The sequence below is a fragment of the Bos indicus x Bos taurus genome, chromosome 9, assembly GCF_003369695.1.
Source record: "Bos indicus x Bos taurus breed Angus x Brahman F1 hybrid chromosome 9, Bos_hybrid_MaternalHap_v2.0, whole genome shotgun sequence".
NCBI classification, from domain to species: domain Eukaryota; kingdom Metazoa; phylum Chordata; class Mammalia; order Artiodactyla; family Bovidae; genus Bos; species Bos indicus x Bos taurus.
In genome coordinates, this window is record NC_040084.1 from 74,998,147 (window position 1) to 75,070,235 (window position 72,089).

The 72,089-nt window shown below is 40.2% G+C and overlaps 1 protein-coding gene across 1 annotated transcript; it reads right to left on the minus strand.

The window, feature by feature from the left end:
• Positions 1-10,078: 10,078 nt before the first annotated feature.
• Positions 10,079-43,225, minus strand: IL20RA (interleukin 20 receptor subunit alpha). The gene is made up of 7 exons (XM_027551673.1): positions 42,999-43,225; positions 24,798-24,933; positions 19,631-19,809; positions 18,102-18,277; positions 17,385-17,529; positions 13,136-13,275; positions 10,079-10,968 (listed from the first exon to the last, which is right to left on the minus strand). The coding sequence occupies exons 1-7, from the start codon at positions 43,105-43,107 to the stop codon at positions 10,177-10,179; spliced, it is 1,677 nt and encodes a 558-aa protein (XP_027407474.1). The 5' UTR covers positions 43,108-43,225; the 3' UTR covers positions 10,079-10,176.
• Between the last annotated feature and the right edge of the window lie 28,864 nt (positions 43,226-72,089).

The following is a 72,089-nucleotide window of genomic DNA, read 5'->3' on the forward strand; positions in this document are numbered from 1 at the left end:
CAGGTGAAGGTAGTATAAGCAGTGTTTTCAAAATGTAAACCGTGACAGAGATCTGAGTACCTCATACGGTCATGAATTAAGAATTGCCACTTAATTACAGAAAGCCCTTCCTTCCTTGGAACTGAACTCTGCCCTCTAGCAACTCCCAAATACGTGTCCTAACTTCATTCTTTGAAGCAAGAAACACATGGCTAATGTCCTCATTCATAGGAAAGTCCTTTGCATGTGGCAGCTGTTAGGACTTTACTAAATCCTGGATTCCATCCACATTTCCCCTTATATCTTGGCTATTGGACCCACTCTGAGATGCTTTCTGATTGTTCAAGCCTTTGTTAAAATGTGATGCTCAGGCAGAAGGAGAAGAGGGTGACAGAGGATGAGATGGTGGGATGGCATCACCGATTTAATGGACATGAACTTGGGCAAACTCCAGGAGATGTTGAGGGGCATGATGCTAAAGCTGAAACTCCAGTACTTTGGCCACCTCATGTGAAGAGTTGACTCATTGGAAAAGACTCTGATGCTGGGAGGGATTGGGGGCAGGAGGAGAAGGGGACGACAGAGGATGAGATGGCTGGATGGCATCACTGACTTGATGGACGTGAGTCTGAGTGAACTCCGGGAGTTGGTGATGGACAGGGAGGCCTGGCGTGCTGTGATTCATGGGGTCGCAAAGAGTCGGACACGACTGAGCGACTGATCTGATCTGAGGGAAGCCTGGCGAACTGCAGTCCATGGGGTTGCAAAGAGTCTCAGCAACTGAACAACAACAACAGAGGAACACGTGCTCTAGATTTTTGAGACTGAGGTTTAGATGATGTGGGTTGCTAAGAAGAAATATTAGCACATGGCTTAATTATACTTCTGTTTATACCTTGTTTGGGGGAAAGTTAAATGTTTAAAGTTCATCATTATGCCTGGATGAAAGGTGTTTCCACTTGAAAGTGTGGTTTAAACCTGTAATTTTGCAAATCTTTCATTCTGGAAGCTGCTAGTAACAGGCTGGCAGGAAATATGGGGACTTAGGAAAAGCAAACACGTTTTATTTGCCAATGGTCACTAAGCATGTGTAACCAAGGCAAGCTTATTATAGAAAGGAGCAGTGAGCTGCAGTATAAAGGCAGAGCCTTTGAAAGTCCTAATCCTCCTTCCCTGAATACTAACATCAGCAGAGATCAACTACTAGCTGCTTCATAAGGAAGGGATGTGTTTACACTACGTAATTTTTGTCAGTGGGGGACTGCCAGCCTGTCTGAGACATTAACTCTTTGTCACCTGTGAGTCAGAGAAGTGCTTGCATTTCAGAAGTTCATGTGAATCACATGTCCTCCTCACTTCCTGTCGGGACTTTGGTATTCAGTCTTTGAATAATGGCAGTTCTCAGTCAAGCCAAGGTTTTCAGGGCATGTCCTTCACTGGGCACAGAAATCCAATGAACCGATCCATCAACAGTTGTTTTCTGTTCAGAATTTTAAGACATAGCCAAATCTTGGGAAACCAAGAAGCTTTGTGAACAGGATATGGCCATAAAATACTTGTTCCTGACCTGCAAGGGAAAATGTCTGACAGTTCGCATCGTTCCAAATGGCTTTACCAATGGTACAAAGCTGACACAAGTTATGGAACCTTGTTATGAGAACAAGTTATGAGAATGAAACAAAATTCAGGGGCTTTCAGTTCAGTCGCTCAGTGGTGTCCGACTCTGCGACCCCATGGACTGCAGCACGCCAGGCTTCCCTGTCCATCGTCAACTCCTAGAGCTTGCTCACACTCATGTCCATCGAGTCGGTGATGGCATCCAACCATCTTACCCTCTGTTGTCCCCTTCTCCTCCTACCTTCAATCTTTCCCAGAATCCGGGTCTTTTCCAATGAGTCAGTTCTTCGCATCAGGTGGTCAAAGTATTGGAGTTTCAGCTTCACTATCAGTCCTTCAAATGAATATTCAGGACTGATTTCTTTAAGATTGACTGGTCTGAACTTCTTGCAGTCCAAGAGACTCTCAAGAGTCTTCTCCCACACCACAGATCAAAAGCATCAATTCTTCAGTGCTCAGCTTTCTTTTGGAGAAGGAAATGGCAACCCACTCCAGTACTCTTGCTTGGAAAATCCCATGGATAGAGGAGCCTGGTAGGCTATAGTCCACAGGGTCGCAAAGAGTCAGACATGACTGAGCGACTTCACTTCATTTCAGCTTTCTTTATAGTCCAACTTTCATATCCATACATGACTACAGGGCTTTGGGGTTCCACTATTTTTCTTTATTAAATATATACACATTAGGACATATATAATATGCATGCACAGTTTAAAGAAGAATACGCTGTCTCTACCTTATTTAAGGAGCCTGCTAATAATTCCGTTGAATCCCCATGAGCTCCATGGGCTCCCTGGATTTTCAGTCCCTGAGGGTATCCATGATTCTAAACTTTGCTTCATGTTAATCATTTCTTTGGCTTTCTTTATAGTTTTACCGTGTATATATGACTAGTGTTTAATTCTGTGTGTTTTGAGGTGTTATATAAAGGGATTTATGCTCTGTATATTCTTCTAGAAATCACTCTTTTTGTGCCACATGCTTGTAAATTTCATTCAGGTTGCCATGTAGATGTCTGGTTCCTTCATTTCCATATCTTTCTCCTGCTAATAGATAAACACACTCAGTTTGTGTCAGGCACTCTTCTAAAAACTGTCAATGTATTGATTCCTTAAACCTCCCACAACTCTAGGAGGTATGGACAATTCTTATGCCCAGTTCACAGATGAGGGAACTTGGTTCCAAGATGTTAAATAAATTGCCAAAGGTAACGTGGCTTCCCAGGTGGCGCTAGTGGTGAGAACCTGTCTGCCACTGCAGAAGATGTAAGAGACACAGATTTGATCCCTGGGTCAGGAAAGTCCCCTTGGGTAGGGCATGGCAACCCACTCCAGTATTCTTGCCTGGAAAATTCCACCGACAGAGGAGCCTGGAGGGTTATAGTCTGTCCGCAATGAGTTGGACATGACTGAAGCTGTGGAAAATTCTGAAAGAGGTGGGAACACCAGACCACCTGACCTGCCTCTTGAGAATTCTGTGTGCAGGTCAGGAAGCAACAGTTAGAACTGGACATGGAACAACAGACTGGTTCCAAATAGGAAAAGGAGTACGTCAAGGCTGTATATTGTCACCCTGCTTATTTAATTTATATGCAGAGTACATCATGAGAAACGCTGGGCTGGATGAAGCACAAGTTGGAATCAAGATTTCCAGGAGAAATATCAATAACCTTAGATATGCAAATAACACCACCCTTTTGGCAGAAAGTGAAGAGGAACTCAAAAGCCTTTTGATGAAAGTGAAAGAGGAGAGTGAAAAAGTTGGCTTAAAGCTCAACATTCAGAAAACGAAGATCATGGCATCTGGTCCCATCACTTCATGGCAAATAGATGGGGAAACAGTGGCTGATTTTATTTTTGGGGGCTCCAAAATCACTGCAGATGGTGACTCCAGCCATGAAATTAAAAGATACTTACTCCTTGGAAGGAAAGTTATGATCAACCTAGACAGCATATTAAAAAGCAGAGACATTACTTTGTCAACAAAGGTCTGTCTAGTCAAGGCTAAGGTTTTTCCAGTGGTCATGTATGGATGTGAGAGTTGGACTGTGAAGAAAGCTGAGCACTGAAGAATTGATGCTTTTGAACTGTGGTGTTGGAGAAGACTCTTGAGAGCCCTTTGGACTGCAAGGAGATCCAACCAGTCTAAACTAAAGGAAATCAGTCCTGGGTGTTCATTGGAAGGACTGATGTTGAAGCTGAAACTCCAATACTTTGGCCACCTGATGCAAAGAGCTGACTCATTTGAAAAGACCCTGATGCTGGGAAAGATTGAGGGCAGGCGGAGAAGGGGACGACAGAGGGTGAGATGGATGGATGGCATCACCAACTCAATGGATATGAATTTGGGTAGACTCCAGGAGTTGGTGATGGACAGGGAGGCCTGGCATGCTGCAGTCCATGGGGTTGCAAAGAGTCGGACAAGACTGAGTGACTAAACTGAACTGAACTGAAGCTATTTAGTATGTGTGCATACATGCAATGTGGGTTAAAACATTGCCTGCCATATCCCGATGGTGCACGAAGAGGGGTTTCAGGATAGAGAAAAGCAGGATATTGGCCCTAGATAGTTAAGGTGAGTATCAAAGGAGTGATTTCAAGGAGCCCAGCCTCTTGCATCTTCCCAGACACAGAAAATTCCTAAATTCATTAACTTGAGATATCTGGTTTTCTTTAATTATCAGTAGTCTTTTGATGTTCTGTTTTTTAAGCTTTTATTTTATATTGAAGCATAGTTAATAACAATGTTGTGTTAGTTTCAGGTGTAGAGAAAAGTGATTTGGTTATACCTACATTGGAAAAGACCCTGATGCTGGGAGGGATTGGGGGCAGGAGGAGAAGGGGACGACAGAGGATGAGATGGCTGGATGGCATCACTGACTCGATGGACGTGAGTCTGAGTGAACTCCGGGAGTTGGTGATGGACAGGGAGGCCTGGAGTGCTGCGATTCATGGGGTCGCAAAGAGTCAGACACGACTGAGCGACTGAACCGAACTGATACATGTATCTATGTTTTTCAAATACTTTTCTCATTTAGATTATTACAGAATACTGAGCAGTGTTCAATAGATTGGGATAGATTGGGAGTTTGAGATTAATATGCACACACTGTTACATTTAAAATAGAGAACCAACAAGGATCTACTGTATAGCACAAAGAACACTGCTCAATATTCTGTGACCGATATTTTTCGTGCAAAAACTCTACATATCCTGGCTCCTTCCTTACCTCTTCGGAGCAGCCCCTCGGAGTTACCTGAGAGACTGCCTCCCAGGCTTAAATCCTCAGAAGGTCTGTCAAATAAAATATAAATCTTAACCTCTAGGTTCTCTAATTTTTTTCAGTTGACAATCCTTATATAGCTTTGTTTCTCAAATGCTGCCAGATTCTTTTAGAAGCACAAATTTGACAAATTGAATGAAGATCCAATATCCATGCCTTCTTTCGGGGGGGAGTTAGGATTAAAATTTTCCACTCTCACATCAAATGTTCTGAAGGGTCTGCATTTCAAATCAATTTCAAAGTGGGGAAGAATGCACTTCATGAGAAGGAAGAATAAACTGTCTTAACTATGTTAACTCTGTGAGACCTCTCAGAGCAGTGTCTAATTCATACATCCCACAGAAGTCAGTTTCAGGGACAGGCAAATGGCAGATGGTATTTATCCCCAGCAGTGTTCATCGTCTCCATGGCCTGGGTGTGAAAACACAAACATGAGCCATATGTCCATCGTCTGAATTGGTGGGAAGCCTCCAAATACCACTTAATTCAGAGAATGACAGATTGAGATACCAAAAGAAATCTGTTGAGAAGTAGGAGAAGATACCTCATCTGCTTCCAAATTTAGCAAAGTGCCAGAGATACAGTTGTAGGAGAACCCAAGAGAGGCAGCCTTGCCTGAGGACAGAAGAAGCCTCCTTCAACTGGCATAAACGCAATGCAACCCCCAAGCCCTCACCCCTTCAGGAAGGGAGCTTTGGATGAAGCAATGTTCTCAGAACCTTAGCCCTACATCTATACTGACTTTCAGAAATGAAAACGAACTGGAAGATTTGTTAAAGTCTAAAACTAGTAAAGTAGAACAGAAATCTTGCTGCTGCTACAGACAAGCAAATCTGGAGGAAAATCAGTGATAAACATGAATGAAAGCCCAAAAAGCCAAGATTGCCTTCTAGGACCTATCACTGAAGATCTTAAAGACTTTAAGAGGAAAAGTGGTCAAAATTAAGCGCAACAGAGTCCAGCACCTCAAAGGAAAGGTAAACGACCATCTAATAGTCATCCAGCCACTTTGCAGGATGTGATTTCCGGGAAAAACATTTTGGAGAGGTTCAGTTATCTTTAAAGGATCCATTAATAACATGGCATTATTAAGATCCATGTTGCTCTTAATAATGCCAACTTTTGGTTGCTATTTGACTAAAAAAAAAGTAAAGCGTTAAGTTCAGAAAAAATAATTCATCATCTGTCATTTCAGTAGTTCTAGTTTGAATAAGATTGGTGCTTCATAAAGTTAATCTAAGTATAGTTAAGACAGATACATATTTTTGAGTGAGTGAAAAGAAGTTATGAGAGAGTTCAGTAGGATTCTTTTTGGGAGAAAAACTGCAACTAGCTAATAGGCTGCATGAAACTAAATAGTAATGTACCTTGCTGGTAATTTGTGTGTAGTCAACCTCTTCTTTTTTAATTAAAAATTTTAATGTATTTATTTTTAATTTAACTTTTATTTTATATTGGGGTATAGTCGATTTACAACATGGTGTACAGCAAAGTGATTCAGTTATACATACACATTTCAGATGCCTTTCCCATATAGAATACAGAATGCCTTTCCCATATAGAATATTGAATAGAGTTCCCTGTTCTACAGAGTCCTTGTTGGTTGTCTATTTTATATATAGTAGTGTGTATATGTTAATCTGAAACTCCTAATTTATTGTATTATTTATTTAAAAATTATAGGCCTAAGTTTTTGAGCAAAGTCTTTGAAAAAAAAAAAAAAACCACAGATAGAAGATTTATGGAAGATACAATGTGGGGAATCACAAAGGAAATTGGAAAAAAGTTCTTCTCAAGATAATTTAGCAAAAATTCATCTCAAGACATGGGGGTGGTAGTGTGTGGGCCAGAGAGAATTTGATTTATGAGCCAGGTGCACCGATCCACACTGATGGAGCCCTCTATTTGATGTTCTCATTAGATTTACCATGCTGCACAGACTTGTGCTCTGGGCTGTACAAGCAATTTTACCCTGCACCGATTTCCCTCTGAGATGAGTTCAGCCTGGGGGCATCTGAGCTTGTCCACATTGTGGCTGAGGGGAATGCCCCTCTTCACCTACTTCCTTCCCATGAGCAGTGTTGACACTGGGTCTCACTCACTTTGTAGTGAGGGTGTTTTTATTCACCGGGTTGTTTAGAATTTATGGGGTGTGGACATAGAGCCGTCAGCAGGTGTTTTAACGAGGAAAGACCATCTGATGTAGAAGAGGTGTGTGAAATCCTAAAACTGATGAACAGCTAATGAAAGGAGGAAAGCGCTGGTCCAAGATTCTGAAACCTCAACTTCCTAGCTCCCTTGGGACCTCAGTCCTAGGGATGGAATCTGCTGAGGCCCCAGAGGATGGCTTCTTCAAGCTGCTGAGGCTGTGGTCACAGAGGTAACAGGAAGCATGATGGCTGCCACCCACACAGGTACACCACATCAAAGAATGTGCCACCTTTCCCCCCACAAGACATGCCTACTGTATGCTCACATTTGAATATGTATATGTGTGTATGTATATTGCAAAGTACTGAAGAAACAAAATTTTACGAAGGCTTAATACTTCTGATATGCTTAGAATGTCAAGAGCAACTCAGAATTAGATTCTCTTTTACAAAACCACAGATGGATTTCAATCTGAAGGCACAATGTAGGAAGCAAATTACTATTGTACTTTTAGGGAAGAGAAACACAGTGAGGCGAGCTCTGCTTTTGAATCACAGCAGTCATACGTCTAAATGGCTTGTCTTCTTGATGCTAAGCACATGTTTTGGAAGTTACTAATGATAACATGGAGAAGGAAATGACAACCCACTCCAGGATTCTTGCCTGGATAATTCCATGGACAGAGGAGCCTGGTGGGTCCCAGTCCAGGGGGTTGCAGAGTCAGACACGACTGAGCGACTAACACTTTGATGAAAACAAGCACTGCACTCACTATGTGCTGGGCACTGTTCTAAGTGCTTTACATGTTCCAAGGCTTTTTCATCCTTAAAATAACCCTAAGGTTGCTGTTATCCTCCCTACAATGAGCACGTGGTAGGACACAGTAGATGCTCAGTAAGTATTTTGTGAATGAAATTAATGAAGCAAACAGTCGTCAATCACTTTATTTTCTTTTTGCTCTTAATAATAACTCATTCTTTCCCACTCCTGAACTTCCTTTATAATAATAATAAATTTGTTCTTCAAAACGGGCTGTCTGTTTTGAAGAAAATGGTGAAGGAGAAAGGAATAGCTAATGGAATTTAACTAGGATAGTACTGTTTTATGATATACATTCGTTCCCACAGTATATTAAGTCAAATCTTTCATACACTCTCTCTTACATATTTACTTAATAATACATTTGTTCTTCAAAACTAGCAGCATAATTTTTACAAAGATTGAGAAGAACAGGACACTCTGGTTAATAGAATTATGCTCTAAATTAAATTGCTAGATCAGAAGCTGTTTGGATTTGTGGACAATCTCAAAAGACCATGACTTCAGAATCCAGGGTTGTCTGTGCCAAGAACATAAATAAGAAAATATGGATATTATCCGTTTTCCTGAAAGAGCATCAATGGATCATGAGTTCATGATTAAAACAAACCTACATTAAGGTAAATTATAAAAAAATTGTTGTCTCTGCAGGTCAAATATGAATAATTTTATATGGCTCAACTTAACAGATTCTGTCATATTTTAACACAGTGTTACTACTGAATTTTTTATTTTCTAGGCAAACAGTGAAGGAGGTGGGAATGGTTACTGAAATTTAACAAAGTTGGTATTGTTTTATGATATAGTTTCATTCTCACAGTAAACTATGTCAAAATTTTAATACACTCTCCCTTACATATTAACTCAACATTTCTTTTGTATGTCTTTACTTACTGATTTTAAGATTATGTAGTTATGGGATATTCATTCACATAAATTCCAAAAAGTCTCTGAGGCACAGTCCATTCAAATATAATATTTAATATTATAATGGTAACTGGAAGGACTAATGCAGAAGCTGAAACTCCAATACTTTGACCATCTGATGCAAAGAACCGACTCATTGGAAAAGACCCTGATGATGGGAAAGATTGAAGGAGGAGGAGAAAGGGACGACAGAGGATGAGATGGTTGGATGGCATCACCGACTTGATGGACATGAGTTAGAACATGATCCAGGAGTTGGTGAGTGATAGGGAAGGCTAGCGTGCTGCAGTCCCTGGAGTCGCAGAGTTGGACACAACTGAGCGACTGAACTGAACTGAATGGTAACTGACTCAGCTACTAAATATGTTTTGGTTTATAGACTACCTAAATATCTTTTTGAAAAACACATTTCCAGAAATAAATGTAAGACTATTATAAAATGTGACATTTTCTTTTAGGTTAATTCCCTACTAAAAGCTCCCACTAAATTATTGAGAGAATATTTTCTGAGTATAAAATAATAACAACAATTTATGTTTACACTCCAGAACTTCTCCTAAAGTATTAATATATCTACTTACTGTAGTCCAAATCATGTGACATCAAGATCTCTGCCTGATACCTTCACTCTGAACATGGATTATTATGACTAAAGAGTGGATTAGGGTCTTTAAATGTGACCACTTCCCACCCATTTAGAGGTATTTGCAAGTTTTACGTATGTCATCATTTGGGAAACAAACCAAATTCTAAAAAAGTAGCGCTTGTACAATGAATGACCTTCATGGAATGTTTTTTGTGTGCTATACACTTGATAGGGGCTTCCCTGATGGTTCAGATGATAAAGAATCTGCCTGCAATTCAGGAGACTTGGGTTCGATCCCTGGGTCAGGAAGACCCCCTGAAGAAGAGAATGGCTATCCACTCTAATATTTTGCCTGGAGAATTCCATGGACAGAGGAGCCTGGCAGGCTACAGTCCATGGGGTTGCAAAGAACTGGACATGACTGACTAACACTTTCAGTCTCACTTTCACAGTTGGTAAAGGCCCAGGAAAAACTGTACAAGTGTTAGAAAACCATAAATAAGAAGACTACAGTATACCCACCTGAATAAATCCTGCATCCAGTTTGGTCAACATTTTTGAATATTTACTGGGTACAAAGAGGGTCAGCCCCTGCACTCTGGGAGCCCACCATTGGTGCAGGAGACCCCCATGCATGACTAAATCACCCACATGAGGCAGAACTAAGCAAGTGCTATGAAAATAAAAGAAATAAGTGATTCTCACTGACACAGAAATCTGAGTAGACTTCTATCTCAGTACTTTATTATTGGGTCACTTCTCTGCACTGACATGTTTTGTAACAGTAGAGGTCTGGCAAAGGGACATTTGAGGGTTAGTCTTCCATTTGTACATATAATCCCCATTCTTCCATAAATTGCATGAGATAGGCTTCATTTTCTTCCGGTGCCTTGTCTGGAGCCTGGTCCTGGTAGAGTCTAGATAAGAGGCCCTCCTCCCCGAGCCCCTCAGATTCAGGATGGCCATATCCCTCTGGGTCATGTTGAAAGCTGGGTAATGAAGGTATACACAGCTTGCCAGTCTGAGGGTCCCAGTCAACCAGCGTGGTGGACGGCTCTTCCTCTGGCCCCTCCTCTGTGTCCACATGCCCCTGCCGCAGGTGGTCCAAGTCTCTGAGCTGAGGGGTATATGAACACAGCAGTGTTTGTGGACCCAAGTCTGCTAAAGGTGCCTGTTGTTCAAATATCTTTCCTTGAAGGGACACCTCCTCCTGCAAATTGAACTCCTGTCCTCTAGGCCCCACAGAAATGTCACTACTTCTTACATCATATTCATATTCAATGACTGTTTTATCCATGGGCGTTGTTCTGCTGGGTGGCTCTTGCTGGGTTAAGGACGTCCCTTTGGAGCTTTTCTCAAAGTCACATACGATGTCCACCGCATGTGACACATAGCCCAGGTGTTCCGCCCCCACATCCTCCCAGTGGGGTTCCTGGTCCTCGATGGGCTCATTCAGGTCTGATGCCTCACTGCTTTTCTCCATTACACTTATATCCTTGGAAGAAGTTTTAGAATCCTCCAAAATATTGAGGGTGATGAAGTTGATCACAATTTTTTCAGTAGGTACAAAAAATCTTTTGTCAAATTCATTTCCATAAATCAAAACCTAAAAAGAGAGAATAGAACAGTTTTCATCTTTTCACTTTAGGGAGACATTAAAAACAGCTGTTAGTTAGAATTTATACTGTCCCCACATGGTTTTAAAGGCCTATACTTACCAGCTCATGAAAGTTAAAGTTATGCTTGGAATACACAGGAAACCTCCTTCACCTGGACCCAGGGGACCCAAGTTGCACGAGATGCACAGGGCAGTGAAAAGTGGTTCCCCGGGTGGTCCCGATCTAATCCAAGGGTCAGGGTGTGATTGCCCCTTCCTCTAATTGGCTCGGGGCATTCAAGGGGGTTATTTAAATTCTGGAGCCTCAGTTTTAAATTCTGTAAAATCAGAATTCCTGCTGTGTCAGGAGGGGTGAAAACAAATAGAGGTTTTGAAATTCCTTTGTTAATTACAGTTTGAAAGTGAAAGTCACTCAGTTATGTCCCACTGTTTGCGACCTTATGGACTGTAGCCTGCCAGGCTCCTCTGGGATTCTCCAGGCAAGAATATTGGAGTGGGTAGCCATTCCCTTCTCCAGGGGATCTTCTTGGCCCAGAGATCGAACCCAGGTCTCCTGCACTGCAGGCAGGTTCTTTACCACCTGAACCACCAGGGAAGCTCTAATTATAGTTTAAATGTACTTATCAATAAATCATCCTCTGGGCCACCAGCTCTTTTTTGCATATACTCTGGACAGGAAATGTGGAAGGGTATGAAAACTAGGTGTAAAAAGGGAAGTAAGCACATGACTAGAGATGGTTTAACTAACTGCCTCCCTACACTATGCTATAATAGGGCCAAAATCGGAAATTCACCTGCCAGTTCATAGTAGATGGAGAAACTCTAGATCGTGGGAGGAAACTTGTTTAAGATTAACATTTTCCTGGGGATACGTGGACGGTGCCGATTTAGACTGTTGACCATGAATTACGTTCCAGTTCTCACTGTCCACGCTATGATGTGATTTCATTTAACTAGAAAATAGCAACTCCAACATCATTCTTTTATGAAAGCTTTGGTTTCAAAAAGCCACACATGGTCAGTTCTCCTGTGCCTTTTCCTCCTAGGAAAGGTCTCCGTATCTCATTAAAAAGCTAACTCTGAAATCTAAATGAAGGCAGAACAATAGAAATGTTTTAAAACAGAACAGAAATGCACGTATGTATCATGTACATATGAACATGTATTTTGATAATTCCCAAAGAAATAATTTTTGCTTGTTAAAATATGCTCAGCCCTTGGAAGCCCTCTAGTACATGGTCTAGAAGCATAAGGTTTGTTCCCTCTTCTACCTTCTTGCTTCTCCTTGCTGTGAGTAATGAAGTCCTGGCTACTTTCCCCCTAAACGTGTCTCCACTCTGTGTCTGTCTCTCCTCTTTTAGACTCTTATCTTCTGTCTCCTGGACAACTCTCACAGTCTCCTAGCTGCTTTTTTGGTTCTAGGCTTCCTCCCCTTAAAGTTGTCCTTAACACTATCTAGATGTATCTAAAACTCAATATTGACCCTGATGATTCCAACCCAAAACCCGACAGAGTTTTGCAAACACAATGAAGCCCAAGAATAGTACCTTGGGCTAGATAATTCCTTAGAATAGCACCCCAATTATCCCATTACTTGGCCTTACTCCCTCAGTCTCTTTCATAGCTCCTTATCAGGAATCTTGTGGTTTAGAAATATTATGTGGTTTTCCAAATATCCACCCACCTTTGACTCTGCTATTTTTTCTGCCTGTGGTAGGTGCCCTAACTCCCTCAACATTCATGACCAAGCCCTGGCATGAAATTCCTTCTGATCTTCCAGGTAGGGTGCCACTGCCCTTCCTGTACCCTCAAGAGTCCTGAGAACCCACTTTCATCTTAGTCTTCACATATCATTTAAAAATTCTAGTTCCAAACTAGACTTAAGCCTCTGGAGGGGCATGGATCATAACAATTTATCTATGTACCTCAAGACCTAGTCTAATCTGTTCAGTAAATATAAAGTCTTTGTCAAAGTAAAGGAATCTTTCTCTTTAGTTATGTTAATGAGCTAACCTAGTACAGAAAGTGTTTTTAACTCATCAGCTCTTTAACTTGAAACACTCTGCCCACAAAAGGAATGGTATCTGTTCTAGAACGTCCTTTTCTATCTTCTTGGAGGTGTGTTATAATGCCTCTCACCACAGTAAGCACTCACCAGATTTGCTGGGTGTTTCTCTTTGCCGACATGGATATATCTGTACATGGAGTAGCCCATCACAGAGAAAATAAACACAGTAACAGATATGGGCAAAACATACCAGAGGATGATTTTAACCTCCAATGCTGTTGTTTGATCTGTAAAAATAGAAAAGCGAGGTGGGGTAGATAGTTGTGATTTGGTGGGGTGGGAAAACATTGCTAATGTCAAGCGACTCTGCAGAGATCAGTTTAAAAATTAAGTTTTATCATTTATAAACTGAGAAGCTTGAGCTAAATGTTATAAGGGATCTCAGAATTCTTACTCTAACAATAGATGGCCTTAAGGAATCATCTGGACTTGTCTCAAACCTTTACGGCAAGGATGCCTTAACAACCCAAATCAGCAGATATTCCAACAGCTTATATTTGGCTATGAGACTCATACTGGTCCTTATATTTGAAGTTAAGTGTGTATTAAGGCAACTCAGAGCACTGCAAACCAAACAAAACCCTCTTGTGACGATCCCATTAAGCTGCTCCACGTTTCCACGTCTCTCATTTGACTCAATCTTTTCCATATATTCGGGAGAGGAGAAGAACATATGGTGTCGTCTTCTGTGTAACAGATAGAACCATCGAACACAGTTGGCCAGGCCTTCTGGTAGGTCTGGAGCGTGGGGATGCGTGTGGGAGGTGGCTGAGGTGGTATGTGCTGAGAATGGCAGTAACTCTCTTCCAGGTCCTGCTGTACTGTAGGTGCATGGTGAATTTAACAGTCAATAGAGGAATGAAAGACCTGCTGAATAGTTTTAATAAAAGTAGTTCTGGATCACCACTGATCAGACTGTATGGTTGATGGACAGGACTCACTGTGACTAATTTATATTTGCTAAGCTTCTATGGGGTACCTGAAAATTGAAAGGGTTAATTTTACATGTCAATCTATGTAGGCCAAGGTACCCAGTTATTTGGTCCAACATTATTTCAGATGCTTCTGTGAAAACTTTTTTTAGATGAGATTAGCATTTATATGCGGAGAAGGCAATGGCACCCCACTCCAGTACTCTTGCCTGGAAAATCCCATGGATGGAGGAGCCTGGTGGGTTGCAGTCCATGGGGTCGCAAAGAGACGGACATGACTGAGTGACTTCACTTTCACTTTTCACTTTCATGCATTGGAGAAGGAAATGGCAACCCACTCCAGTGTTCTTGCCTGGAGAATCCCAGGGACGGGGGAGCCTGGTGGGCTGCCATCTATGGGGTCGCACAGAGTCGGACACGACTGAAGCGACTTAGCAGCAGCAGCAGCATTTATATGAGTAGTCTTGAGTAAACCAGATTACCCCCTATAATGTGGGTGAGCCTCATCCAATCAGTTGAAGGCTTTGATAGAAAAAAGACTTGATTACTCCCCACTCCTCTGGAGGAGAGAATTCTGCTACCTGATCACTTTCAGACAAGAACTGTAACATCAACTCTTCTTTGGTTCTCCAGCCTGCTGACCTGCCCTGTGGATTTTGAATTTACCCTGTGCCTTCAAAATCATGTGAGTCAACTCCTTAAAATAAGTCTTTTTCTCTCCCTCTTTGTGTATATACATATAAAGATTATGTATATTGTGTTCTCCAGAGAATTGTGACCAATACAGCTGTAGAAAAAGGGGCCGCTTTAGCACAAATGACAAACGTTCTAGGGCATTGCGCCTGTGTGCTCTGTCGCTTAGTTGTGTCTTTGTGACCCCTATTGACTCTTTGTAACCCCAGGGACCCCAGTAGCCCACCAGGCTCCTCTGTCCAGGGGATTATCTGGGCATGAACACTGCAATGGGTTGCCATTTCCTCCTCCAGGGGACGCTCCTGGCCCAGGGATCAAACCCACCATTTCCTGTGGCTCCTGTACCAGCAGGTGGATTCTTTACTGAGCCACCTGGAAGGCCATTCGTTACGTACTAATACAATCAGCAGGCGTGTCCCGAGAGCATTCTAACCCATGCAGACAGTGGATGCTCTGGATGCCTAGTCCTGGGAGAAAGCTGCCAAGTCACTGTCTGGTTAACTGTCCAGTTAAAAAATGGAAAGAGAAGCATCATGGACTTCTGGTCAACAAATGCCAGTAGGAAAGGTCCAGGTACATGGGTCTAACTGCAGGTTCTTCCACCCGAGAGTGCATCGGTCTACACGTTCCACATAGAAAGACACCAACAATGCAGATGTGGCAGGTGACTGAGTATCACCTGCTCCTACTTCAGGCTACAACTCAGCCCAGTCCTCTTTATTAAAAAAAAAAAATTTGTATTGGAGTTTAGCTGGTTTACAATGTTGTGTTAGTTTCAGATATACAGCAAAGTGAATCAGTTATACATAAACATATATCTACTCTTTTAGATTCTTTCCCCATACATGCAATTACAGAGTATTGAGTAGAGTTCCCTATGCTATATAGTGGGTCCTTCTTAGTTATCTATTTATTCTAGTGTGTATATGTCAATCCCAGTCAGTCCAGACCTCTTAATACAATCTCTGATCTCTGGACTAAACTCACCCTGCTTAAACAGGGCTGCGACAACAATGACTGATGGCACCAGCACAAGTTTGCAACAATCACTTGATAATCTGTATCTATATTTTAGGAATTGGGGGATTTTGGAGAACAGAAATATTTCTAAGAATAGTCGCAAAAGAGGTAATAGCAAGTTTTTGAAAAAGTAGCCCCTCATAGTGGTGTCTTAGAAAGGTACCTGGGTTGATCAACAGCTAGGAGATCAAGAAAAGGTCAGAACCTGAAATGGAACCTTGTTGTTTTGTTACTTTTCCAGGACTAGTGAGAAAGTCAGTTCCATCTGCTTACTGGGAAGTATTTAATTTAATCTGTATTTTAGTTGCTTTAGCTTTGCCAATGGCTTGAATGATTTCTACTGGGAATTCATTCCTACCATTTGGCCACTGATCAAGCTGTTAGTAAACAGAACACTCTTCCAAATACAAAAATGATTTCCTCAATCTGCTTTGTTTTGCCTTTTGCTTGTTTTGCATTTTAATTGTATTGGACATATGGTAGAGAATCCTTTGTTTAAAAGGGGAAGGTATGATAAGGATGGAGATTCAAACATAAGGCTTTTCATTTTTGATATGTATTCACAAAATTCCCTCTTTAATCCCTGGGACAGTTTCATCTCAAAATGTGGAAGGCATGAGGAGAGAGGAAAACAGGGATTCTGTCACCATTCCTGTCCCATAGCTGTGATGATAAGGGCTTGGGGGAAAATGGTTGTTTCATGTGGAAGGCCAGAACATTTGGAAGAGAGAAACAAGAATGGATGAAGAGCTGTTCCATGAAGGCAAACTTTAGGATTTATTTTTAACTTTTATGTTTTGAGTTCAAGGTCTTAACCACTCTCAGGGAAAGTGTCAGTCACTCTGTCGTGTTGGACTCTTTTGAAACCCCACTTTTGCGAGTCCACCAGGCTCCTGTGTCCATGGAATTCTCCAGGCAAGAATACTGGAGTGGGGTACCATTCCCTTCTCCAGGGGATCTTCCCGACTCAGGGATCAAACCTAGGTCTCTTGCATTGCAGGCTGATTCTTTACTGTCTAAGCCATCAGGAGGACCCTCCCTCAGGGAAGAACAATTAAACAAATGCCAAGCTCCTAACTCTAGTCTCCTAACAGGAACAAGAATCTTCAACCGTACTTCCTTGTCAGCCAAGTTCAGAAAACATGAGAAGGAGGCAAATAGAAAGAGAGAGAAGCAATCATAAAACAGAAAGAGTAATAACTGATTTGCTGACCCCAGGCCCTCCCACAGCCAGCGAGTAATATTTGAACACAATCCACACAGTCTCTAATTTGTATTCTGGAGGAGAAGCCAAACACTATCTTAAAGTGTTTTTAGGGTACTGTCTGTTTCTAGGAATAACATCATCTGATGTTCTTTAAGACCCAAAGGACTTCTACTGATCAGAGTGATTATAGATTTAAAGAAGAAAGACCATGTGAGTAAAAATTCCTATAATTCTATTTCTGCAAGGCAGAGTGATATTGGCAGTGGATGCCAGGACCTGTACTGAGAATTCCCCAGGACGTGAAAACACTGTGAGTCAAGTTCAGAGGCAGAGTCCCAGGCTGTCTGGGGATGGTTGTTTCTGCCTTCGCTTCAGCCTGTTTCTGGTAGACATGGATTTGTCAAAACCTTGTCTATACTGCCATACTTCCTTCTAGTTTTACCAGATTTCCTTCCTTAGATCAGATGAGATTTTCAAAGCTTACCTTCTAGAGTACTGACACACTGCCTCTCAGAAGGGTGAGTGAGGCGAGGAGGGCCTGGGACAAAGGACTCCACGAGTACACAGTACAGAGTGCCCGGCTCCAGCCAGCTGAACACCAGAGTGTGGTTTGTCACACACTGGGACCACTAGGATAGGGAATTGCAAACACAGTTAGAGCCAAAAATTTCCAGCAACCCCCAGACAAACAATGACAGAAAGAGATAAAAGATGGAGGTACCAGTAAGTCCTTCACTATCACTATGAGTTTTCTTTTTAGTAACAGCTTTAAAATAACTTTTCCCTTAAGCTTGGCAGGATGTGGTCAGGAACTGAACAAATTGTGGGAACAATTCTAAATAATGACATAGGAGGGATTTCTTATTCAGCTTTGTCCTGTGTTCTTCCTAATATTTTTTTCTTTTCTCGGAGAGTGACTGGCAGATGTTAAGCAAGCAGAAACTCTCCATCAAAGTGAGGTGGACAATTGCTCTACATGATAGCAACAACATCATAGCAGATACTTTCTGTAAGGAAAATCTGAAGGTAGCTCTTTAAATTTCTATGCATCACCTTCATCTGTATCCTGCAAGGCATCACTTTTGAGTAACACACTTTCCCAGATTCACATGCTGGGAATTTTAGAATCAGGGCTGCATGTTCCAGCATTAGCTTCAGAAAGTGACACAGATTACAGGTCCCCATTCCATTTCAGGCTTACCGTTCTATTGGATTTAGTATTATATATAGACACATTATACTTCAGATTAGAGTATATTTGTTGCATGGAAATAGAGCTTTCTTCTGGATTTTTCTTCCACTTCTTTGGAGCCGTCAGAACAATAGAAATGGATTTCTCATCAGTAGTCAAAGCAACCTCTGGTGGGCCAATTTGTGCTTAAAGGGGAGGGGAGAGGGAATTATCATGTTCAGATGTAGAAAACACCTTGGATGAAGCTACAGTATAATTCTACTGGGATCAAAGCTCTAAACCCCATCTTCTTATTTGAAGTGCCTCAGAATGCTCACCTAGACCCAAGTTATACCAAATTTTGAAATAATCAAGTCACAGACTCTGATACAGTGTTAAAGCAGCTGATTTACTTAGTCACATGCCGTTCCTAGTTACTTAGATAAACACTACTAGAGGGTGGTAAATACAATTAAACGTATTTGCAACACTACTATGACCTGACATTATAATGTGATAAATAACATTAATCAGATTTGATGTGTTTGTAAAGATCAGCAGTGGAGAAATGAAGCACTGCTAAAGACCTTTGGGGATGTAACCTTGGGAGAATGATCTAGAACAGAGATTAGCAACTTTTATCACAAAGGTACAGGTCGTATTTGAGGCTTTGCAGGCCATGTGATCTCTGTTGCAACTATTATTTATATAAATGTAAACACCATTCTTGTCCTGTAGAAAAATAGAAACGAGTAGGGTGCTGTATTTAGTCTGAGGCTCTGGTTTGCTGACTTCTGATCTAGAAGGGCAGCAAGGGAAAGGTGCCAGCTCCAGAACTCAGGGAGCACTTGTAAATGTCATCCTGGCAGCTCTGAGTGGGTCCTCTATGGCCGAATCAGTCTTAGATTGGGGATGGAAAAATTTAAAAAGCAAATACCAGGAAGATGTTGCCTCATTCTGATTTATACCTAGAAATTACGTCATCACTCTATCGAGTTTATAACAAGCAGAGACTTAGTTTGGTGATCAGAACAGTCTTTTGTTAAACTTATTTTTAATTAGAGGATAATTGCTTTACCATGTTGTGTTAGTTTCTGCTGTACAACAATGTGAATCAGCCATAGGTACACATATATCCCTCCCTCTTGAACCTCCCTCCTGAAAACAATCTTTAGTCACCCTGTGGGCGACTAAAATAGTCAAATAGTTTCTAAAACCGCAACATTAAGATAAATCTGTCAGTTGTTCCTGAAACTATACAGTCTCAATTGAGCAATAAAACAAAATCAAAATTTGACAGTTTGGCCTCTAGTGTCAATTCTGGATCGGGGAGCAATTTGAGAGACACTTGGTCAAACCTTTTTTTCTGAAGATGAGGCTCTGAGATACAGTAAGGTGAAGTACCCAGTATTGGGCCGGTCACTCCACCTAATGGACAGAGCGCAGAAGAGAGCCAAGCAGAGCACTGGGATTTGGAGGAGGCTATGTATGAGGCAGAGATTGTTACATTAGGTCAGATGAACTTGATACTTTATTTAATACACGACTGAGCTACTTACTTTCTAAGAAAGGATAGAATCGTCCAGTTTCTGCCCATTTGGAACAATTTGTTCCCCACATGGCCTTAACTTTAGCATAATATTGATGTTCATAGTCAGAAGTTTCAGCAGAGAGGTCACAGTAGGTCCTACTGATATTTCTGCATTCAGATTTATTCAGCCATTTCTTTTGCCCATATCTGCTGAGAAGAAAACTGTGAATCAACAATGAGGTGCTCTCCATGCTTTACAATAGGAAACAAAAACAGTCATTATATAAAACTGAATGGAACTTAAGACCTTCTCTTCAAAGCAACAAAAGTGCCTGTCACTGAGATAAAAAAGAATCTACTTTTGCTGCTAGCAATTTTTTTCATTAGCTGTCAGGAGCATGAGTCAGAGTTTCTGTAATCATCTTTCCTTTCTGTGAATTATAATGTGGATAGTACATTTGAAAGCATGTATTTTATTATTATTCTTGGGCTACAGTATACATTTTACAGATTGTGTGATCAATTTTTCTATGTAAGTTTACAGCCCACATGCATACCAAGGTCAGTTTGATGGATATTTTTTGTTTGTTTGTTTTGGATGGGATGTTTTAAGAAAAATTACTTTTTTTCTTAGAAATTCTTCTTGACATTTTCATAAAATTTAAAAATATACTTGCCTTCAAGGGTTCTAGGGAAAATTCACTAGGTTGGAGTTCATTTCCAAATCTGCATTTTCGATGATCATAGTGATAATGATGATACAGACTAGGTTGTTTATATAGATTTTTCCTCTCCTTTATCAAAAACATAACACAGCAAATAGGTAGGGGGGATATTTCTAGCACTTTTCAGGTGGGAGAAACTGAGGTATTAAGAGTTTAAGAGACATGGGATGAGCCAAGTGTAAGAGACAGGGTTGCAAGAGAGGCTACTGAAAGGATTAAAGCAGGCATGTTGGGCTATTACGTGTGTCGAGCTATTAACTCTAGTGGTAGCGGAGAGAACGTGATCGGTCATGAGTGTCAGACTGGGGAACAGTTGAAGAGAATGCTGCAGTGGTCCCGGCGGAATATGTAGGTGGATTGTACAAGTATGGTGACAGTGGAATGAACGACAGGGCAAAAGTAAGAAATATTAGGAGACAAGACTTGGTGACTGAGTGCACATAAAAGATGATGGAAAAGAAGGTGTTAAGCATTACATCTCTTTCTGTCCAGGATAGATAGGTAGAATGGTGGTAACATTTTCCAGATCAGGAATGTGGAAGAGTGGGTTTGAGAAATGGGGAGTGGGGGACGGGGAGGAAGGAAAGACGAGTTCAGTTTTTGACACGTTGAGCTTAAGATATGTGTGAAAGGTATCTGAATGCAGGTGCCCGGAAGGAGCTGGAGCTCAGCAGAAAGGTGTGCGTGGGAGGTAGGGATTTTGAAATCAGTGACATAAAGCTGCTCATTGAAGGCACGGGCATGAATGAAATTATCCATGGAGACAAAGAAAAGCCTAGGATAAACTTTCAGGAGCATCAACATTTAAAGCTGAGATACAAAGTATCCTCAGAAATAGCAGCTAAAGAGGGAGAAGGAAAAAGAAAAACAGACATCACAAAAGTCAAGGGAAGACTATGTGTTGAGGAGGAGAAATTGCCAACTTTATCAAGTGTTGCCAAAGCCTAAGGGTATCTTCCCTTTTCAGAATATGGCAACAGAGTCCTGAAAGTAAACATCTCCTGTTTCCTAAGTACCATAGTTACCAGAAAACACTAAAAATGTAGTTAGATCTAGGGACATTACTGGCCGTCCAGTGCTTAACACTTTGCCTTCCAATCCAAGGAGTGTGAGTCTGATCCCTGGTTGGGGAACTAAGATCCCACATGCTTTGGCCAAAAAGCCAAAACATAAGACAGAAGCAATATTGTAAAAAATCAATAAAGACTTCAAAAACGGTTCACATAAAAAAAAATCTTGAAAAAGATAAAAAGAAATAAGAGTTTGTTGACCAATTTCTACAATTCAAGTAATCACCATGCCAAGGGGCTTGCACACTTTTGTCACCTTCTGTGATGGTGAGCCACAGAAAGAAATACATTTCACACTGTGACACAGTTCATACATATATCTCATATACTAAAACAAAGGTTTTATAAGATCATACAACTTTACTACATGCCAGGCACTCAGTTATTTTATTACTCTAATCCCCTCCACACCATCCTAAACCTTGGCATGCTAGTTATGTCCCTCAAAATTGATTTCATGGCTCACCAACAGGTCTTGACTAGTGGCTAGAAAAATACTGCCATCGCCTATGTGACCCTTTCTCCTCAAACTTCCTGACTCTGCCAAGGCCAGTGCAGCATCCCATGATAGGTGTTGAAGGAGAAATACTCTTGACCAAGTTCTGGATATAATGCTTTGTAAGTTTGACAAGCTGATAGACATGAATCCCACAATAAATGCTACACCAATGATGTTTATCCATGCCCAAAAGTCATGTGGGGCTCTAGGTGGTCTCCGACTGCTTTCTGGTAACAGCAGGAAACATTTATCAAGTGCCGTTAAGCATGATGCGTGCTTAGGATATGAAAGCTTTATCTCATTTAATTGTCATAATAACCCTTGGAGGTGGGTACCATTGTATTCATCCCATTTTACAGATGAGGAAATCGAGGCTCAGTGATGTTAATGGAGCTGCTCAAGTTAGTCTGACTAGGAACAGGCATAGCGGATTTGAACCGCTTTCTCTGAGGCTAAAATTTGTGCTTTTAATGCTACACTATATTTTCTGCATTAAATTCCTCGCGTAGATATAGTTTAAACTTTTGCTAAAATTTCATCTCTTACTTGGAAACAAGCTTCACTCAAAAGTAAAAACATATAATCTATAACCAGCCAGGTCCACAGCCTGTCTGTGAACCCAGGACTGTTTGCCTTCGGAACCGAGCATGGAATCTGTTGGTGACACACACAGCCCTGTATTCCTGCCCACCATCCACATGTACAGGGGCTGTAAGAACTCCAAAATGGAAAGTTTATTTTCAAATATTCTTTTTTGAAATGCAAATAATCTAAATTATCTGCTCTCAGAGCAGTGATGACTCTCTTTTTTAAAAAATCCTTTTCTGAATCACACAAACACATGAAGAAAAGAGCAAGCTCCTTGCTCCACCTATTGGAAAACGAGGCAAGGGCACACTCATGAGCCATTTCTCTTGACAGAGTGATGCCTCTTCCCTAAAATACTGGTTCCTGAGAAACTCAATGGCAATGAGCATGAGGTTCCAGATAAATGAGGTCATTGTGAATAGCAGCCAAAGTCTTCTACTACCTTTAATGGTCAGAATATTTTTTTTCAAAGACAAAAACAACATTATTGTTTTTATTTGTAAATATGGTACATTTTTTAAACTCACACAATGAAAAAAGTATAATGGAGAGATAAATAAATTACCCTGAAGCCCATTACCCCAAAGCATTTGGTATGTGTGATTCTGTACATCTCACTGTGCTTATATGTATCCAGAAGAAGGATTCAATAATTGAATACATAGACAAAAACTCGATTATGCCATACTTATGATTTTAATAAAAATAGTAAATTTAATTTGATTTGAACTTTAATGAGAAAGAAATTAAACTGAAATGAATCACTGCAGTTCAAATGTTTCATCACCACAAGATATTTGTTCTTAATATCTTTTAATAAGATAGTTTAAATTAAGAAAATCATATATGAAAGATATTGAAAGTTTAGTTATTCAAATGATAACATTTTCATTTTGGATCACATATAATACCTTGGTGCTATAAAAGTCAGTACACGTACAGTCTTTCCCCACCTTATGATTTGCTATATTATTAAGTCCAAACATTCAAAGAAAGTTCTGTAACCACATTTCTCATTACTGTTTAGTCTTAGTTCTACATTTAGGTGGTTTCAATGCATGCTACTCATCTTTTTTGCCATAATCTTGTCATTATTAAGGTTCTTTAGGTTCATTTTATCTCTTTCAGTTGGAGATCCTCTTTAGTTAGTGTTTCCCTTCCAAACCCTCTGCAAGAAAGTTTCAGTGGAGCGATATCCCAAGTTCCACCTGCTTGAAAATACATTTGTTGAACTTGGTAGGAGTCTTAGGTCACAACTATATTTCCCTCAGAAGATGTATCACTGCCATCAGCTGAGTGTTGCAGATAGAAATCATTGCTTTTACTATGATGGTTATAAATCATGTCATTTTCTCAAAGTTCAATAACTTCACCAGGATGTCTTCCTATTATTTTTATTAAATTTTCCTAGTCAGAGCTTGCATTTACAATATGCAATTCCAGACAGTTATTATTACCTGTTCAATTATTGCTATCAGCTATAATAGATTTTTCATCTCCATAAAACATTTTTATTTTCTATCTTCTTCCTAAGTTCTGCCATCTTGCTTTTAAAAAAAGTTCTTCCTCTTGGAGTCTTAGAATCTTCTTTTTGACTGTTTATCTCTTCTTTGACATTTACCATTAGAGACCATGTTGTTTATAGACTCAAACTACAGACAATTACTTGTCTGAATTTTCTTTCTATTTCCACAAGAAAGCTTTCAGGAACTTTTAACTTATGCTCATTTTTTTTTCTTTCTCCCTTTCAGTAATTAGGGATAGGCTGCTGGATCTTTGGGACAATTACTCTTTGAAGGGAGCAGTTCTTTATTAAATACTATGTAAATGGGTATGGGAGTGACAATCTACCCCACATTCGCTCATCATTTTGCATTCTTTCTTGTTTTTCATGAGTTTTGAGGGAGAGGTGAAAAGTGGAAATGTCCATTCATTACTATCTTTAATAAAAACCATGAGTTGTACAGAATTCTGTACTGTTTCACTTAAAAATACCCTGTAATTCTAATAAGTTTACATGTTTCAGAGGTGATGGATCTCCTTGTTTGCTCAGCCACAGAATAACATTTGATCAACTTCTTTTCTTCATTTAAATATTTCCTCTCTTGCCTAAGCACTCAACACTCTGTTTACATGAAGAAATTATTGTCTAATGTAATCTAACAAAACATAACAAGATAATTTAACAGGAAATATCTAAAATCTCTCTTTTTCTTCAAACACTCATTTAATAGAATAGATGGTTTGTTAATCTTTGCATAGGATTCTAAGTCTTGCTTTTATAAATAAACTGAAGGAAAAGAATAGACTTACATGAAATACTGCACAGTGTAACTAACTTCCATGCCTTGTAAGCCCTCTGGGGGGTTCCACTGTAGGATATTCTTCATGTTTATGGATATGAAGGCGACATTTGTAGGTTTAGGCAGATCACCAGAGACACAGGGAACTGAAAAAGGAGCAGAGAGGAATTGAGGGTTAGTGGAGAGAAAGGAAGACCTAACCTGTGGTGGCTGGTCTCTAGATACAGACCCCAAGAAGCAGTACCTTCCAGTACTTGTGCTCTGTGAATTTCCTTCCAGCCCGACCTGACTTCATGACCCTCTTTAACCAACAGAAGTGATTCTGAGACTGAGCCTTAACAAGGCCTGTGAGCTTTCACTTTTGCTCGTTTGAAAGCCCTGAACTGCAATGTAAAATGTGGGCTACTCTGCTGGACAAACCATGTCGAGAGGCCATATGACAAGGGAGATGTCCAGCTGTCCTAGCGTCCCAGCTGAGCCCAGCTTTCCAGCCAAGGAGCCAGAATGAAGCCACTGTGGACACTGTAGCCCCATTTGCCTCAGACTAAAGCTGCGTGAGAGGCTTTGAGAGAGGCCAGCAGAAGAACCATCCAGCTGAGTCCTAGTTAATCATCAAACCGTGAGAAATAATAAAATGATTGTTTTAAACCACCTTGCTTTTCTGAAATAAATTACCCCCTGAAATGTGTTGTCAGTCATTAATGTTCAACGATGCAACAGAAATTTTGATTAGAGTTTTGTAACTGTTTAAGTGATCCTCTAGAACTGCTAAGTGGTGGTTTATTTGCTCAGCTGTGTCTGACTCTTTGTGACCTCATGGACTGTAGCCTGCCAGGCTCCTCTGTCCAGGGGATTTTCCAGGCAAGAATACTGGAGTGTGTTGCCATTTCCTTTTCCAGAGGAACTTCCTGAACCAAGGATCAAACCCAGGTCTCCTGCATAGCAGGCAGATTCTTTACTGACTGAGCCACCAGGGAAGCTTAAAATGCTATATCAATTATCAAAATGTTACAAACTCTGTATCCTAAAGGATTAATTTCTAGAAATCTACTGTAGAAAAATGATTAAAAAATAAATACTTTAATAGTTTAAATAAAAGTAATAATTGGTTAAATACAGAGAATTAATAATGTGACAACAATATCAAAACACTAAACACTTTTCTCACCATACCATTCTATTTTTTGAAAATAAAACATATTTCATTATAAATGTTGTGAACCTCTTTGCAAGTTTACATTATGGATAAATCATGTGTATTGCCACAATTTTGGTGGCCAGTCTCCAAGATGACCTTCAGTAATCCCCTCTTCCTGGCATTCACAGCCTGCATATTCCCCTCTCACACTGTAGCTGGGTTGGTCTATGTAACCAATAGAGTATGACAGAAGTGAGAGTACATCATTTCCAATATTAGGTTATAAAAGATACTGTGGCTGGCATCTTGCCTTCTCTCTTTTGGATTATTTACTCTAGGAAAGGTCAGTTGTCTTTTTGTGAACAGTTCTCCACAGAGGACCTTGTGGCAAGTAACAGGCCTCCAAGATATGTTGAAGAATTGAATGAAGTTTCTTGCCACAAACACATGAAAAGATGCTCCATATCACTCATTATCAGAGAAATGCAAATCAAAACCACTATGAGGTACCATTTCATGCCAGTCAGAATGGCTGCGATCCAAAAGTCTACAAGCAATAAATGCTGGAGAGGGTGTGGAGAAAAGGGATCCCTCTTACACTGTTGGTGGGAATGCAAACTAGTACAGCCACTATGGAGAACAGTGTGGAGATTCCTTTAAAAACTGGAAATAGAACTGCCTTATGATCCAGCAATCCCACTGCTGGGCATACACACTGAGGAAATCAGAATTGAAAGAGACACGTGTACCCCAATGTTCATCGAAGCACTGTTTATAATAGCCAGGACATGGAAGCAACCTAGATGTCCATCAGCAGATGAATGGATAAGAAAGCTGTGGTACATATACACAATGGAGTATTGCTCAGCCATTAAAAAGAATACATTTGAATCAGTTCTAATGAGGTGGATGAAACTGGAGCCTATTATACAGAGTGAAGTAAGCCAGAAAGAAAAACACCAATACAGTATACTAACACATATATATGGAATTTAGAAAGATGGTAATGATAACCCTATATGCGAGACAGCAAAAGAGACACAGATGTATAGAACAGTCTTTTGGACTCTGTGGGAGAGGGAGAGGGTGGGATGATTTGGGAGAATTGCATTGAAACATGTATAATATCATATATGAAACGAATCACCAGTCCTAGTTCTATGCATGATACTGGTTGCTTGGGGCTGGTGCACTGGGACAACCCAGAGGGAGGGTATGGGTGGGTGGAGGGAGGGGGGTTCAGGATGGGGGACACGTGTACACCTGTGGCAGATTCATGTTGATGTATGGCAAAACCAATACTGTAAAGTAATTAACCTCCAATTAAAATAAATAAATTTATATTTAAAAAAAAAGGCACATTAGTGAGCTTAGAAGTGGATCCTCCAGTCCCAGTCAGGCTTTCAGATGACTACAGCCTCAGCCATCTGTACTCTCATATATACTCTTGACTATACTCTTGTGAAAGACCCTGAGCCAGAACCACCAGATAAGCCATTACTGGACTCCTGACCCACAGAAACTGAGAGATAATATTTGTTGCTTTAAGCTGCTAAGTTTTGAGGTAGCTTGTTACACAGCACTAGATAGCTAATACAACAAAGAGTCTAAAACTTAGAGAAATTAATCACTTAAAACACAAGTTAAATGGAGGAAGGAAAAAAATGGTTCCCTTCATTTCCATGATGTTATAAAGGACTACTGCAGTCACAATCTTGAAAAATGTTCTATTTAGTAGTTTCATTTCATCTTTATGAAAAAATTTTAAAAACCAACGAGAAGAATGAAAACTTCTTAGACTTTTAATTACAAGTGAGGGTTACAGCAACAATTTGTTGAATTTTTTAAAAAATATAAATGCTCTGTAAAAAACATTATATTGAGTTGGCCAAAAAGTTCATTTGGTGTCTTCCACAACATCTTATCATGAACTTTTAAGCCAATCCATTAAATACACTAATAAGGATTCAGAGTAGTAAACACCTTTAATAGAAATACATTTTAAAATGGATGTTGCTGTTTGGTACACTATTTCTGGGGGAAGAATATCCTAGCTTTTAGTCCTTTAGATTCATTTGGATTGACATTATCTTTTAGATTTCCTAGGCAGAAAAGATATCAGTTTTGGATATCCTCTAGTCAATAAATCAAAGCATGACCCCCAGGGACAGCCCTAAAATAACAACAACAACAAAAAATCTGAAGACAGGGATACACCACTTGAAGATGGAAGATTAGAGTGATACATCTGTAAGTCAAGAAGCCTGGCTACTACCAGAAGCTAGGCAAAGTGAAGAAGGAGCTTCTCTCAGAAGCTTTAGAGGGGCATGGCACTGCCAGCCCCTTGGTTTCATATTTGTAGCTTTCAGAACTGTGAGAGAATACATTTCTGTTGTTTTAAGCTGTCCAGTTCATGGTACTTTGTCATGGCAGCTCCGGGAAACTAATACAGCTGCCACCATGTGGATACATAATGATGAATAAGCAGGTATGTTTCTGCCCTTGTGGAGATCCCAGACTAGTGGGAAGAGAGACACCATTGACAAGTCAAAAATCAGACAAGCACGTGGTGACCCAGCTATGGAAGAGAATAAGGTTGGAGTAGTGGGTCACAGAACCTACTTAGATAGGGGCTTAAGAGTCAGCTGTGAGGTGGGAGGGCAGTGCTCCAGGCAGACTCCAGAAGTGGGGAAATGCCAATCCAAAAATACCGTGCCCTTGGAACAGTCAAAAGGTCAGTGTGGCTGGAAAAAGTGAAGGCTACTGGCCATGTTGCGATTGAAGTTCAAAGGGGCTAGATCCTCCACCGCTGCCCCTGTCTTTGTAAACACTGGACAGGAAGTTGGGATATAATTGAAATACAGCAGAAAAGCACTGATGCCTTTTAGGCAGGGGAAGTCAAGAGCCTATTTGTATCTCAAACGGATTACTTCACTATTGAGAGGAGAAAAGATTGAATGAGGGCAAGAATAGACCTGGAGAAACGGGTGAGACCACAACTGTAGCAACCCTAGTGAGGATGGCTGAGCTGGCACCAAGACGCTGCTGTGGATATGGAAAGTGGGGTGGCAACAGCTTGGAGCTCTATTTTCAATGCAGAAACAACAGGAATCTGTGATGAATCAGAGCTATGAGAGTCTTATCGGGTGTAAGCTACATCAACAGATGAGGATTTATTCAGGAATATTTGCCCTTTTGAGGAGAAGGCAATGGCAACCCACTCCAGTACTCTTGCTTGGAAAATCCCATGGATGAAGGAGCCTAGTAGGCTGCAGTCCATGGGGTTGCTAGGAGTCGGACACGACTGAGCGACTTCACTTTCACTTTTCCTTTCCTGCATTGGAGAAGGAAATGGCAACCCACTCCAGTGTTCTTGCCTGGAGAATCCCAGGGACGGGGGAGCCTGGTGGGCTGCCGTCTCTGGGGTCTCACAGAGTCGGATACGACTGAAGCGACTTAGCAGCAGCAGCAGCAGGAGCAGCCTTTTTGATGATGCAAAAGAATGATGGAAAATAGAATTAGTACTTGTTTCTGAGGGGGAGAAATAGCACATTAAAAAAAAAGCACAATCGATAACCAGTATTTCCTCGTGGTGTTTTCATCTTTACAAAGTCGTAGGTACTATTTGTTTCCAGTTTGGAAAAACATAAAGAAAACACTCCTGAATAAATGTTCCAACTGAGATAAGTCATTGTCTTAACCTGCCAGTACTGATAAGATAATTTAGTCAACATCCAAGTGAAAATATGTCATACCCACATTGATATCAGGAGTCATGTGCCGATCTGTGAGTTACAAAAGCACTTTTGTTCACATAGATTTATGGCCTGTGAGTACAGATCTGAACTTCTGAAAGTCCTTCTATTTAATATCACAATCAAAATCACAAAGGTTTTGGATTGGTACACATAATTTTATTTCTGGGAGTGCTGTACCACTACAACCTTGGTTTGGTACAAGGGTCTCCACAGCCTGATCTGGCCTCTCCTTACGGTATTCAGCCAAATGCACTACATTCACTAGTCACAGCAAATTACCTGCAAACTCCTAACTTGCTTAGCATTTTATACCCTTTATAATTTTGGTACTCTCTCCCTAAATATCTTTTGGAACTAGAAGACGCCTTATTTTCCCTTGTATGCCTCCATTCAATGAATACTGGCCTGTGCTATTCTAATGACATGATTGTGTTGTGATATTGTGGAGAGTATGCATGGTATACCCTAAAAGGGGGTGGGCATTTCTGATGACAGTCACTGGGGAGGAGGCATTTCTTTCTAGAGAAAGTGAAATTCAGAAGACCTCAGAAAGGGACCAGAATTTTGGGCTCCCTTTGAGCTTCCCTGATGGGGGTGTGAATGTTGGGCAATGGGAGGGAGACTTGAGGCGGGGTCCCCTTGGATTAAGGGTAATTAAGACGGCTTCTGCAAACTAGTGGTTATCAGTGGGGAGGGAGGAAGGGCAATACAGGGGAAGAGAATTAAGAAGCACAAACTATTACGTATAAGATAAGCTACAAGGATATATTGTACAACACAGGGAATACAGCCTATAAATGGAGTGTGAATGGACCAATGAACAACAACAGAAAAGATGGCTTACTTCCCTAACAGAGCTGTGAGGGGTCAGCAAGGAGGACCCACTTAATGATCTCCCAAGTAATGATGAGTTAGCTCTGGCTTGTAAGTCATGTCATTTAGACTTGTGTTCCCTCTTTGTGTTTATTTTCCTCTCATTATATCTTGGCCTTTGGGAAAGCCTTCTAGCCCAGCTTCACCTATGTTATAGCACCATAAATAAAAGGTCCTTTGTCTCCTCTTGGGTCCTTGAGTAGAAAGAGAATAGATAAATGGTATTTGAAATGAGTAAGTCTTTGACAAGTTCATTAGTGGAGTTTTACAAAGTGTGGCTGCTGCATTAGTTCCAAGAGTTATCTTATAGTTACCTTTCTGTAAGTGTAATGAAATAGTATAACATTTTCCTAATGGCCTCAAAGATAATACTAAGGTCACTGTCTAAATATGTTGCAGTTTCAATCATATGCCTGACAGTAAAAGGTATTTCTATTTCATTACACTGTGGGAAAAAATCAATGCATAAATTAGTACTCGATGAACACCAGTAAAAAATGGCGAGGTTTTCAGTGTGAACTCATGGAGGGTAACTGGTCTCATGGTTATCCAAACCTCTCTCTTCTGGGGCTGAGACTTTCTGACTTACCCTTTATGGACAATATATTCATGCACTCCTGAGGAAAACCACCAGACTGCAAGAGGCTGAATAGTCAAATGTGGCAACTTCTGGGGACTTCCCCTTGGGGCCATTCAAGTTTCACAGGCTCATTAACTTGGGAACCTCAGCATTGAGGAAGCCCTGCCCAGCTCGGCTCTGAGAAAGTCTCCAGCCCCATCTGTCTTTCTGCAGCTGAAGCAGTGAAGCAATCACCAGGCTCTGAGCTGTTTGACACAGGGCACCATGTCTTACAAGACCCTTTGTATTCCCAGTGCCTGGCAAGTACTTTTGAACTGAACGAACCAGGGACTGCTTGGCTCACATACGTCATGAAGACAGAGCAGGAGCCAGGTTCATATGAACATCGGAACAAGGGTGATACAGTGTGAACTACCAAACCTTGACAGCTTGAAACAACCCCGGGAAACTTGCAGTGTACACAGGGGATACTCAACATACTTTTAATGAAGGAAGAGCAGCTCATGGCAAGTGGTTGCCACATACTGTAAATGTCTTTCAAAATAGGAAAATACTTTACTACCTTGTAAGACCAAAAGAAGAGAAAAAAATCACCTGACTGAGTTTTCTGTTGTGGGAAATGGGGTTAAGAAGAGTTGATGTACAAAATGGCACCAGAGGGCGATTAATCAATTTCAGGAAGCAAAGCTGTAAATATCTCATCCCAACCTCCACCAAAGGAGAGCTAAGCAGTGTCTCTGCCTTCCAGTAGGTGAAGTATTGTTCTAACTTCATCACGCTAAAAGGAAAGGCATATTTTCTTTGGTCTTAAGTTTTAAATTATTTCTCCTGAAAAACATGAACTCTTCTTTCCTCCTTCCCCAGCCACTGCAATTATATTTCAAGTGCTCTTAAAAAGTGAGTCGTCTAACCAACACTGAAAGCGTGATGCAGGAACTATTTACCTGAGAAAATATACTTAACTGTCTTCTATGAATGAGAGAGTACGGTTTGGAGTTAACATTAGTTCCTCGATTATCTTTCTCTACCAATTCTGCTACTATTTCCCTATTACCGCTTAGCCCATTTGCTGTTGTGCTTTAGTACGGCCTCTTCTTTGTCTATGATAGGACTGCTCATTGTTATACAGGGCACGGCCACCTGCTCTATCTCATTGGCTTCTAATAATTGTTTATGTAAGTAGGTCAGAGAGAAGTCATAAGAACAAGAGTTCTAGAGCCACACTGACACCTGCTCCCTGCTCTCTGCTTACCTAAGCTGTGTGCCCTGAAGTAAGTTATTTAGCCTCTGCACTCAATTTCCTCATTTGTAAAACGAAACAATATTATTATCTGCCTCACAGGCTTGCTGGGATGATTAAATAAGGTTCCTAAAATAGTGCCTGGTACAAAGAAAGAACTCAGTAATTATTAGCTCAGCCTTGTCCTTCATGTGCTTCCCTGGTGGCTCCATGGTAAAGAACCCACCTGCCAATGCAGGAGACACAGATTCTATCCCTGAGTCAGGAAGATCCATTGAAGGAGGAAATGGCAATCCACTCCAGTATTCTTGCCTGGAGAATTCCATGGACAGAGGAGCCTGTTGGGCTACTGTCCAAGGGATCGCAAAGAGCTGGACACGACTTAGTGATGAAACAACAAAAACGTTGTCCTCCATGGTTACTATTCTCCTTTCACAGCTGAATAAAGGCCCAGAGAGGCTGACCAACTTGCCTGCGGTTGTTCAGCCATTCGGAGGGTGATTGAGTCCAAGTGTTCTTAGGACAACAGAAATCTCTCTGCTAGGATACTCACTTGCTGCTTTTAGGGAACACTCCAAAGAACAGTGTTGTGGGAAGAAGAGATTGCACAATCATTATAAAGTTTGCATGTTACTGAAAATTGCTTCTAAGGAGCTATGTAAGAAATTCAATGAGGAAAACCTGAGTATTTCTCCTTCACTGAATCTTTTTCTGGTGGAAGTATACTTAGTCATATCATTCATTCAACCTCATTACCAGGCACCTACTAGAAATAGAAAATCCAGTTACTAAGGTGCACTGGAAGACAGAAACACAGAGAAGGCCCTGCTCTTTCAGAGCAGGTATGTTCTGAATCTGGACATAATCCATCAATACACGCTTTCCCTGCCAAGTATGTGAATGTTTATATGGATGAGTGATATATAAGTCATACATGAAAAACATGTTATTTCTTTATAGCCACACCTCAATAAGTAAATCTATGTGCTTAAACATGTTCTGGAATATTGCTGTTGGTACATGAGAGTAAATAGGACTTTAAGATTGAGACTACCTCTTAAAATAAATATATTGGCGTTTACCCATCAAAAAGAGTGCACATGTTCCAAGCAGTTTCCTTGGGGCGGTTTATAATTATTTCCGGCATTGCTCAGCTCCGGCATTTGGGACACATATCCTTTTAGCTACAACTGTCTTCAGAGGTAGTTTATAAATATGCAAAAATTCCATCTCATTATTTAAAAATAGGCACACCTTGTTTTTGCCCAACATAGCATTTCTTAGCTTGGTTATACAAGTTGCTTGGAAGTGGCTCTGAAAGATTTTGAAAATTAAACCACACCTTCACGATGAGGTTTGCCACTTAATGGGTTATTCTGACCAACGTGTGCAGGTCCTATCCAGAACTCTGAAAAAAGGAGTTAAGGAAAAACAGTCAGATTTTTGTGCATAGCTTCCTAAAATGCCTATTTTGAAGATGTCATTATCAATTTGTGTGTGTTGGTCCCATTGTTAGAGTATCAGTCTCACTGGCTTATGTCATTTCTTGTGTGAATGCCTTCCCTTCCTTTTCAGAAATTGGCTTTTTGAGGGCAAGGGTTTGATTTTCTCCACATTTTGTGATTGCCAAAGTGTCTATCCAAAGTGACTACCACAGTAACTATGGGAAAGAAGATTCACATGTGCGTTGTAGTCTCTACAACTCAATAACTTGCCTCAGAAAGGAAAAGACAGAAGAAAGAACAGAGACAGACTTCCCTAGTGGAACAGTGGATAAGAATCCACCTGCCAATGCAGGGGATATGGGTTCAATCCCTGGTCCAGGAAGATTCCACACGCTGCGGAGCAACTAAGCTGCCCAACATAACTACTGAGCCTGAGTGCTGCAACTACTGAAGACCGTGTGCCTAGAGCCTCCGCTCCCCAGTGAGAGAAGCCACCACAGTGAGGAGCCTACATACCACAACAAAGAGTAGTCCCCACTCTGCAATTAGAGAAAGCCCACGTGCAGCAACAGAGACCCAGCGCAAGCAAAAAAATTAAAAATAAATACATGAAAAGAAAGAACAGAGAGAAACCATTTGGAGCCACTAAGGTATTGGAAAGAACAACTATTGGGAGCTCCAAGTTCAATCAACAGATATTTATTAAATATCAACATATATCATCCACTTTATCTTTCACATCATTTTCAAATCCAGTACTTCTTTTTATCCTCACATATGTAATACAGTTTTTCCACTGCTATCTCTATCACTTCACATATTCAGAAAGAAAATGAACAAGATAAAAATGTGAGAAGACAGAGAAAAATAGAAAAAAAGTAAGAAAAACAAACAAAAAAAATAAGCCTTAAAAATAATTACTTAGTAGTGGAGATTTGGAAGTAATCATTTAATGGAAACTTGGAAGTAATTAATAGTATTTACTTCTGCTCATTGTTGATTGGGATTTTGAGGCAAACGAGGTTGAGAGTGTGATCTCAAGCTGTCTAATCAAATAAGATGAAGACAGAAGTATATGGCAGCCATTAAAAATACAGTCAGAAAGATGCGTTCTTTTTCAGTGGGCTACCTCTCCTCTGTAGTGACAAGTCAATGCTTTGATGTTTTTGACAGTGACCTGGACTCGATTTAGACCTCTTTAGGTTGATTATGCCTTGATGAAGTTGTGTAACTAAATGTAACACAATGGACAGGGGATCCATGTGCAACACAGGTCCCTCTAAAGATCAGCCCTTAGGGGTAGTTATCCTGCCACAAAGATGTTAAAAAAACACCGGTCAGGCTAAGGTACTGGCAACAAGGGACTTCTCCAGGATCAATGCAGAGAACGGATTGATGCAGACATTCCCTTGCTCTTGTTATTAAAGCTAACTGAGCCTTCAAAGGACGGTGTTGATTCAGGAAGCAGGAAACAGCACCTAGGATACCAGCCTTAGAAAACTGCAGCTGTAACATGGGTGCCTTTTGATAACTGCAGATGGACTCAGCACTGAGTAGAGCCACAGTCCACAGTGACCTGGTGAGGCTGTCAATGACCTTGAGGTCAGGCTGTCCGTAAGCTGCAAAGCTCCTTACTCCTATCCATTTGGCAATACCACCCTCAAAAAAAATCCCTCCTTTTCGTAGGATTTTGCTATTTGTTGTTGGGTTTTTTTGTTGATTAGTAGCTTTATAAGAAAGAAATATAAGTGTGGAAAAGGAATATTAACTACTTTGTCATTTACAGATAGAATATGCTTAGAGCAGGATTTAACTTTATTTTCTTGCTAGTATTAAAATGAAAAATACAACGAGTATATTGGCAATTCTCATAAGTGTCAGTTTCCCTTTTCACAGAAAGCCCTGCTTGACTCCTAAATTAGAGCAGTTGCCTTATTCTGTGCTTCTAAAGAAGCTTGGTTTCTTCAGTTCTGGCATTTATACTGTAATCATCTGAGATTAAAAGCTCTACAAAGAAAGCGTCCTTGCTTTCTTGTTCAATTCAATACTTAGAACAGTTCCTGAAATGTATGAATGAATTACTCTGAGTAAGTGAATGAATAAATGAAAAGTACTCAAAAGAAGGTTATTTAAAAATCACATTGCATCAAGTTATATTTTAACTTATGAAAACTCAAAATGAATGTGTGGGGGTAAGACGCTGATTCTTTTTCATTACATCCGATCAACTCAAATACCTCATTCCCCTAAGTTATTTACTCTTAAGTTGGTACATATGTTGTTCTATTTTGCATTAAACCAACCATTAGCCAACTTAAAAAATAACAACATAAAGCATTTAGTAGATAATTTAGAGAACCTTTTAAACATATACATTTTAATGTAAAATGGAGGAGGGAGGCTGACTTGGAATCATATGAGTAATTAGCCTTAAGCATGAAAATGGTCCATGTTGGAGCAAGATTTTGCAGGAAAGTGCCCCACAGAGAAATGGAGGCAGGAGGTAGGGGTTGGAAGAGAGTGAACCCCTCTGCTGAAGAAATTTTAACTCCATCATCTTAATACACATCCATTGATGTTTCTCTTTTTTAAAAATTAAGATATAATTGACATAAACATTATATTAGTTTCAGTCATACAACATAATGATTCCATGTTTGCCTATATTACAAAATGGTGGCTTTCTCTTATGTTCATGTTAAAGAAAGAATAAGAGAAGACTCATCTATGCCCTTTACATTCTCAAGGGACGCTTTCATGTGTGAGACCTCTACAAAAGTTTCCCTTTGGCAGTGGACATAGATTAATAAATATGTTGAGGAGAACTACATAGGATTGAAAAGGCAGCTTTTCTTTACTTTAGGAGCCAAGCTCATGGGTCCTGCTCACTACCCTCCAAGTCTTTGAGGGTATGGTGTGTGCCTGCTCAGTTGCTCAGTCATGTCCAACTCTTTGCAAACCCCATGGGCTGTAGCCTGCCAGGCTACTCTGTCCAAGGAATTTTCCAGGCATGAATACTGGAGTGGGTTGGCATTTCCTCCTCCAGGGAATCTTCCTGGCCCAGAGATTGAACCTGGGTCTCCTGCGTTGCAGGCAAATTCTTTATCATTGAGCCACCTGGGAAGCCCGCTGAGGGTATGGTTGGTGTTATAAATGTATGTTGAAAGGAGTATGTTGCAATCCCAACCTCCAGTACCTCATTAGGGTGGGCTTCAATCCAACATGACTGGTATCTTTATAAAAATGGAAAATTTGGACACAAAGACATGCACAGAGGGAAGATTATGTGAAGAGACAGAAGGAGCACTGTGTGAAGGCAGAGGACTGGGATGGTGCTCAACAGCTAAGGAACGCCAAGGATTGCCAGCAACCACCAGATGCTAGGAGAGAGGCGTGGAACAGATGCTCTCCTACTGTTTTCAGTTCTAGCTTCCAGAACTGTGAGACAGTAAATTTATATTGATCTAAGCAACCCAGTTTGAGGTACTTTGTTATGGCAGGCCTAGAAATGTAATATAGTAGGTGTCTGTTGCTCACATCTTTCCTCAAAAATGAACATAATGTTTATTTATGAGAACAATGAATGCTTGAAGGGCTGCCAAGTTACCTGAAAGTAAAGAGGAAGGGACTGATGTAGAAGGAAAAAAAAAAAAAAACTGCAACATTGAAAAGGAGGAAATTTAAATGGGGGAAAGACCGTAAACAGAAGCTTTAACTAAGAGGATACACTTGCCAAAATACTCATACTACCAAAATACAAATGTAATTGTATGAAATGGAAATTTCAGGAGGCTGGATGAAAGGCATACATGCTCAGACTCAAGAAGGAGAACTTCCTGACAAACCTGTAGAAGAGAGGAATGCCATTCTCTGTGCCTGGAGGTGGAGCTGGCATTTGATGAAGCTGCGCATAAAGTGACTGGAAAAGTTGAGCGGAAGTCATTTTGGCATCTCCGCGTGCAATGCAGTGAGCACTGCATTGAAAAATAGAACTGATTTTTAATAGATAACATTTGTAATCAATAAAAATTTCCTTTCCAGAAAAGTCTCATTAATTGCATTAAAGTCCATCATCACAGATTTCACCAGCTGTAGCCAAAACATTATGCCATACTTCCATTCTCTGCAATCTAAGAAGTGAAGAGAAAGAAAACTGCCTCTACAAAATGAAATTATATTTGTATGAAATTCTGAGTTTAAATGAGGGGTCAAGGTCTGTGTCTCATAGGAGAAGACAACAAAGATAAAAAGGGAGGGTAAGCATTAGAGACCTGTGTTCACCGAGAACCTGATGGTAAATCACTTAAGGACCAACATGCCAGGGGTAGTGTTTAAAATGTGGCAGATGAGCCATCTCATCATGATCTACAGTGAGTCAACCTGACAGCTTACGGACAATCCAGAATACACACCTACAGAAAAGACCAGGAGAAAGACCTGGCATGGTGTAACTGGGGAGGTGGTTAGCTGAGATGAAAGAAGACAGAGGGAATGTGATGGTTGCAGTCAATGAGCTGAGCAGATTGTTCTGTACAACTTGATCCACTCAGAGTGAGGACCAACTCTGAGAGAGACAATGGGAGAAGAGGAAAGAGATCACGATCTCAGCTCATTACACAGAAGAACATTCCAGTAGCTGGAAGTCTGCAACGACAGGACATCATGACTTGGGTGTCAGGTAGTGAGCTTCCTACAATGGGAGGTGCTTCAACAGCAGAGAGGTAATGCCTTGGAAGTTATGCTGCAGAAGAGATTCACAAGAGAAGGAGTTGGATGGGATTTTAAGGTCTTTTCAAGCCTAGTTTTCTGTATCAAAAAGAATTCTGAAAATAAAGCAGTTGCCAGTCAGCTTTTTTTTTTTTTTTAAGAGGGCCTAGAAACAACATTCCAGTAGCAATGAGATTTTGGTTTCTAGATCTTATTTTCCAGGAGAAGGAACTAGAGCTCCTTGGGGAAGTGGCTGATTCAGCCCTTCATACCTGCATGCTAAGTCACTTCAGTTGGGTCGGACTCTTTGTGACCCTATGGACAGCAGCCCACCAGGCTTCTCTGTCCATGGGATTCTCCAGGCAAGAATACTGGAGTGGGTTGCTATGCCCTCCTCCAGGGGTATCTTCCCAACCCAGGGACCAAACCAGTGTCTCTTATGTCTTCTGCAATGGCAGGCGGGTTCTTTACCACTAGCACCACCTGGGAAGCCCGTTCAGACCTGGGGAAGGGAAAATACAAGATGAACTTGAAATATTTTGTGATGCTACAAAGTAATGAAATGCTCAGGAAAGAATGGGGCCTGTTGAAAGCATGCAGGAACCAACTAAAAGAGCTTTTGATGGCCAAAGCTGGAAAATTTGAGCAATAAAATTAATACTAAATAATAATAGTATTGGATTATAACTCAAATAATAAAGCAAAACATTTATGAATCCATATTAATATATGTAAGAAACTAAATAAACAAATAAATGACAGAGAAGCAAAGGCTCTTCCCTGCATTAGAATTCCAATTTAATAAATTGAGAAGGAAAGAGTGAAATTAAAAAATCACCGTTAAGCATAACAGTTATTGCATCCAGTATCCACTGATGAATATTAAAATTAGTGGGTGTATGTTTGAGGAGAAACAGGATACTTGCTCCATCTCAGAATATCTTCCCACTAGATATTTATTTGGAGAAGGCAATGGCACCCCACCCCAGTACTCTTGCTTGGAAAATCCCACGGATGGAGGAGCCTACTAGGCTTCAGTCCATGGGGTTGTGAAGAGTCGGACAGGACTGAGCAACTTCACTTTCACTTTTCACTTTTCACTTTCATGCATTGGAGAAGGAAATGGCAACCCACTCCAGTGTTTTTGCCTGGAGAATCCCAGGGACGAGGGATCCTGGTGGGCTGCCGTCTATGGGGTCGCACAGAGTCGGACACGACTGAAGCAACTTAGCAGCAGCAGCAGCAGCAATTTATTAATCAGAAAATGAAAATAGGAACTCTACAGTGAAAAACCCTACAGACACCACCTAAACCAAATGATCAAAGTTAACATCATCAGGAAGAAGATGTACTGATATCATAAACCCTTTGATAGGATGGGCTGATAAAGATAACGTCATTTCTGTGGTATTATTGCCCAAAGGGAATAATCTCACTCTAATGAGGAAACCTCAAATGAACCCATCCTGAGGGACAAGTCTGAGGGAAAGGTGATCAGGACTCCTAAAGTGTCAAGGACAGGAAAGCAAACAGAGACTGAGGAACTCACAGATTGGAGGAGAGGAAGGAGACAGCAACTGAAGGTAACTGGGATCCTGGAATAGAAAAGCAGCATTAGTGGGAAAAAAGGGTAAAACTGAAACAAAGTCTGTAGTTTAGCAGATAGTGTTACATTGTTGTTGTTTAGTTGCTAAATTGTTTCTGACTCTTTGGGATCCTATGGCCTGTAGCCCACAAGGCTCCTCTGTTCATGGGATTTCCAAGACAAGAATACTGGAGTGGGTTGCCATTTCCTTCAACAGAGGATCTTCCCAACACAGGGTTCGAACCCGTCTCTTGCATTGGCAGGCGGATTCTTTACCACTGAGCCACCTCAGAAGCCTGAACAGTGTTACATCAATGTTAATTTCACTGTTCTGAACACTGTATGGTTATATAAGATCTTAAAATTAAGAGAAACAGGGTGAGGGGGTTCATGAGAGCTCTATTATTTCTAGAGCTTTTCTGTAAGTCTCATATTAGCTCAAAATTAAAAGCTAAAAAGGAGAAAGCAATGAAAAAAATTTAATTAGTTCACTGGAATCATTTGTGTGTGTGAAAAATATCTTAAAATAACTTCTCCATGAAATAAAATACCTGCTACTGCTGTGTTTATATCAAAGAAGAAACACTTCAACAAATACCCTCACTGTGTTAAATATAGCATATTAGTTCTAACAAGCAGAGATACTTTAATATTTAGACCATATTCAAAAGCTCCAAACCTAGAGTTGGCTCCTTTGTTCATAGACACAATAAATTCTATTTTTTCCCTCTTTGGGGATTTTGGGAAGCTCTTCTTGAGGGAGGCACACCGGAGGTGAGATGTCAAGTCTGAACAGGAGTTAGCCAGAGACAGAGTGGGCTGGAACATTCCAGCACAAGGAATTGCAAGTATGAAGTCCCTGTGATGCAAAACAGTTTGGTTTGCTCTAGGAACTGGAAAACGTCCACAATAGTAGGAATTAAGTGGTGTGAGTGAGGCTGAAGAGACTGGCAGGAGGGGTCACATAAGACCACACAGGAGACTTTAGAATGATTCTATCAGCAGTGGAAGTTTCTGAAGGGTTTGAGGAGAGGAGATACGTGACTTTGGCAAGTCATCTCCTCCCACTCTCTGTTACTGGCTTTAAATGCTCATTAATATTATGCTGACCAGGATTCTTTATCTGCAGTGACGAATAAGACATGGGATTAGGCCAACAGGACCAGACTGCCAAACCATAGTGATGAATTTCTTAGTGAAACTTCTGTCCCTGGAGAGTTGATAGAGTTGAGTTTGTGTCCCTCCTGCCATGTGGGTGTGGTACAGATGTTCCAAATTCCTTTAAAAGTTGACCTGAAATGAAATACCAAGAACTTTCCTAAAATGCTGATGCCACATTGAAATTTTTTTTTTCTTTCTCTTTGGATGTTTGGTATTGTAGTACAGCCCAATCCAATCAAAGAGTTGTGTGACTTCAAATTTTTGTGCCAAAATTTTTGAAATGTTAAAGCCTTTACTACTGGAATGTGGCAATGTCACATAATTCTTAGAAAGTTCACATGGCTCAACAGATATGGTGGTGGAACCAACAAGATGGGATAGCTCTCTATCCACATAAACACATGTACCTTCTCACCTGATTTTCCCATCAGCTCTCAGTGTGCCTTGAGGCCCAGAAGAAGACAGGAATGTTTTAAGACGAGCCAAGAAAGTACCTGGGTCAGGAGAGAGTTTCTTTGTTTTTTCCCCTAATTTTGCTTTGAAGCCAAGAATATTATTACCTTCTAATGTCAGCCTCCCAATACAATTAAGAAGCAAGCTTTATTATTTGATTAGAAATAGAAACAACCAAATTCCTGTCAGTTAGTTGAAGCTCAGTATCTGGCTAAGTCAGGAGCAGTCTCTTCCCATTCAGCTTACCTAGGATTATTTATCACAAGAGAAAAAAATGACAATTTCTGGTAACTTCAGGATTTAGAAGAGAAAGAGAAGCTTATTGTGCATAATGTCTATTGTCCAAAAATCTCTCCAAGATCTATATGCACGCTTTTCTTTTAATTATACTGAACTTTTGCAACTTGTTCTTTGATTACTAAGGACACCACAGTTTCATGGACAACTTTTTGCATTCACAGTCATTGTTCAGTTCTGGGTTAAAAACATAGAGGCCTGGGCCAAATCTGCACAAAACACAGTATTTCAAGCTCTGTTGCTTGAAATTAAAAAAAAAAGAGGGGATCCTAGATACCTTGCTTTAAAAACATTCTTTTTCTCTTACACCAGAAATGCAGAAGGAAAACAGAAATCAGTTAATGAATCATTCTGATTTACTGGCTTGCAGCTGGTAAAGTTAAAACTTAAAAACAAAACCAAAAACAACCTGTATCACAGATCAGTTCCAAGTTTTGTTACTTCCGAAAAATCAAAGGGCATTTACATGTACGTGGTCAAAACTGCAAAGGAAAAAAAAAAAAAAAATGACTTGCCCAGGAAAGGGATCTTACTTTAGAAACGTTGCCCCTTTCTAGCTCCTGTCCACTGCGAGCCCAACTCTTTCCCGGAGTTTGGTTTTTTAAAGTGCAGGCATCGCCTCCTTCCCTGGGGTGCTCCCTGTAAAAGGGCAGCTGGTCCGTGGGGCCGCGGCGGGGGTGGCGACAGCCTGCGACGTGGGGGCAAGTGCAATGTGCAAAGGCACTGTCGCCGACCGCAAGTTACCAGCTGCGGGTCCACTCGGAGCGACTACCGTCAACCTGCCTTCACCGTCACCTGCAACCCTCGCAACAAGTTCTCAGCGCACGCGAGGCAGCGGCGTTTCTTCCCCGGGCTCCCTGGCTCCCCGCGCGGACCTGAGCTCCTCCTGCTCCGCGCGCCTGAAAGCAAAAGGCGGGGTGGACGAAATCAGTCAGAGCTGGGCGGTCGGCTGGCCCCGGGCGCGATACTCCTACCTGCCCGTCCCGTCGGCGCGGCCACCAGCAGCAGGAACAGCAGGGCCGGGAGGCCGGGTGCCGGGGCTCCTCTGGCCGCCGCCCTCGCTGAGGGTCCGGGGGCGCACATGGGCGCCGGAGCTGGGTCACATCTTTGCAGGCAGCCGTCAGCATGGGACTCCCCCTCGGGCCGCGGGCGCTGGGAGCGTGGTCTCCCCTCCGCACCCTGGGCCAGGGCTCAGGCTGCGCGCCGCGCTCCAATTGGCTGGGTGCCCGGGGAGGCGGAGCTGCGGCGGAGCCCCACCCGCGTCCCGCCGGAGCCTGGGCTGGGTGCCAGCGCCAGGGGAGTGTCCGACTTCTCCTCTAAGCCCGTCGGGCTAGCAGCTCCGAGAATCCTTGACTTTCCACCTCCCTAACCAACAAGGTCACTTGTTACTGTTGTTTCGTCTCTAAGTCGTGTGGTTCTCTTTTGCAATCCCATGGACTGTAGCCCACCAGGCTCTTCTGTCCGTAGGATTTTCCAGGCAAGAATTCTGGAGGGGTTGCTATTTCCTTCTCCACAGGATCTTCCCCACCGAGCAATGGAACCCACCTCTCACACTGCAGGCAGGTTCTTTACCGCTGCGCCACTGGGGAAGTCCAAGGAGGTCACTACTGCAGGGAAAACTTCCCTCTCGACTGTTTAAACAGTTCCTCGTAGCAAATTCTTTCTGTTAAAGTAAGCAGTGTGTTTTCTGTTTTCCTAACTGGACTCATTGATTTGGTAAGAGTTTGGAGAAGGAAATGGCAACCCACTCCAGTATTCTTGCCTGGAGAATCCCATGGAAGGAGGAGCCTGGTGGGCTACAGTCCACGGGGTCGCAAAGAGTCGGACACGACTGAGCGACTTCACTCACTTTCACTAGGAAGGACAACATTTTATGTTATCAGTGGCTTTATGTTATCAATGGGCTTCCCAGGTAGCACCAGTGATAAAGAACCCACCTGCCAATGCAGGAAACATGAGACGCGGGTTTGATCCCTGGGTCGGAAGATCCCCTGGAGGAGGCATGGCAACCCACTCCAGTGTTCTTGCCTGGAGATCCCCGTGGACAGAGGAGTCTGGTGGTCTACAGTCCATGGGGTGGCAAAAGAGACCCACATGACTTAGGGACTAAACACGTAACACACAATGCTGCTGCTGCTAAGTCGCTTCAGTCGTGTCCGACTCTGTGCGACCCCATAGACAGCAGCCCACCAGGATCCCCCGTCCCTGGGATTCTCCAGGCAAAAACACTGGAGTGGGTTGCCATTTCCTTCTCCAATGCATGAAAGTTAAAAGTGAAAGTGAAGTTGCTCAGTCGTGTCCGACTCTTGGCGACCCCATGTACTGCAGCCTAGCAGGCTCCTCCTCCATGGGATTTTCCAGGCAAGAGTACTGGAGTGGGGTGCACACAATACCACTTCTCAAAACAAAACCTTAAGAGTTGGAGGAAGATTTGATGAGATAAGATTCCATAGGATTTTAAAGGGCTTCCCTTGTGGCTCAATCAGTAAAGAATCCACCTGCAGTGCGGGAGACCTGGGTTCGATCCCTGGGTTGGGAAGATCCCCTGGAGAAGGGAAATGCTGCCCACTCCAGTATTCTGGCCTGGAGAATTCCATGGACTGTATATAGTCCATGGGGTCACAAAGAGTCAGACACGAGTGAATGACTTTCACTTCTTTCACTAAAGCAGTTAAGTCCCTTTCTGGATTTTAAATACTAGATATACACACACACACTCTAAAGTGTCACTCAGCCATAGCAAAGAATGAAATATTGCCATTTGCAACAACATGGATGAACCTAGAGAATATTTACTAAGTAAGTGAGACAAAGACAAATATGTGCTATCACTTATATGTAGAGTCTAAAATATAATACAAATGAATATATATACAAAACAGAAACAGACTTACAGACATAAAAACTAACATGGTTACCAAAGGGGAAAGGGAAGGAGGGATGGATAAATGAGAATGAGATTAACAAATACAAACTACATAAAACAGATAAACAGCAAAGACTTAATGTAGAGTACAGGGAACTATATTCAACATCTTGTAGTAATCTATTTGGAAAATAATCTAAAAATATGTGTACAAATAACTGAGTTATTTTTTTCTCTATCTGAAATTAACACAATATTGTAAATCAACTATATTTCCATTAAAAATTAGTCTAGCACCATCATTATTACTTCAATTCTGGTGGATTAAACATGATGTATATTTGCCACAGAAGTATTTTGAGTCAATCATTTTTAGTATCTAAACCTTAAGACTTGTGTGTGTTTTGGTTCCAGTGTGAATTGTTCATGGCCCTAAAAGGGCTGAGGCAAATATACATAACTTTCCCTCCCTGTCTCCCAACCCCTCCCCCCTCTTTTTTTTTAAATTGATGTATAGCTGATTTACAATGTTGTGTTAATTTCTGCTGTCAGCAAAGTGATTCAGTTCTACATATATACTTTTTCATATTCTTTCCCATTATGGTTCATCACAGAATATTGAGTATAGTTCCCAGAGATCTATAGTCCCCTAACACTCCTTAACTTGAGCAGGAACAGTTTATTGTTCCCTTCTTCTAGGAAGCAGGAATGGGGAGCGTGCCTGAGACCTGTAGTCCTTTCCACTCTTAAGTGGGTGCCCCTTGTTTGTGAGCCAGCCATCTTCTGTGTGCCCTTGCCTCCCTCCCTCTCTCCCTCACCTTCTCCTGGGCACTGATCAGACAGTAAGTCAGAATTTTTCAGTCTCATACCTGTGAACACACTCACATTTCTGTCCTCAGTTGCCTATGGATTTTGCAGGATGAGTGTGACCTGAGAAATTGCTAGGCCTTCAGTTGTTGCCCATGCATTAAAGAGGACAGACATGACTTTTGCTTTTAGCTGTGACCTGGAATTCACCTTAGGGCGTTTCCTTAGTACCTTTAAATTCTACCATCTTCTCACTATTGTGAACTTCAGTAAGAGACAGTCTGAGTCCCTCCCAGTCTAAACCTCTCGGGTTGAAATAAATTCTAGTATATCCTTCCACAGATTTTTGAAATGACTCAACACATTCAGATCAACATTTTTCTTCTCCTCAAACATTACAATTCTTCTTGCCATGACTTATCACACTGGGATCTTAGTTCTGTGAAACCTGATGTATGAGTTTCTGGGCTTTCTGTTCAGAAAGGTCATAAACCAATCCTTCTCATCCCAGCTTGGACATTAATACTACAAACAGATAGTATAAATTTTCCCTATTCCAGTTTAACTCCTAAACAGTTTCCAGGGGTAATATCATCATCATCATCTGAAGTTACTGTGTTCTTATTGTCAGCCAGGTACCAACTAAAATGTCTATATTTGCTGCTTTCTTTAGTCCTTAAAACAATTCTATGAATCAGTTATGTTACCCCGAGTTACAAAAGGAGCAAACAGGCTTGTACAGATGGTTTACTTAAAGGGATAGAACAAGGATCTGAATCCTGGTTAATGCAATTCTGAAGGCTGTATTTTAATGACTTCCTTGTATGCCTCTTATATTAATACATAACAAAATGAATCACATACACATGAGGGGTGAACTGTGAAATAGCGTACATAGTAAGATGTATTCTTATTAATTTATGAAAATGCAGCATGAGTTGATTTCCTTAGTGTAAACTACCCTGTGAGTGAAAAGAGATGCCATTCCTGCACACCCAAGCATGAACAGGGCAGGATCAGAATGTAATAAGGCTACTGCTCCAGGAGTACACCTGAATATTAGGGGACAGGTGGCAGTTAGAACATGAGGGGTGGCAAGATAAAGTTCTCTGAAAAGGGTTGGGGGTGGTGGCAGAAAAGGAGAGTTCTGGGGAAATAATAAGCATCCAGTATTTAGAGGATTTCTACAGTCCTTTTAGGCTACTCTGCCATGCTCTCTTCATTGAATGAACTACTCTGTGGCTATATGGGGGCACTAGTAATTTTTGATATGCTGTCTGCTTAAATCCAAATTATATCTAATGTTTCAAATCCTATGGGATCTTATCAAATCTTCCCCCAACTCTTCAGTATTTATTTTGGGAAGTGGTATTGTGTCCTGTGTGTTCAGTCACCAAGTCATGTCTGACTCTTGTAACCCCATAGACTGTAGCCTTCTAGGCCTCTCTGTCCAGATTTCCCAGGCAAGAATACTGGAGTGGATTGCCATTTCCACCTCCAGGGGATCTTCCTGACCCAGGGATTGAACCCATGTCTCCTGTGTCTCCTGTGTTCCTTGTGGGTTCTTTACTGCTGAGCCACTGGGGAAGCCCCTTTGAGAAGTGGTACACACTTTTTTTTTTAAATTTAAATTTATTTATTTTAATTAGAGGTTAATTACTTTATTTTAAAAATGTTTTGTAATTGTGAAGACTAATATGTACACAGAAAAATGCACAAATGTAGTTATTACAGCTCAGTTCAGTTCAGTTCAGTTGCTCAGTCATGTCCGACTCTTTGCAATCCCATGTACTGCAGCACGCCAGGCTTCCTTGTCCATCACCAGCTCCTGGAGCTTACTCAAACTCATGTCCTTTGAGTCAGTGATGTCATCTAACCATTTTATCCTCTGTCATCCCTTTCTCCTCCCGCCTTCAATCTTTCCCAACATCAGGGTCTTTTCCAAGAAGTCAGTTCTTTGCATCACATGGCCAAAGTATTGGAGTTTCAGCTTCAGCATCAGTCCTTCCAATAAATATTCAGGACTGATTTCCTTTAGGATTGACTGGTTTGATCTCCTGGCAATCTAAGGGACTCTCAAGAGTCTTCTCCAACACCACAGTTCAAAAACATCAATCCTTCATCACTTAGCTTTTTTTTTATAGTCCAACTCTCATATCCATACATGACTACTGGAAAAACCATAGCTTTGACTAGATGGACCTTTGTCGGTAAATGTAGTGTCTCTGCCTTTTAATATGCTGTCTAGGCTGGTCATAACTTTTCTTCCAACGAGCAAGTGTCTTTTAATTTCATGAATGCAGTCACCATCTGCAGTAATTTTGGAGCCCTCCAAAATAAAGCCTGTCACTGCTTCCATTGTTTCTCCATCTATTTGCCTTGAAGGGGTGGGACTGGATACCACGATCATAGTTTTTTGAGTGTTGAGTTTTAAGTTTAAAACTTAGTTTAAAACTAAGTGTTAAGTTTTAAGCCAACTTTTTTTCCCCTTTATATATATATATTGTGAATTTATTTATTTTTTAATTGAAGGATAATTACTTTACAGAATTTTGTTGTTTTCTGTCAAACACCAACATGAGTCACCCATAGGTATACATATATCCCCTCCCTTTTGAACCTCCTTCCCATCTCCCTCCTCCATCCCACCATTCTAGGTTGATACAGAGCCCCTGTTTGAGTTTCCTGAGATACACAGAAAATGCCCATTGGCTTCTTTTCTACACATGGTAATGTAAGTTTCCATGTCACTCTCTCCATGCATCTCACCCTCTCCTCCTCTCTCTGCATGTTCATAAGTCTGTTCTCTATGTCTGTTTCTCCATTGCTGTCCTGCAAATAAACTCTTCAGCACCATTTTTCTAGATTCTGTATATATGCATTAGAATATAATATTTATCTTTCTCTTTCTGACTTACTTTACTCTGTATAACAGGCTCTGGGTTCATCCACCTCATTAGAACTGACTCAGATCTGTTCCTTTTTATGGCTGAGTAATATTCCATTGTGTATATGCACCACAACTTCTTTATCCATTCATCTGTCGATGGACATTAAGGTTACTTCCATGTTCTAGCTATTGTAAATAGTGCTGCAGTGAACAATGGGATACATGTGTCTTTTTCGATTTTAGTTTCCTCAGGGTATATGCCTAGGAGTGGGATTGCTGGGTCATATGGTGGCTTTATTCCTAGTTTTCTAAGGAATCTCCATACTGTCTTCCAGTGGCTGTATCAGTTTATATTCCCCAAAACAGTGCAAGAACATTCCCTTTTCACCACATCCTCTCCAGCATTTATTGTTTGTTGATTTTTTGATGGTAGCTATTCTGACTGGTGTGAGGTGATATCTCATTGTAGTTTTGATTTGCATTTCCCTAATAATGATCGACGTTGAGCATCTTTTCATGTGTTTGTTAGCCATCTGTATGTCTTCTTTGGAGAAATGTCTGTTTAGGTCTGTTCCTACTATTTGATTGGGTTGTTTGTTTTTCTGGTCTTGAGTTATATGAGCTGCCTGTATATTTTAGAAATGAATCCTTTGTCAGTTGTTTCATTGGCTATTATTTTCTCCCATCCTGAGGGTTGTCTTTTCACCTTGCTTATAGTTTCCTTTGCTGTGCAAAAGCTTTTAAGTTTAATCAAGCTCCACTTGTCTACTTTTGTTTTTTATTTCCATTACTCCAGGAGGAGTAGAGGATCTTGCATTGATTTATGTCATTGAGTATTCTGCCTCTGTTTTCCTCAAAGAGTTTTATAGTTTCTGGTCTTACATTTAGGTCTTTAATCCATTTTGAGTTTATCTTTGTGTATGGTGTTAGGAAGTGTTCTAATTTCATTCCTTTACATGTTGCTGTCCAGTTTTCCTAGCACCATTTATTGAAGAGGCTGTCTTTACCCTAGTGTATATTCTTGCCTCATTTGTCAAAAATAAGTACCCATAGGTGCATGGGTTTATTTCTGGGCTTTCTATCTTGTTCCATCAGTTTATATTTCTGTTTTTGTGCCAGCACCATACTGTCTTGATGACTGGAACTTTGTAGTATAATCTGAAGGCAGGAAGGTTGATTCCTCCAGTTCCATTCTTCTTTCTCAAGACTGCTTTGGCTATTTGGGGTCTTTTGTGTTTCCATATGAATTGTGAAATTTTTTGTCCTAGTTCTGTGAAAAATGCCATTGGTGATTTGATAGGGATCACATTGAATCTGTAGATTGCATTTGGCAGTATAGTCATTTTCACAATATTGATTTTTCCTACTCAGGAACATGGAATATCTCTCCCACCTGTTTATGTCATCTTGGATTTCTTTCATCAATGTCTTATAATTTTTGGTATATAGTTCTTTTATCTCCTTAGGTAAGTTTATTCCCAGATATTTAATTCTTTTTTGTTGCAGTGGTGAATGGGATTGATTCCTTAATTTCTCTTTCTGATTTTTCATTGCTAGTAGATAGACATGCAAGTGATTTCTGTGTATTGATTTTGTATCCTGCAACTTTGCTAAATTCACTGATTAGCTCTAGTATTTTTTTTAATTTTATTTTATTTTTAAACTTTACATAATTGTATTAGTTTTGCCAAATATCAAAATGAATCCGCCACAGGTATACATGTGTTCCCCATCCTGAACCCTCCTCCCTCCTCCCTCCCCATACCATCCCTCTGGGTCATCCCAGTGTACTAGCCCCAAGTATCCAGTATCGTGCATCGAACCTGGACTGGCATCTCGTTTCATACATGATATTTTACATGTTTCAATGCCATTCGCCCACATCTCTCCACCCTCTCCCTCTCCCACAGAGTCCATAAGACTGTTCTATACATCAGTGTCTCTTTTGCTGTCTCATACACAGGGTTATTGTTACCATCTTTCTAAATTCCATATATATGCGTTATTATACTGTATTGGTGTTTTTCTTTCTGGCTTACTTCACTCTGTATAATAGGCTCCAGTTTCATCCACCTCATTAGAACTGATTCAAATGTTTTCTTTTTAATGGCTGAGTAATACTCCATTGTGTATATGTACCACAGCTTTCTTATCCATTCATCTGCTGGTGGACATCTAGGTTGCTTCCATGTCCTGGCTATTATAAACAGTGCTGCGATGAACATTGGGGTACACGTGTCTCTTTCCCTTCTGGTTTCCTCAGTGTGTATGCCCAGCAGTGGGATTGCTGGATCATAAGGCAGTTCTATTTCCAGTTTTTTAAGGAATCTCCACACTGTTCTCCATAGTGGCTGTACTAGTTTGCATTCCCACTAACAGTGTAAGAAGGTTCCCTTTTCTCCACACCCTCTCCAGCATTTATTATTTGTAGACTTTTGGATCGCAGCCATTCTGACTGGCGTGAAATGGTACCTCATAGTGGTTTTGATTTGCATTTCTCTGATAATGAGTGATGTTGAGCATCTTTTTATGTGTTTGTTAGCCCTCTGTATGTCTTCTTTGGAGAAATGTCTATTTAGTTCTTTAGTCCATTTTTTGATTGGGTCATTTATTTTTCTGGAGTTGAGCTGTAGGAGTTGCTTGTATATTTTTGAGATTAGTTGTTTGTCAGTTGCTTCATTTGCTATTATTTTCTCCCATTCTGAAGGCTGTCTTTTCACCTTGCTAATAGTTTCCTTTGATGTGCAGAAGCTTTTAAGGTTAATTAGGTCCCATTTGTTTATTTTTGCTTTTATTTCCAATATTCTGGGAGGTGGGTCATAGAGGATCCTGCTGTGATGTATGTCAGAGAGTGTTTTGCCTATGTTCTCCTCTAGGAGTTTTATAGTTTCTGGTCTTACGTTGAGATCTTTAATCCATTTTGAGTTTATTTTTGTGTATGGTGTTAGAAAGTGTTCTAGTTTCATTCTTTTACAAGTGGTTGACCAGTTTTCCCAGCACCACTTGTTAAAGAGATTGTCTTTAATCCATTGTATATTCTTGCCTCCTTTGTCAAAGATAAGGTGTCCATATGTGCGTGGATTTATCTCTGGGCTTTCTATTTTGTTCCATTGATCTATATTTCTGTCCTTGTGCCAGTACCATACTGTCTTGAAAACTGTGGCTTTGTAGTAGAGCCTAGTGTCAGGTAGGTTGATTCCTCCAGTTCCATTCTTCTTTCTCAAGATCGCTTTGGCTATTCGAGGTTTTTTGTATTTCCATACAAATTGTGAAATTATTTGTTCTAGCTCTGTGAAGAATACTGTTGGTAGCTTGATAGGGATTGCATTGAATCTATAAATTGCTTTGGGTAGTGTACTCATTTTCACTATATTGATTCTTCCAATCCATGAACATGGTATATTTCTCCATCTATTAGTGTCCTCTTTGATTTCTTTCACCAGTGTTTTATAGTTTTCTATATATAGGTCTTTAGTTTCTTTAGGTAGATATATTCCTAAGTATTTTATTCTTTCCGTTGCAATGGTGAATGGAATTGTTTCCTTAATTTCTCTTTCTGTTTTCTCATTTTTAGTGTATAGGAATGCAAGGGATTTCTGTGTGTTGATTTTATATCCTGCAACTTTGCTAAATTCACTAATTAGCTCTAGTAATTTTCTGATACTATCTTTAGGATTTTCCATGTACAGTATCATCTGAAAGCAGTGGGAGCTTTACTTCTTCTTTTCCGATCTGGATTCCTTTTATTTCATTTTCTCCTCTGGTTGCTATAGCTAGGACTTCCAGAACTATGTTGAATAATAGTGGTGAAAGTGGACACCCTTGTCTTGTTCTTGAACTTAGGGGGAGTGCTTTCAGTTTTTCACCATTGAGAATAATGTTTGCCATAGGCTGATCATATATGGGCTTTACTATGTTGAGGTAGGTTCCTTCTATGCCCATTTTTTGAAGAGTTTTAATCATAAATGGGTGCTGAATTTTGTCAAAGGATTTTTCTGTATTTATTGAGATTATCATTTGGTTTTTATCTTTCAATTTGTTAATATGGTGTACCACATTGATTGATTTGCATATACTGAAGGATCCTTGCAACTCTGGAATAAACCCAACTTGATCATGGTATATGAGCTTTTTGATGTGTTGCTCAATTCTGTTTGCTAAAATTTTGATGAGAGTTTTTGCATCTATGTTCATCGGTGATATTGGCCTATACTTTTCTTTTGTGTGTGTGTTGTCTTTGTCTGGTTTTGGTATCAGGGTGATGGTGGCCTCATAGAATGAGTTTGGAAATGTTCCTTCCTCTGCAATTTTTTGAAAGACTTTTAGAAGGATAGGCATTAGTTCTCTAAATGTTTGATGGAAGTCTCCTGTGAAGCCATCTCGTCCTGGGCTTTTGTTTTTGGGGAGATTTTTGATCACAGCTTCAGTTTCAGTGCTTGTAATTGGGTTGTTCATAATTTCTATTTCTTCCTCGTTCAGTCTTGGAAGATTGAACTTTTCTAAGAATCTGTCCATTTCTTCCAGGTTATCCATTTTATTGCCATGTAGTTGTTTGTAATAGTCTCTTGTAATCCTTTGTATTTCTGCATTGTCTGTTGTAACCTCTTCTTTTTCATTTCTAATTTTGTTGAGTTGATTCTTCTCTCTCTCTTTTTTTTTTGTTTTCTTTTTTTAAAATTTTATTTTATTTTTAAACTTTCCAATATTGTATTAGTTTTGTCAAATATCGAAATGAATCCGCCACAGGTATACATGTGTTCCCCATCCTGAACCCTCCTCCCTCCTCCCTCCCCATACCATCCCTCTGGGTCGTCCCAGTGCACCAGCCCCAAGCATCCAGTATCATGCATTGAACTTGGACTGGCAACTCATTTCATACATGATATTATACATGTTCCAATGCCATTCTCCCACATCTCCCCACCGTCTCCCTTTCCAACAGAGTCCATAAGACTGTTCTATACATCAGTGTCTCTTTTGCTGTCTCAAACACAGGGTTATTGTTATCATCTTTCTAAATTCCATATATATGCGTTAGTATACTGTATTGGTGTTTTTCTTTCTGGCTTACTTCACTCTATATAATAGCTCCAGTTTCATCCACCTCATTAGAACTGATTCAAATGTATTCTTTTTAACGGCTGAGTAATACTCCATTGTGTATAAGTACCACAGCTTTCTTATCCATTCATCTGCTGATGGACATCTAGGTTGCTTCCATGTCCTGGCTATTATAAACAGTGCTGCGATGAACATTGGGGTACACGTGTCTCTTTCCCTTCTGGTTTCCTCGGTGTGTATGCCCAGCAGTGGGATTGCTGGTTCATAAGGCAGTTCTAATTCCAGTTTTTTAAGGGATTCTTCTCTCTTTTTCTTGATGAGTCTGGTTAAATGTTTGTCAACTTTGTTTATCTTCTCAAAGAACCAGCTTTTAGTTTTCATTAATCTTTACTATTTTTTCTTTCATTTCTTTTTCATTTATTTCTGCTCAGATCTTTATGATTTCTTTCCTTCTTTTTTTTTTTTTTTTGTTTTGTTTCTTCTTCTTCATTTTCCAATTGCTTTAGGTGTAAAGTTAGGTTGTCTATTCAATATTTTCTTATTTCTTGAGGTAGTATTGTATTGCTATAAACTTCCCTCTTAGAACTGCTTTCACTGCATCCCACAGGTTTTGAGTTGTCATGTTTTCATTGCCATTTGTTTCTAGAAATTTTTTTATTTCCCTTCTGATTTCTTCAGTAAACTGTTGGTTATTTAGAAATGTATTGTTTAATCTCCATGTGATTGTGTTTTTTACAATTTTTTTTTTTCTTGTAACTGATATCTAGTCTCATAGAATTGTGGTTGGAGAAGATGCTTGATACAATTTCAATTTTCTTAAATTTACTGAGGTTTGATTTGTGACCCAAGATGTGGTCTATCCTGGAGAATGTTCCATGTGAACTTCATAAGAAGGTGTATTCTTCTGCATTTGGATGGAATGTCCTGAAGATTTCAATGAGATCCATCTCATCTAATGTATCATGTAAGACTTATGTTATTAATTTTCTGTTTTGGTGATCTGTCCATTGGTGTGAGTGGGGTGTTGAAGTCTCCTACTATTATTGTGTTACTGTTAATTTCTCCTTTTATGTCTGTTAGTGTTTGTCTTATGTATTGAGGTGCTCCTATGTTGGGTTCATAGATAGTTACAATTGTTATGTCTTCCTCTTAGATTGATCCCTTGATCATTATGTAGTGTCCTTCCTTATCTCTTGTAATCTTCTTTATTTTAAGGTCTATTTTGTCTGATATGAGGATTGCTACTCCAGATTTCTTTTGCTTCCTATTTGCATGGAATATATTTTTCCAACCTCTCACTTTCAGTCTATATGTGTCTTGAGGTCTGAAGTGGGTTTCTTGTAAAGAGCACATATATGGGTCTTGTTTTTGTATCCATTCAGCCAGTCTGTGTCTTTTGGTTGGAACATTTAGTCCATTTACATTTAAAGTAGTTATTGTGTAAAGTATAATATATGTTCCTATTGCCATTTTCTTAAGCCAACTTTTCACTCTCCTCTTTCACCTTCATCAACAGGCTCTTTAGTTCTTCTTCACTTTCTGCCATAAAGGTGGTGTCATATCTGAGGTTATTGATATTTCTCTTGAAATCTTGATTCCAGCTTGTGCTTCATCCCGCCCAGCATTTTGCATGATGTACTCTGTGTAGAAGTTAAATAAGCAGGGTGACAATATACAGACTAGACGTACCCCTTTCCCAATTTGGAACAAGACTGTTGTTCCACGTCCAGTTCTAACTGTTGCTTCCTGACCTGCATACAGATTTCTCAGGAGGCAGGTAAGGTGATCTGGTATTCCCATCTCTTTAAGAGTTTTCTACAGTTTGTTGTGATCCACACAGTCAAAGACCTTGGCATAATCAATAAAGCAGAAGTAGATGTTTTTCTGGAACTCTCTTGCTTTTTCTATGATCCAACAGATGTTGGCAATTTGATCTCTGATTCCTCTGCCTTATCTAAAACCAGCTCAAACATCTGGAAGTTCATGGTTCACGTACTGTTGAAGCCTTGCTTGGAAAATTTTGAGCATTACTTCTCTAGAGTGTGAGATGAGTGCAGTTGTACCATAGTTTGAACATTCTTTGGCATTGCCCTTCTTTGGGATTGCCCTTCTTTGGGATTGGAGTGAAAACTGATCTTTTCCAGTCCTATGTTATAGCTCAGTGAGTTACAAAGTGAAAGCATTGGTAAACATCACTCAATTCAGGAAATGGAGCAGTTCTAACCTGATGGAAACCCCTGTCCTAACCATTCTCTTCTTTGCCAAATCACACAGGCTGTATTCTGTCTTCTCTCACTAACACTAGGCTATGAGAGTTATCTGTGTTACTGCCTGTAGCTGTACTGTCATGCTGAGAAGTTATTTATCAGATGACTATGCCATGATTTATTTATTCATTCTATTTTTGATGGCATTTAGATTGTTTCTGGTTCAGAACTATTAGCAATAGTACTGTTTTGAACATTCTTGTATGTGTCTCTTGCTTGGGTGCGCATATTTCTGCCAAATACATACCCAGAAGTGTAATTGCTGGATAAGACAGACCTAATTTCAACTTCTGTAACTTAAGTAACTTACTACCAAAATTGATTTCTGAAGTAGTTGAAGAATTTACACAATTCACACCCCTGTTGGGATGATGAGAGTTCTTTTTCCACATTCTTTCTAATATTTGATATTTTCAGCTTCATAATTTTTGCCATTTTATAAGATATGTAGAGTTATGTGGTTATGGTTTTAATTTTCATTTTTCTGATGATTAAGGATGTTAAGAACTTTTTGGCAAGTTTATTAGCCACTTGGATAATACATACTAGTTTTTGTGTCATGGATCTGCTTAAGTTCTTTTCAATTTTTTTTTCTGTTAAATCATGTCTTTTAATTTCATTTTTAATTGTTTTGAAAGAATTTGTTACATCTTCTAAATATGACACCTCTAGCTGTTATATATGTGGCAAATATTTTCCCTCTTGTGGCTTGCCTTTTTACTCTTGAGAGTAACAAAAGAAATTCTTAAATGTAATCAAATCTAATTTACCAATTAGTTGTTTTATGGTTTGTTTTTGTTCTGTCCTCTAAAAACTGTTATCCAAGGTCATGACAATATTCTTCTAAGTTTTCTCCTGAATCTTTTTTTGTTTAATTTTTCACATTTCAAATTATGATCCACCTGGAATTGATTTTTATATATGATGTGAAGTAAGGATTCAAGTTTAATTGTTTGAGAGTCCAGCTGACCCAGCACTATTTACTGAAAAATCATCCTTTTCTTAGAATTCTTCATAAACTGTCATCCATGAATGGGTTTGCTTATAGACCATACTCTTGTTCTGTTAGTCTATTTGTCTATTACTTTGCTAATTCCACACTACTTTAATTATCTTTTTGCTAGTAAAGCAAGTCCTTGTACTTTGTTCTTATTCAAGTACCTTGGCTATTTTTTTTTCCCATTTGGATTTCCAAATAAATTTTAGAGTCACTTTCCAACTCCCACAAAACAACTGGTGGAGACTTAAAAAAAAAAAAAAACACTTTTTTAATTAAGTCATAACATATGTAAAATAAGGTACAAAAATTCACTTAAATTTTTCATGGATACACAACTATGTTACCAAGTACAGAGAAAATTCCCACATGCTCCTCTCACATCCCTCTGACATAGTCACTATGGTGACTTCCATTACTATTTTATTAGGTTTAAAAAAATTATTTGGTTGGACGCATTGGGTCTTAGTTGTGGCACACAAGATCTTCATTGTGGAGTACAGGCTCTGGAGAGCGGTGCACGGGTTTAGTTGCCCTGAGGCACATGGGATCTTAGTTCCCTGACCAAGGACTGAACCCTTGTCCCTTACATTGAAAGGCAGATTCTTAACCACTAGACCACCAGGGAAGTCCCGACACTTGATTAGTTTTTTACTCTTCTTGCCCTTCTTATTAATGGAACCAGACAGTATGTACTTTTTTTTGCATATGTCTTCTTTTGTTCCACATAATGTTCATTTGAGGTTCATTCATGTTATAACATGTATCAGTAATTTTAATCCTTTTTTCATTGCTAGGAAGTGTTCCATGATAAGCTTTTAATATCTGCATTTGTTCATTTCTGTGCCCAAAGCAAAAAGTTTCTAGGGCAGAGATCAGAATTGCTATTACTGTTGTTTGTCATTTAGTTGCTGCTGCTACTGCTGCTAAGTTGCTTCAGTCGTGTCCGACTCAGTGCAACCCCAGAGACGGCAGCCCACCAGGCTCCCCCGTCCCTGGGATTCTCCAGGCAAGAACACTGGAGTGGGTTGCCATGTCCTTCTCCAATGCATGAAAGTGAAAAGTGAAAGTGAAGTCGCTCAGTCGTGTCCAATTCGTAGTGACCCCATGGACTGCAGCCTACCAGGCTCCTCCGTCCATGGGATTTTTCCAGGTGAGAGCATTTATTTGCTAAGTCATGTCCAACTCTTTGTTGACCCCATGGACTGTAGCCCGCCAGGCTCCTCTGTCCATGGGATTTCTCAGGCAAGAATACGAGAGTGCCGTTTCCTTCTCCAGAGGATCTTACCGACACAGGGATCAAACCCACGTCTCCTGCATTGGCAAGCAGATTTTTTACTACTGAGCCACCAGGGAAGCACCACAGATAGCATAACTGTATCCATTTTCCATGCTCTATTCTTCTCTCTCTTCTGAGATGGTGTGAGGAGAGCCAGGTAGATATCCTATGCATGAGAAAGAGGATAGGAAGTCCTAGATTATGAGTCTGGAAGTTCAAATAGAGTATATATGGCTTAATGACTTCACTTTCACTAACTGCTGCCTACCTTTCTGAAAAAGGGAGAAAAAAAAAAACCCTTATCTTCCCAATGTGAACAAACACTTGGGAAAGTAAACAAATTGTCTCAGGAAAGTAAAAGGGGAAAGTCCCTACCCTGGCCTGCAATCATTTGGCTCTGGGGGAGATAAGTTTTATTATCCTTTGGATGGGAACATATGGCTCCAGGTCTAACACCCTTGTCATGTGAGGAGCACTGTGAGTCTGGAGAAGAAGAAATGTTCTATGGTGTGCCAATTTTGTTTGAAGACAAACTATCCAGAAATGTGAAAATATTCGTGGAGCATTGTTTCCCTGACATGCCATTGTGTGAATACTTTATCTCACTTATCCATCCTCCTGTTGATGGACATTTGGCTTATGTCTTATTATGAAATTGTAGGAGTTTTTTTTTATGTATTTTGGATATAAGCTTTTTGTCAGGCATATTTGTTGCAAATATTTTCTTCCAGTTCATGAAACCTTATAATTTTTAAAATGATGTCTGCTAGAGCAAAAGTTTCAAATTTTGTTAGTCTAGTTTTTCATTTTTTTCTTTTTATCATTGTGTTTTGATGCTCTATCTAAGAAATTTTTGTGTGTTTGAACAAAGATTTTGTAATTAAATACATTGTAAGTTATTTTTTTGTGCTTAATATAAGGAAAAAGTAGAGATTAATTCTTTTCCCCATAAGACGTTCTGTTTTGCTAAAAACAGATTTGCTAAAAGATTTTTGGTGCACACTGAACTGCTTTAGCCATTTTCCTGAGTCTATTGACCATATATGTATCGGTCTATTTCCGAATCTCTATTCTTCCCACTGATATTTGTCTTTTTTTCACCAATACCACATTAAAAAAGCAAAATAACTAACCTTTTTAGGGACTTCTCTGGTGGCTCAGTGGTAAAGAATCCACCTGCTAATGTAGGAGATACAAATCTGATCCCTTATCTGGCAAGATCCCACATGATGAGAAGCAACTAAGCTGGCCCGTGGCACAGCTACTAAAGCCTGAGCACTCTAGAGCCCGCCAGGCTCCTTTGTCCATGGAATTTTCCAGGTAAGAATATTGGATTAGGTAACCATGCCCTTTTCCAGGGGATCTTCCCAACCCAGGGACTGAACCTGGATCTCCTGTGTTACAAACTCTTTACCATCTGGCCATGAGGGAAGTTATGTACAAACCTTTAAAAAAATACTTAATTGCTGAAAAATGCTAACCATCATCTGAGTCTTCAGTGAGTCATAATCATTTTGCTGATGGAGGGTCTTTTCTCAGTCTTGATGGCTGATGACTGATTAGGGTGGTGGTTGTTGAAGGTTGGGGTGGCTGTGACAATTTCTTAAAATAAGACTGCAGTAAACTTTGCTGCATTGATTGACTTTTCCTTTCATGAATGATTTCTCTGTTGCATACAATGCTGTTTGGTCGTGTTTTACCCTCAGTAGAACAGTGATTGGTGGAGCAGTCAGAATACAGATGTTTATCGATTAAATTTTATATGGGTGCAACTCATGGCTCCCCAAAACAATTACAGTGATAATATCAAATATCACTGGTCACAGATCACCATAACAAATATAATAATGATGAGCCAGTCTGATATTGCTAGAATTACCAAAATTTGACACAGAGAGAACAAGTGAGCAAATGGTGTTGAAAAAATGGCTTGCTCAAAGCAAGGTTGCCACATAGCTTCAATTTGTAAAAATGCAATATTTTCAAAGCACAATAAAGTGAAGCTTAGTAAAACAAGGTATAGAGTCCAGCATTTATAGACACTTGATAAGTGACAAAGGGGATATATATTCTTTTTCATATTCTTTTCCATCATAGTTTATTATAAGACAGTTCCCTATGCTATATATATAGTAGGAGCTTGTTGTTTATCTACTTTATATATAATAGTTTGTATCTACTAATCCCAATCTCCTAATTTATCCCTCCCCCATCCTCTTTCTCCTTTTGTAATCATAAGTTTGTTTTCTATGTCTGTGAGTCTGTTTTCATTTTGTAAATAAGTTCATTTGTATTATATTTTAGACTCTACCTATATGTGATACCATATATTTGTCTCAAAGAACACTTTTAATTAAAGGATTTATAATAATTTGGGGGATCATCTTTTCTATTTTGAGGTTGAAAAATGGAAACCATACTCTTAACAGAAACAATGATTTCTGGAAGGGTTTATAAAAAGCCACAAACGTTACTTCAGTCAGTACCATAAAGAATGGTGGTAATAAAGAAGATGAAAGTCCTTGCAAATGTTGAATGACCTTTCATTCATGATCATCAAAAAAGTTCTCAATGCAACAACTGTTGGTATAATAATTCAGCTGGTAGTTGCATCTGCCAGGCATGCTAATTAGCCAGACTATGCAAAACAAAACTAAAGATTCTTCTTTTCTGGTATGGAAAGACAAAAGCACAGCATTAATAAACCTCTTTCCTCCAAATCCAGATTTAGACCGGCTTTTCTTGGTTGTAGTATAGTACCCTCTGCTGGGTAATTTAAGGAATTTAAATCTGAAGACTTTTGAAAATGCTAGATTAGCACAGAGGTCATTTCAGAGTTTTTATTTCAAAAAGGCTTAGAATAGTCAAGATAACCTTGAAGAAGAACAAAACTGAGCAACTTACACAAAGATATTGTGACTTATGACAAAAAAAAACAACAACACTGTTAAGAGAATGAAATGGTAAGTACAGGGCAGAAGATACTAGCAGTAAATACATACATCAAAATAATGCAGAAAATATGAATAACACCCACATATGGCTGTGAAAAAGACAGGCAATCCACTGTAAAATGGGCAAAAGTTTTAACAGGTTCTTCACTAGAGTGAAAGTGAAAGTCTCTCAGTCATGTTGGACTCTTTGTGACCCCATGGACTATACAGTCCACGGAATTCTCTAGGCCAGAAAACTGGAGTGCATAGCCTTTCCCTTCTCCAGGGGATCTTCCAAACCGGGATCATACCCAGGTCTCCCGTATTGCAGGCAGATTCTTTACCAGCTGAGCCACCAGGGAAACCCAAGAATACTGGAGTGGGTAGCCTATCCCTTCTCCAGCAGATCTTCCCTATCCAGGAATCGAACTGGTGTCTCCTGCATTGCAGAGAGATTCTTTACCAACTAAGCAATCAGGGAAGCCAAAAAAAGATATCAAAATAAATAATAGACTTCTCAACATCACAGGTCATCAGGGAAAGGCATTAGATTCTTTTAGGAGCTCGAACCCCACTGTGAGCTGAGCTTGTGAGGGATCTTGGTTGCAAGCTCCTTATGAGGATCATCCTCAAATCTTCAGGAAAAGGCATTAGATTCTTCTAGGAGCTCGAACCCCACTGTGAATTGAGCTTGTGAGGGATCTTGGTTGCAAGCTCCTTATGAGGATCATCCTCAAATCATCCCCCACCCCCAGTTTGTACAAAAATTGTCTTTCAGGAATCAGTCCCTGATGCCAAAAAGGTTGGGGACCTCTGCTGTTGGGCATGGTCCTGAGCAGGGAGGGAAGTATAGTTTGCGTGTCTGTGCTGTTCCTTGGGACCCTTGTCGTGGAGAGCACTCACCATGCCTATGACCACAGTATTCTTGTGGAACCCCAGTGCCTGGGACTTTAATGAAGCTCAAAGGAATACAAGATAAGTGGGGGATGCTGACAGCCCTGAGAAGCCCCAGGTCTGCTAGAACCAGATCTTGCATTGAAAAGAAAGAACACAATGCTATTTTAAGAAACACAAAAACAAAGAATTCTACCATATTCTTACCTACTCATGTTATTTCCTTGCATTAGCCAAATGCATATGCTAGCAATGATAACATGGAAGGAAAGGAAAGATAGGGCAACCTATAGTTCTTTTTCCTTTTGATCCTGCTTTCTCAACAGTAAACCAAGGGTAGAAAGTGTTGGGCAAGTACCAAGAAGCAAAGCAAAAATATTTACCTTTGTTCCAGGAAGCACATTCACTGTTCTGTTAAGAATGAGATGTGTATGCATGTACAAGCTATGAAAAATGAATTGTGCTATTTCAGTGATCCTGTCTGCAGCTTAAATGCTTTAATATTTGCACTTGAAACAGCCATTGCCCAATATAAAGGTAAACAGTAAAATATATGTCAAAATGTAAGCATTTTAATTTTTTTAGTTACTAAATAGCAAATAAAAGAACACCATGACAAGTTGAGAGAGACTTGGGAAAAAGGAAAAAGCTTTACATTGTAGTATCTTTAATAGCATGTTTCTCTACTTTTTGAACAAGAGGCTTTGCGTTTTCATTTTGCATTGAGCCTTGCAAATTAGGTAGCTGGCCCAGTTTCTGAATCAGTGATTTTAACCCTAGATAGAACTCAACAAACCTGAATGCTTGTTTTCACCCAAATACATGTACAATAATGTTAATAATAGATTTCTTCATACTAACCCCACAAAAACAAGAAATAATCCAAAAGTTTGTTAACAATAGAACATATAAACTGTACCATAACCATACGATGGAATATTAGACAACGATGATTAAAAAAATGGATTACAGCTACATGTAGCCCCATGAATGAACCTCACAGGTGATTATTGAACAGAAGAATCTGGACGCAAAAAGAGCATGTGCTATGTGATTTAAGAAGTTAAAACAACTGACTAAATAAGTATATAATGAGAGAAATAAAAATACTGGTTACCTTTTGGGGGTAAGCTAGAAGGGGACAAAGACATCTGAGGAGCTGAGAATGTTTTATATCTTGATCTCAGTGGTGGTTAAACTTTTACAAATGTAAAAACTCAAATGTGTAAAAATTAAGCAAGCTGTACCCTTTAAGATAAGTGTAAGTGAAGTGAAATTCTCTCAGTTGTGTCTGACTCTTTGCAACCCATGAACTATACAGTCCGTGGAATTCTCCAGGCCAAAATACCAGAGCGGGTAGCCGTTCCATTCTTCAGGGGATCTTCCCAACCCAGGGATCAAACCCAGGTCACCTGCATTCCAGGAGGATTCTTTACCAGCTGAGCCACCAGGGAAGTCCAGATAAGTGTAAATTATACCTCAAAAAGAGGAAATAAAAAGAAAAAAGTATCTTTTCCAAAGTATCTTTATCATACTTTGTCAAATACTATAATGAAGATAAAAAGCTTTCTCCACTCTCTGTGTGTGTGTAAAACACCCTTAGCTGGTGCTGGGGGCCCTGGGAGGTCTGAGTTATATTTTGCCTGTTAAACTCACTTTAAGTAGGAGACTGAATGAAGCATGTGACTCTCTACTTTCCTGACTCTTTGCCTCTACCTTGAAATAATGATTTTAAATAGTGCCATTTGTTATTATATGACAGTGTTTTACTTTGGGTCTGAATTGGCTTTGAATTAGGATTCAAAGATCGACTGTAATTAACTGTTGTACTCTCCTGTATAAAATACAAAAGTTGAGCTTAGGCTCAGAGGCTTTTCATCTTTAAAAATAGAATTAAAATTGCTTTTATATATAATTACTTTTATCAACACTGACACCATTTAAAATTTCCTCTGTGTATAGATTTTGCACAATGGCTCCTTTTTATTATTTGCCTTTTTCTATGTTTGGACTGTACTTCCCTTGATATATACATGATCTGACCCTTCAATTCATGTTTCAGCTAAAATGTCCTCAGAGATCTTGTATGACCACAATGCAAAAATAGCAGCTATTCTCCTGTCAAAATCTATGTGCTTATCTTGTTTCATTTTTCTTTTTAGCATTTACCATGACCAGACATTATGGGATCGCCATATGTGTGTGTACATGTTTGTGTACATTACTGTCTGTATTCCCCAAGAGGGAAAGGATTCCTCTTGTACTCATGGCTCGGCACCTAGTAGCTTCACAAAAAAAAAAAAAAAATTTGTTGAATGAATAACAAAGTTTATTTATTTTCAAAACAAAGAAAAAAATGTAATCTTAGAATTTTACATTTTCTCAAGGGTTGAACATTTATTCATTTTTATGATGCAGTTTAAGACATTGCAACTCTAGGGAGAGATGAGTGCTGATTCTGAAAGTAAAAAACCCTAGAATATGTGGAAGGATAAATATTATTGGTTAGAACCTGGTTGGTCTGAAATCATAACCTTTTTGGAATCTCAGAGGGTTGGGAGGCTTGGAAAGACAAAAGCAGAAGTCAGCCTCTGGAGTAAAGAGTAAACCCCATCTTTCGCGCTCAGGGTGCACCGCACATCGGATATGCAGCCGGCCAGCCACTGGATGTCGCTGTTTCCCTCATGCTTGAGTCTGGGCGTCCCGCTGGTCTTTGTGTATGAATATGCAATGTCCTGGTTTATGACCCTGACAGAGGGCGCGGACTCACCTGTAAAGGCCTCCTCAATATGGGATCACTTACTGCTCCTACATAAAATTGATTTTCGGTTCTGAGCAGCACAGAAAGGTTTAGAAGAGATGAATGATCTCAAGTGCCCCTCTCAGCTGTAGTCTCAGCCTCAATACAGTGCTTGGGAGAAGGACCACATCTGCCATTTATGTTTCAGTCACGAAGAATCGGACACGATTGAACGACTTCACTGTCACTTTTCACTTTCATGCATTGGAGAAGGAAATGGCAACCCAGAGTCGGACGCGACTGAAGTGATTTAGCAGCAGCAGCAGCAAGAGTCAGGACTCCTCCAGGGGCCCAGGTCTGAAAGCAAGGCCTGGAAATCATTTGGGTTTCATGGCTGGCTTACATTCCAGTCAAAGATAGCACCAATATTGTTCCATTTGAAAAAACTGAGAAATTAAAAACAAGGCTTAGTGACTAGTTTGGTGCTTCCCCAGTGGCTCAGCAGTAAAGAATCTCTTTGCAATGCAGGAGATGGAGGTTTTATTCCTGGGTGAGGAAGCTCGCATGGACAGAGGAGCCTGGTGGGCTATGGTTCATGGGATCGCAAAGAGATGGACATGATTGAAGCAACTGAGCATGCACGCACAACCAGTTTATGTCAAAACAAGACAATTGCTCTCATTCTGAAAATACTTAACAGCACAAGGTTACGGTTTGATTCAGAAGTACATCTTTAGTCAGTCCCAATCAGATTTTCCTTCCACAGACATTACTTGCTTGCCTCCCATACTTACTGACCCATACAAGTAGAATAAAGTAGGTGAGTTGCTACGGGCTCTTTCCTCATTGCTTCTCTCCCACCCCCTTTAAGCCTATGCTCACGTTTATCATTCATGTCATGGTGTGAATATAGGAACTCCAATTAGGAGTATTTCCTTTGAAGCATTTATTCAACTATTCAACCCATATTCATTGAGTGCCACCTTCAAAGTACTGGGCACTGTTTTAGGAGCTGGAGACACAGCAGTGACACAACAAGGAAAGTCCCTGCTATAGTGGAGCCCACATTCTAGTGTTCAAATGGAGATGAAAATCTTCATCCAAAAGGAAATCACCTGTTTCTACAGACATCAACCAAACGAGTGGGGGGTGCATCTTCCTTCTCATCACTCAGAAGGTGGTTTGACAGCTCCCTGAGTAAACAAGGTTCTAGTGAAAGCCACTACATCCCCATGGATCATTCCAACAGCCTTTGAAAGCCTACTTGAACTCCAGTCATTTCTGCAGTGGAGTCAGTCACCTCCCTGGATTAATCAGGTTTTCCCTATTCCATAGTCCTCATAATGGGCTTCCCCAGAAGGCTCAGTGATAAAAAAAAAAATTTGCCTGCAGTGCAAGAGCTTCAGGAGATGTGAGTTCGATCCCTGGGTTGGAAAGGTCCCCTAAAGGAGGGCATGGCAACCCACTGCAGTATTCTTGCCTGGAGAATCCCATGGACAGAGGAACTTGGCAGGTTACAGTCCATAGCGTTGCAAAGAGTTGGACATGACTGAAGTAACTTAGCATGTGCGCACAATAGGGATGCTGTCCATGGAACCTCTCAGCTGCCTGAGCCTGTGTACTGTCCTTCACATTATCCCATTCAGTTTACCCCAGTTAACTTTCACGATGTGCTAGTTTTCAGTATCAGTGCTCCATGTACCACCCTTTGTGGGATCCTCATTAACAGCTGGCCAGCAGACAACTTATCTCCAAAATCCCAAGTTAGGGTCTGATTCCTAGGATCATTTCTGTGGCCAACTGTCTTTGGTTGGGTCCCCTGGAAACAGCTCTGAAATAGAGATTTATGGGCAGTGTTTAATTGGTAAGAGCTTCAAGGATCAATACTGGTCAGGGAGCTAGGGAAACACTGTTGGTGCAGTGAGGTTAAACTGTGATATAGTGGTTGCAACAGAGGCCTCAGCCAATCTGGTGAGGGGCCTTGGAACTGAGAGGACTTGTCCTAATTGAAGGAAGAGACTGCTGGGTCTTGTAAGTAAATCACTGTGAACAGTAACTGCAGTTATGAAATTAAAAGACTTTTGCTCTTCGGAAGGAAAGCTTTGACAAACCTACACGGTGTATTAAAAAGCAGAAACATCACTTTGCCAACAAAGGTCCATATAGTCAAAGCTATGGTTTTTCCAGTGGTCATGTGCAGATGTGAGAGTTGGACCATAAAGAAGGCTGAGTGCTAAAGAATCGATGCCTTCGAACTTTGGTTTGAAGAAGGCTCTTAAGAGTCCCTTGGGAGGAGGGTTCAGGATGGGGAATGCGGGTATACCTGTGGCAGATTCATTTCGATATTTGGCAAAACTAATACAATATTGTAAAGTTTAAAAATAAAATAAAATTAAAAAAAAAAAAGAGTCCCTTGACATCAAGGAGATTAAACCAGTCAATCCAAAAGGAAATCAACCCTGAATATTCATTGGAAGGACTGAAGCTGAAGATCAATACTTTGGCCACCTGAAGCAAAGAGCCAGCTTATTAGAAAAGACCTCGATACTGGGAAAGATTAGAGACAGGAGGAGAGGGGGACAACAGAGGATGAGATGGTTGAATAACATCACCAACTCAATGGACAAGAATTTGAGCAAACTCCAGGAGACAGTGGAGGACAGAGAAGCCTGGTGTGCTACAGTCCATGGGGTCACAATGAATTGCACATGACTTAGTGACTGAAAAACAAGTGATCACGTGTGTATTAATTGCAGTAATAAAATGAAAACTAGACAAGCCCCCCCTCAAATATTTCCAAGGTAGTACTTCTATTATGAATTACTTTACTATTTTTAAGGTGCTAAACTATTTTACATTAACTTTGAAAAACAAGAACTTAATAACTGTCTTACAAGTTTATATGTGTATATTATCTGTAGGTTTCTGCAAACAGTAATTGCAGACAAGAACAGATTTTTTTAAATGAATCATTTCACAGCTCTTCACAAACCTCCTTAACCCTATATTATGTGCTCTGTAATTTTTAAAAAATTTTATTTGTTTATTTTTGGCTGTGCTGGGTCTTTGTTGCTGCGTGTGGGCTTTCTCTAGTAGCAGCAAGTGGGGGCTACTCTTCGTTGCGGAGCACAGACTTCTTGCGGTGGCCTCTCTGGTCGCAGAGTACAGCACTAGGTGCTCGGCTTCGGTCGTTTGAGGACACAGGCTCGGCAGTCGTGACTTGCCGGCTCTAGAGTGTGTAGGTTTCAGTAGTTGTGATGCACGGGCTTAGTTGCTCTGAGGCACGTGGAGTCTTCCTGGACCAGGGCTCGAACCTGTGTCCCCTGTGTGGACAGGCAAATTTTTAACCACTGGGCCACCAGGAAGTCTTTATAATTCTTAATTAGGTATTATTTATTTCTAGCCTCCTGTAGACCAAACCATATTAATAAAACATGAAATAAATGTCACCTAGGTAGCCATGATATTTTTTTGTCCATTTGTCTAGTAACCTCTAAAATCCTTAGATTATTATATTTTGGTCTTAGAATCTGCTCACTGTTTTGACCTTTTTCCTCAGATGATTTCAGCTACCCCAATATTCATTCTAGAGTGATTAGCACAGGACTAGAAGTAAAATAACCTGCATTCTAGAATGAGCTTGTTTTCTCATATGTGAAACAAAATTAATGCGTATATCATACTTTGCTGTGAGATGGATTAATAAAAGCTATGTAGAAGTGCACTGAAAGCCATAAATATTTTAAAAATTAAAATATTATTACTAAAAAGAGAAAAATATAAGAAGAAAGAAACATGGAAGACATTCATGGGCTGTGCACTGTGTTCCAGGCACTTAACACAGGTTACTTCACAACTGTGCTGTGAGGTAGATATTGTTATCCCTGTTTTAGCGATAAGGAAACTGAGGCAGAGAGAGATTAAATAACTGTTTAATGCTGTTGACTTGTAAGTGTCTGAGTCATGACTCACACCTAGCATTTTGGATTCCAGACTATGCCTTGTTTTCACTGCACCAAAGCTGACTCTCAATTAATTTTGTATAATCCGTAGGGATCAGTTTACTATAGTCAACCTCAGTATCCATGAAGGGATTGGTCAGGACCCTCCTGGATATCAAAATCATGATGTTTAAGTGACTCCCCTGGAAGTCCAGTGGTTAAGAATCTGGGCTTCCACTGCAGTGGCTCAAGTTTGATCTTTGGTCAGGGAACTAAGATCCTGGATGCCTCAAGGTGTGGCCAAAAATAAACAAACAGATCATGATGCTCAATTCCCTTATATAAAATGGCATGGTATTTACATGTAAGCTATGCACACCTTCTGAATACTTTAAATCATTTCTAGATTACTATGATACCTAATACAATATGCATGCTATGCAAAGTGTTGCCAGTGTGGCAAATTCAAGTATTGCTTTTAGGAATTTCTGGAATTTTTTCCCAAATATTTTTCATCAGCGGTTGGTTGAATTCTGTGGATTTGGAAACTGTGGATAATGAAGGGTCAGTCGTATTGTGAATTTTCCCATTTACTCCCCATCCTATCTCTTTCCTAGTCATCTCTGGTAGTGTGCCCTAGCATCTCAGGGAGGCACGTGTGCTTAAATGCTCTGTCTGACTCTTTGCGACCCTTTGGACTATAGCCTGCCAGGCTCCTCTGTCCATGGGATTTTTCAGGCAAGAATACTGGAGTGGGTTGACATTTTCCCCCTCCAGGGGATCTTCCCAACCCAGGGATGGAACCTTCATCTCCTGTGTTTCATCAGCTGCAGGCAGATACTTTACCGGCTGAGTCATTGGGGAAGCCCCCTTAAGGAGGCAATGGATTATAATCAGAACTTCTTGGTTTGGGCAGTTCAGTTTACCTAATTTCCCATGTTTGCTTTAGATTAAGAAATCTGAACATCATGAAAATACATGCTATCATGGCAACTTACAAATGTTACACAAATCTAAACATCGTAAAAATGCATGCTATCACAGCAACTTATGCATAGTTTTATATATCTAATGTCAGTCCTTAAAAGGAAGAAACTGCTCTGAGGATGCATCTCACAGGTCAGTTCCAGAAGGTCAGGAGGTGCAAATGAGCTGAGCTGTTGATTCAGTTGAGGCAGTTGTGATGAGCACATGCTTGCATGTGGGTCTATAATGTGGTTCATCTCCATAAAATTCCAAGCTTTATGGGTTTGAAAGCATTAACTCATGTCTTAGGAACATCCCACATAGATTATTATAATTCTTGGTGTGTTGCCTGACCATCTGCTTACCTACAGGAATTACAATCAGATGGAATGGCCCCGTTCAAATCTAGCTCAGAAAAGAAATATGAGAAACCTGAGTCCTTTTCTGTTTTGTTGAAGCAGCACTATTTTTTTATACTCTGCCCGGCATAATAATAAAAGTATGTTAATTTGTGATTTTTCTTCCTTCAAATTGATCAGAGCAGGAAAACAGTTGTAGTTTCCCTGCTCTGTGGTTCTGTGAGAATAAACCAGTGATCTCACCCAGCAAGCCTGTAAGTTAATGATACTTTAATGCTTGCTGCCTTGTATCCTGTCAGGATGTCTCCTTAATTTCAGTTTGTAGATTTAGCTAAATCACAGGAAAAATACATTGTATTTCTGCTGGGTCACCTAGTTATGGTTTTAATGAAAGAGAGGGAAAGTGACCAGATTCCCTTTATTTTTCCTTCTCTCCTGATAATCAAATATTAATTTTTAAATCACCTTGTTAGCTGAATGCTAACTGACAGGTAACACCCAGTGCAGTCCAGTAAAGAGCTTGTATGACCTTAAGAATGTCATGATTATTAAGACCATAATGAGGTTTCTGTAAAAATCATCATGTCAAATATTAATTTCTTAGTTGCCTATGAACAACACAAAAATACCAAATTTCAACATTGCTCATCTCATTTCTCTCTTCATATAACCTCATATGACCAGGTATAAAATCCAGAAGGAGTCCATTGCATATAAGAACTGTATATTTTTCCTTCTCTGAAAATATGAGTGTACAGTTATAAAGACTGATTAGAATACAGTACACACAGAAATAGTGTCGCTATATAATGCCTATGTGGGTTTATGATCTCCTAATTATCTTCTGTTTCATGACCACACATTACATCCTAAACCTATGGGGCCACTAGAAGACAAGGCATCCATAGTCACTCTGGGAAAATAGCTGAACCTCAGAAAGATCCCTCCTTCCTTTCTCTCTTTCTTCCTCCCTCTTCTTCTCCCCTCCCTCCCTCCTTGCTTCCTCTCCCAACTTCCACACGTATTTTATTGCTTCATTCTAAGTGCTGGCACTGCCCTGGTCTGAGGACACACAGATGAGCAATAGCCATTGCACTTTCCCTTAGGAAGAGCCCATTCTAGTGAATGAGATAAACATTAAACATAATTTCACCATGAACTTGGGGATTGCTCTCTTGGTAAGTGCTATGTCTAAAAATTCCTGGATACTGTGGGGGAAAATATGGAAGTACAACATTTTGTTAGTATTTTTCTTTCTTTTTTTCAATTGAAATACAACTGACATGGAACACTGTAGTTTCAGGTGTGTAATGTAATGATTCGATATGTGTATATATTGCAAAAGGACCACAATAAGTCTAGATAAGAGTCATACCACGCACAGTGTTTTCTGAAATGAGATTATCTCCATTGCTGTTTTGCTGTCAGCAAGAAGCATTTGGCAACTCAACAGGTGAAATCTTTTCTACTCTCCTTTCTGCTTCTTGACCAGTTTCAACAATGGCCTTTTGGTATCTTGAGCAAATGCAGTTTTACAGGAAAATAGTTATAGTTCTAATGCTTTTGCTTAGTCAAAAACCGTTATATTCCCTGCCACCCAAAATGACATTTAAAAAATTACTTTTTAGGTTTTTATTCTAGTTATCTTAGACATATTCTTATAGTGTCCTGCTTGCTGCTGCTGCTAAGTTGCTTCAGTCGTGTCCGACTCTGTGCAACCCCATAGATGGCAGCCCACCAGCCTCCCCCATCTCTGGGATTCTCCAGGCAAGAACACTGGAGTGGGTTGCCATTTCCCTCTCCAGTACATGAAAGTGAAAAGTGAAAGTGAAGTCGCTCAGTCGTGTCCGACTCTTCACGACCCCATGGACTGCAGCCTACCAGGCTCCTCCATCCATGGGATTTTCCAGGCAAGAGTACTGGAGTGGGGTGCCATTGCCTTCTCCTGTTTAGGTGCATGTAATTTTTCAAGTGCGGCTAACTTCCAACTAAAGACAGAGGACTGATTTTTATAGAAGCCCAAAGAACTTGGAAGAGTTTTGTCCTTAAAACAATGGTGACAGGC

Bases quoted from the DNA above. Each gene is read 5' to 3' on its own strand.
- IL20RA (XM_027551673.1), bottom strand. From the start codon at position 43,107: ATGTGCGCCCCCGGACCCTCAGCGAGGGCGGCGGCCAGAGGAGCCCCG. The intron at 24,934-42,998 runs GTAGGAGTATCG...CTCCTTTTTCAG, and splicing joins CGCGCCGACGGGACGGGCAG to TTCCCTGTGTCTCTGGTGAT. The intron at 19,810-24,797 runs GTAAGTCTATTC...TCTTCTCAGCAG, and splicing joins TACACTGTGCAGTATTTCAT to ATATGGGCAAAAGAAATGGC.